The following is a 72,089-nucleotide window of genomic DNA, read 5'->3' as shown; positions in this document are numbered from 1 at the left end:
TTTTGGAAGTCAAAACATGCAAAGTGAAACACAATAATAGTCAAACCAATATGGTCTCAGAACCCTTTTGAATATAAATAGAACCAACTTTTATTTATCACCATATTGATTACACATTATTCATTGTATAATGTTTCAAACAATCAACTTAAGACTTGAATAAAAACAACAGTCGTCCCATGCTCCTAGCATGTACACTTTGTTTTCTAAACAATAGTTATGCCATACTCCAACTATGCACACTATGTTTGTCTATGATCTTTACATTGTGATGTAGATCAATTGAACATGATTCCAATGATACTCATTTCACAATCCCAAATCCTTATTTTAAATGTGAGAATCCCCAATTCCTATCATTTACCAAAAAATCTGTTAGATTTTAAACTTTTATGCAATGTTCCTTTTGTAATGATTATTCACAAGGTCACCAAAACCTTGTCACCAGTCATTACAGAGTATTCCAAAGAAGGTCAACTTCTATGGAACGGAAGTCTCATATTCAAAGTACATTGCTTTGAACATCCTTCTTGCATTAAGGTTTTCTAATCTTACATAGATTGAATAACTTCCACCTATGGAGACATTTCCATAGTCCCATTTTGACTATCACTTCTGAACAAGAGTTACTTCTTTTCAGAATATGTCAATATGGTCCTTTCCGACAACTTACATCATACTTCCAACTTTCCCTGAGCAACCAATCTTTGGCGAACCTCAGATTTGTCCTCGACAATTACTTAATCACTTTAGTCATATCCAGTTCTAGACTTTTCCCTTCTCAATGCCTTAAGCATTTGGAAAATTTAGAAAAGATGAATATTATAGCACATGCAATTGATCCTATATCCGAAGCATATGGGACACGATTCATGATGTTTGACATAAAGACATGATAATAGACCAGTCTTTTGCTACAATATTTTTTATTTGCCATGTTTTCAAAATTTAACTATGAAGAGGGATGTCGTAATCATAATCGAATTTTGAAAATGCAATATATATGTAGAATTTCTTCAAGTTGAACCATTCCAACATAAAATTCATATATATATATATATATATATATATATATATATATATATATATATATTCTTGACTAAAGATGATTAAAATCTCAATCTAAGCTTTAGAATTGAAATGAAGTATAATTTCCTCTCCCTTAATTATAGCAAGACAACTTTTCAACCCCTGCAACTTCACGAATTGAAACTTTGTTTTCTATAATTAACATTGCTAACTTGAAACACTAAACATAATAATCATGCTCCCACTAACATGATGATTATCAGCATAACACTTATGCTCCCACTAGCTCTGACATATTTCCAGAAATCTGCTGGACTTCTGAAATTTAGATTCATACACCCTTTCTTAGATAGCTCACATGTGTGTCTAAACAATTTTCAGAACTATGAAAAGGGATACCGTAATCATAGTCTCAATTGCTTAGGCATTTTCCATTTCTCACAAGTCCATGTTAGTGTGCCGGTTAACCACATGCGCTCCACTAACGACTTTTGAAAATGCAAATAACACAATTGATATCTACCTAAAATCTACTTAGTGAAAGCGTTTCCTCACCATCATTTTCATGAATCGGAGAGAAACCTTATGACACTTAGATTTTATAGTGTATGAGTTCCTATCCATGTGAATTTGTCAAAACCATAATCACAAGATAAGGTTAGTGACAAATTCAGCCTTACATGGATTAAACTTGTTCAATCTTAGTTTCTTGTCACCTTGGTAGCACAAGGCCCACCAATGCTTCCAAGTTGAACTCTGATAACTCACATGCAAATTCAACTTATTTGAAGTAGGTACAGAAATAAGAATTATGTCAACACGATAGGTTGCAAACCTTAAGTCGTGTGCTAGTGATAAATTACAGGTTTTACTCTTGATTAAATCTTGAAACTCTTTCAGGATCTTTAAGGCTACCACTGTCCCCTTGACATATAAGTTTCCCCAGTCAAGAACCATTCCTTGACAAAACAAATATTAAAGGGACAATGCGGATTCTTATCAAGACTAACACTTCACACAATTAGTCTTAGTTGGTCTTTGTCTCATCCAAGACATCACAACTTACCAATCTCAAATGTACAAGAGTAGAAAACATTTTACTCTTACATTTGACTAGTGCTAATAAATCTTCCTTTATGTCACTCAAGGTTACAATCTTGGAGTATGACTCTAAGAATTGTTTTGGAACGAAGTACGACTCATCTTCTCGATCTTAACCAATCCAACAATTCATGACCTCTCTTCTTAGCCATAACAATGCACTAAGACGTCCTTAGAGTATGAATTTGTGATATGGTTTCATAATCATTAAGATGATCATGAAATACGATACTAAAGTACTCTCCCATCCTTTCAGATTTGAGAAACTTTTATCTTTCTGCCTAATTTGATTCTTTTCATTTGTTTTGTCATACATTGTAACCTTTCCAATGTTACATAATTATACTTAACCTCATAAGTATAATCATATTTACTAATCTTTAGTAAATCATGACAAATCAATCTTTGTGGTGGACCTTGACCAGCGCACACCCAGTGTACCTAATTCCTTAGTCCTTCAATTGACTCACATATACATGTGATCAAAGAATTAGTCTTAATTTTCAAAGATGAAAATTCTCATTCATCATACAATACAACTTGTATGATTCCAAGTTTCTGTCCAATTGAAACTTGGGTGATGAAAAACTTTCTTCATTTGGTAAATTCAGACACTACCACAAATGAAAGAATCAAATCCACTTTCCAATATTGCTATTACTGGAAACATATAAGCAACAATTTTCCACAGATGCCATTGTAAGGATATTTTTAAAATAAATAAAATTAAAACCCTTTTTTCTTTTATTTTAAAACTTTGCGGAAAAACTTATCCTTACAATCCACATGAAAACCTTGTTGTTATCTATTCATGAGCAATATATTATAACTCTTAAGCAATAGCTCAAAATTCTGATTACCGAACCATGCGATCGAAACCCACCTTCGCAATCAGAATCAACATATACTTACTTTAAGCTTCCCATCTTTTCTCTGATTCTTAAAAACATCAACATGTGACCCATTCACATTATGTAATAAGAATCTCCAAATAGGAACTTAATAGAGTTAGACAGTGGACTTTACCCGAAGTCGAGTCAAACTTTTTGACTTGATCAATCTTATGATCTTTCAGGTGAATAGGGTAGCTTCGCAACCAATGCCCCTTCCTTTGGCAACAAAACACATGGACCCTTTGGTAATGGCACATGAGACTATCTCAGACTTAGCCTTTCTCTTTACCATTTGGTCAACCGAGTTGACTATAGCCGATCCCTTTCCATTGGGAAGAGAAATCCTTTTCTAGATATCCAATGCTACCATTGTCAATGTCCATGTAGACTTGGGAAGTTGTTCTATTAATCAAATTTGCTTTACTAGTGTTCCAAATCATTGATGATTCCACAACACCAAGCAAATAGATAACACCATTAAGGGTCATGTCATAGTCTGTCTCATAGTAGTCCCAAAGAGACTCACTATGTTACTAAGAAAGTGATTGAACATCCAACTTTCACGAGACTTTGACACCCAACTCTCCCGGCTTGTCAATATGTGACTTTATCTCCAAGATGTGAGCACACATAGACTATGCTTGCCAATAGGGATTGAGTGACTTTAAACTTTTCAAGGACTTGTGGGTGAGGGAGAATAATTGGAGGAGGTGGAGGAAGTGAAGCATGATGTTGAGGGACACCATCTTCAAGAGATTTGGGAAGATCATAGTTGTCTGAACCAGACATCTATAATGGGAGAAAATCAAGTTAGTTGATTCAAAGTCCTTAATATAACACCCAATATGAAATATTAAGGCTAGGACCCAACACAATATTTTATAATTTGGAAGAGGGATGCCGTAATCCAAGCTATAAAATATTTGAAGGTATGCGAATGACGATTCGCCAATTTCCACCATGAAAAACGAAATAATTTATTAGGTTTTAATTGGATTTGAAATTCCTAGATCTTTTGAGATTCATTGAACTTTTCAATGGCATGTTTCAATCTCGAGTGTGCCCTCTCAAATTTTGTGACTGGGATGCCGAGGATCACAAAACAAGGTGTGAATAAACATACCAATTCACTTGGTACCCTTAATATTATCACCCAATCAATGTGCCAGTTAACCACACACGCTCCATTGATCTATGACAAACATTAAGTCACCCTTCGTGATCCTTACTAGTCCAAGTTAGTGTGCCGGTTAACCACACACGCTCCACCAACGACTTGGTAAGGTACAAAGTGTGAATTCCATGGGCTAGCACCAAATTCACATTTTTCCTAAAGTAACTAAGATTGAGAATTAAATAAAACATTTAGTTACTTTATAATAATCATTATACTTTTAATGAGAATTTAAAGTCATTGTCCTACCCGTTCGGCTAACGACCCTCCACCGATCAAGCAAGCGGTGGGTGAGAGTGGACACCCATTAAGCTTCCATTTTATAGGCAACAACCTTATACCCACCTTATAGACCGGCTTTGTGAATGAGGCCTACTAACGGTAAAACGACTTGTTCTTATACATATATATAATAATTAACCATTAATCTTATAATAGTATAAGGGTAGAATTTTAACTTTTAAAACTTCTAGGGTATGGAATTAAAGTTTGTGTGAGACTTTACAAATTCCAAAACTTGAGGGCAAGTTTTGACGAATTCATAAACTTTTGGATATTCATAACTTATGATTTTTAATTAAGTGTTTAATACTTTTAATGAAGAGTCTCTTGGAAATCCATAACTTGAGGACAAGTTATGGAGTCCATAAAACATTTATGGGAAAAACTCTTCAAGAAAATGTAACCTACAACTTCTTAAAAAAACATTTAAAAGAAAACCTCTTGGAATTCCATAACTTGAGGACAAATTAAGAATTCCATTAAAACACATTAAGATCAAGAATTAACTAACAAACAATTTGCAAATAATTTCTATGATCTAACAAAACTCATATGAACATGAACATCCACATCAACAATTTCAAGAATCATATGAACACATATAAACTTGAAATTTGATTATAACTTTGAAATTGGTCCACCCTCATCATTACCACATCAAAAACAGGTTTTATGAGTCCAAAACAGTTTAAGGTAATGATTCTAGACCAATTCTAGCACCAAAACTCGAAGATATGTTGTCTGGGGGTCCAACTCGTCGAGTGCATGAACCAACTCGCCGAGTTGGATGAGTTTTGCCTTGGACTCGTCGAGTCCCTTCATGGACTCGGCGAGTCAGCTGTGCAGACAACATAAAATCTTCGATTTTCAGCAATTTGCATCAAGTATTCAAGAAAACAAGCCTAGGCTCTGATACCACTGTTGGGTTTTGAGCAATCTAACACTTCCTAAGTGTGCATGCAACCCTAATAAACCTTGGATCTATGTTTGTCTAAATACATGCAAAATAATAATTTTCCAAGGTTCATAACCTATCTAACATGGCATGTGGTACTTTTAAACATAAAAGAATTAGATGAGATTACATACCTTTTGATGATGAGTTCAATTCCTAAGGAGTTTGAGGGCCAAGCACCAATAGTGTGAATGCCTCAAATGGAATCACAAATCACCACAAACTCTTGGAAAACTTTGAGAGAGTGTATACACACATAGAAAATCGGCCACACACAAAACACACACACTAGTGCCACTAGTGGCTATTTCATGCAACATAAGCATGCTTATATAGTGTACATGATTAGGGTGAAACCCTAATAACCCATGACCTTTCCTTTTCCAAGGATCCATGGGTTAAAAGCTCCATGGATCATCCATGGACTTCCATATAAGCCTAGCCCATTAACAAATGAGTGTTAGCCCACAATATATAAAACCAATAGCCCACAATCTAATTAGTCTTCCTTTTAATCTCTAAATTAATTCATAATTAATTTAAGACTAAGACTAATTAAATAACATGACTTCATAATAATATATTATAACTTATAATATATTAATAAACATATGTGTATAACTCTCATAAAATTATCCATAAATAGTTTGGATGAAATGCAACCCAAATGGATCATGCCGGGTCGGGTCAAGTATATACCAAATAAGTTATGGACTTAGACACCTTATCCAACATTTGGGGTGTGACAAGTGGTAAGTCATGGCATGGTGGCTAGATTCAGTCATGACTGTCTTGTTATTTGGTTGCCACGGCATGGTGGCGGTGTCAATTAACCATTGATTTTTAACCAGATGACTTTTGGTCAAACTTAGGGTTTTGAATCTAGACTGAGGTTTGAATTTAATAAATGTCTAAGTGGTTCGTGATACTGACTCTTACTCTTTTGCGTGCAGTGGTGGTTATCCGGTTATCTGAGAGTTAAGTTTTCTCACTATACTTTATGTGGCAGTATTTGTCCATGTATCTTAGGATATAAGTACTGTCAGGATATTTTGTTAGTGTAGACAAGTTGGTCTATTGTGTGATAAGTGTTTGTTTGTATTCTTGCATGTTTTTCCAGGAGTTGATGACAATATCAATTTAAGTGTTGTAAATCTAGACACTCATATCTAGGAGTTGATGGCAAGACCAACTGAAGTGTTGTGAGTCTAGATACTCGTACCTTGGAGTTGACGGTAAGAGCAACCAAAGTGTTGTGAGCCTAGAAACTCATTGCACATTTGGTAGGATCGGCCTGCCTTGGTAGTATGCATGTATATGTATTATTGTATATGGCATTTTAAGGAACTCACTAAGCATTGACTTACAGTTGTGGATTAAACATGTTTTAGGTGCATCCGAGGACATAGAGAAGACGAACGCGTGACTGTACATACACATCAACAACTTTCATGTTTTTGAGATTCTACATTGTTCATTGATACTCTGATTTTGAGATGTTGACTTATGAAACAATGTTTTATGGATGTTTTTTTAAACGTTTTTATATTAATAAAATTTTGAATAATTTGTTGTAAAAGATGAGACATTTTTTTATAGAAAAATGGGGAACAACCCTAGGAAAAATTTAATAAAAAATAGTACAAAGAACGAAGAAAACTGAGAGGAACCCGAAAGATAAGCCAAAGCAACGGGACATGCCCCAATGCGAAGGCAAACAACAAAACAAAATAACTAACTAGACAAAAGTCCTAAGGTCGTCATACTATTTATGTTTGCTTTTTTTATAAGCATCATAACCCGTTAACCCCAACATCATCTCTTTTTTGGATATGATAGTTGATGTTGCCCTTGATATTTGGACTACTATGTTTTGTAGTGATTGTTATAGTAGTTGATATGAAAAATGTTTATGTCGAAGTGAAGAGTGTAGAGATAGGATATAGTTTAGTTGACATTGTATTAGAAAAATGGATCTTAGGGTTATTTTATGTCAAAGTACATTTATGCTATTGCTCCTTGGATCATTGCATAATTTCCTTATAAATAATCAACTTATCTCAATGTAGTTCTTGTGTCTCTAAGTGTTTTCATGTATTACAATAGTATACTTGTTTGTTCTTGTTGTTCTTATCTATGTTAATATTCACCATATGTATATGTTAATTAATTTTTTTATTTAAGATTCCAAACAATAGCATACTTATTTGTTCTTGTTGTTCTTATCCTTGTTTATCCTAACAAGATTTATGTGTTTTTTTAATTATCTTTTATTATTGATTTATGTTTTTATTTTAAAATATGTTATTGTGGATGGTTTGTTTTAGATGTAAGCATTGCAATGGTAATAGTAAGCATGTTTAGTTAACTTCTGCTCTTTGTTTTTTTGTGTTGATTTTGCTTATTGTTTGTGCCCCTTGGTTATAAGTTTGTTATACATAAATGATTATCAATTTGTTTATGCACATTAGTCTAGTTTGGGTGTAAAACAATGCAACGTTAATAGATTTGTGTTTCTTTTGAGTATCACATTTGAACAAACATTAATGTTTTGTTTCCATCTTCGTATAATAATTTGAGTTCCACTTGAGCATATGACCATGATTGAAATCACAGCTAAGAAGTTGAGGTTGGGCTAGAATTTTAGAATAAGAGGATTTAAATCATAATAAAATATCTAAATATATTCATATCTAAATAACATAGGTCTATAAGATGGCTCTTCCAATAGTATACTCGTTTGTTCTTGTTATTCTTATCTTTGTTAATATTCACCATATATATATATATATATATATATATATATATATATATATATATATATATATATATATATATGTTAATTAATTCTTTTATTTAATATTCCAAACAATAGCATACTTATTTGTTCTTGTTGTTCTTATCCTTGTTTATCCTAACAAGATTTATGTGTTTTTTTAATTATCTTTTATTATTGATTTATGTTTTTATTTTAAAATTTGTTATTGTGGATGGTTTGTTTTAGATGTAAGCATTGCAATGGTAATAGTAAGCATGTTTAGTTAACTTCTGCTCTTTGTTTTTTTGTGTTGATTTTGCTTATTGTTTGTGCCCCTTGGTTATAAGTTTGTTATACATCAATGATTATCAATTTGTTTATGCACATTAGTCTAGTTTGGGTGTAAAACAATGCAACGTTAATAGATTTGTGTTTCTTTTGAGTATCACATTTGAACAAACATTAATGCTTTGTTTCCATCTTCGTATAATAATTGGAGTTCCACTTGAGCATATGACCATGATTGAAATCACAGCTAAGAAGTTGAGGTTGAGCTAGAATTTTAGAATAAGAGGATTTAAATCATAATAAAATATTTAAATATATTCATATCTAAATAACGTAGGTCTATAAGATGGCTCTTCCATATTACTAATTTTTTTTTCAAGTTGTGGACGTGTATTATGCATAATTTCCCTAATACTATCACTAACAAGGTGATAATACAGAGGGATAATGACTTAAAATGGTAATGTATTTTTCGATTTGTACACATTTGGTCACTGAGTTTTTTCTTCGTCCGCATTTACCCCTTCAACTTGTAAACTGTACACATTCAGTCCTTATGACCGGCTACTCCAGGTTAGCCGGTAAAAATGACTTAATATGGTAATATATTTCTCACTTTGTACACATTTAGTCCTTCATATATTTTTTTTGCAAAATAAGTCATTTTTATTTTTATACTCATTCAGTACTTATGAATGATTTCTTTAGGTTTTTCTCACGAAATCTCACGTGGGACATTCATTAATGAAGTGTTTGGGCCTTTTGATATAAGTTCATCGCGATCTCGACTACTTGGTTGCTTAGGTCATGTGTTCTGAACGCCATAACTTCTTCATACGATCTTGGATTTTAACGATCTTTATTTACATGCGAACGATCTTTATATCCATGCGTTCGTATTTTAGTCTACTACAACTTTAATTTATATTACTCCCATTAAAAAGTAATATATTTTTACTTACGATTTTTATATCCATACACAGGGGCGGATTTAGTTTGGTCCTGGTTTTGCACCGGCAACACCTGTTTTTTCTGTCCGCAGTGGAAATTTTTTTTTCCATTTATACTTATTTTTCATGTATCAATAACGTCTATTTCATCTCGACATCACCTACTATGTATTTCTGCGCCTGCCCCTGTCCATACGTTTTTTTATGAATGCATGTATGGATGTTTTTTATAAAATCGTAAATAAAAATATTACATTTTAATAGGAGTAATCTTACTGAAAAAATGAACACTTGGATATAAAGATCGTTAAAATATGATATCGTATAACGAAGTTACGACGTTCAAAATACAAGACTTAAGCCAAACCACAAGACATACGCAATCAAGTTGTAACGCCCGTGGATCCGAGCTAGTCAATTTAGAAACAATAAGCGTCAAAAATGACTTTTTGATAGAAGATTATTTATAATGAATAATCTTAAATAAGTTTTAGTATATGTTACAAGGATTCCGTACATATAAAGAACGCCGAAATCCGAGTTATAACGAAAAAGTTATGACATGTCGAAGTTTCGCGACAAAACCGGCACGCCGCTGAATGACGTAAAAAGTGAACTTACGATAGAGTGATGTTTAGCCTTAGCGATTTAAACGAAAGTCGTAGAATACGTTAAACCGAGAGCGTGCCTAAAAAGAACGTCCAAATCTTACTTCGTATGAGGAAGTTATGATTTTTCGAAGTTTCGGCTTAGCAGTGTACAGCCCGAAATTCGAATATTAGATCGAGCGGTTTTTAGCCGACACAGCCTAAACGAGAATCGAAGATCTCGTTAATAGTAGCGTAACGATAAAAAGACAGACGAAAACGAAGTTTAGATGAAGGAGTTATGAATTTCGAATGGAGTTTTCCTGTCTCGACCTACTAAAAATAATATATTAAAAATAAATTCAAAATTAGCCAACGAAGTCTAAACGAGAGTTGTAGAGCATAATCTCACCTACATGTGCATATAAAGAACGATGAAAATGGAGTTCGTATGCGAAAGTTATGAATTTCTGAACTTCGGGGCACGAAATCCGATCCTGTGTCAGAACTCACGACGTGAACACTGTGTTCACGACGTGAACTCAAAAAAACGTCACCTAGACTCTGTCAGACCCCACTTGTGATGATGCATGCAATGACGATCAAGCCCCACTACGTGAGCACTTAAAACTCACGACATGAGACCTGAAAATGGCCCTATAAATAGAAATCGAGGGTCAGTCGAGTTTGGGTTGCTCCAGCTCCTCTCTCTCACTCCCGATACCCTCTATAGCCATCCTGAAGTACCGCTGAAGCCCCGGTTTCATCCCGAGACCCGAATCAAGTCCCGAAGTCCGAAGATCCCGAGAAGAAAAGAGTTTCCAGGCCGAAGCTCTGCCCGCGAGAAGCCCGGTGTGTGAAGTGATCCCGGTTTCACCGAAGAGCTGCTACTCTTAGAGCCGTAGTGTTGTCCGATCATCTTCTGATCAGGTGAGTGTATAGTCCCTTTCATAAACACGATTTTAATACAAGTATTGTTTGAATGTATTAAGTATATGTTTGGTGTGAGTGTGTAGTTACTTTCTTCTAACACATAGATATGAAGTATTTGCTATGAAATACGTGCTATGTGTTTATACATTGTTTTTTTACTTGAGATGGATGTTGAATGAATGTTTTATACGAGTTTTTAAATAGTTTTAAACTGTATATGTAATTTATATCTACAAATATGTTGGGTAGAACATGGGTAGATGAAATAGTTGGTGTGTGATAAAATAATGTGATAAGAGGTAGGTGAGGATATAATGGTGATGATAATTAGGTGATGATAGATAGGTGATGAATTACGAGTCCAAGCGATGTTGTGGCTGCGTATTCATGCGATGATAGTCTAACCCTTATTATGAATTACGAGTCCAGGCGATGTTGTGGCTGCGTATTCATGCGATGATAGTCTAACCCTTATTATGATTTACGAGTCCAGGCGATGTTGTGGCTGCGTAATCATGCGATGATACCCTAACCCTTACTATACACATATTGAAGGAGTGATCCCCGATTTAGTATTGTCTATGCGATGTAGGTGATGATCCTTATAAGGAAATAAGATGTAAGGAGATGAAAGGTAAATATGATATAGGAGATGACCCTTAGGATAATATCTTTAGGGAAGATTAAACGAAGATAATGGGGATGGGTAATTGGGTTGATTGTTTGATGATTGAATATAATAATTATATTATTGTGGGTTGAAAACTCTATATGCTCACCAGGCTCCCAAGCCTGACCCACTCAGTTTTCTTTACATTATAGGTAATGACACAAGAGTATAAGTTGGTGGACTTGACGAGAGATTTTGGATTATAGATCGGTAGTTATAAATAACTGTTGTACGGTCTATTTTATATTGTTTATGCTTTTGGTCTGTATCGGAACATGACATCCCGAGATTTTGTTATTTAATGAAAAATGCATTTCTTTAAGAAATGCTTTGATAAATTTTATTTTATCATATTTTATTTTGGGAACAAATTTTGCAACTCTTTTAATCAAATGATTACTCTGATTTTATAAAACAAAGCATAAACAAATCGGTCTTTTCTGGCCGTGAAATTGGGGATGTCACACAAGCTGTAACACCGTAAATTTTCAAACAATTTTTTTTCATTAAAATTCTCGTAGTTCTCATAACACGTTTCACAAAATACCTCATTTATTTACTTTACAAAATCATAACCTCATAACTGTTTAATTAAAATCCTGGATCCTCAAGCATAACTCTTTCACTGGTGTGTACAATCAAGTCGGTGCTTTCCCGCGATCCTGAGAAAACCTGAAACACATAACACATAACACGGTAAGCACGAAGCTTAGTGAGTTCCCCAAAATACAACACACATCTCATTAGCCACTCGAGGCTAACTCGAAATGACCCTCCGGTCAATGTGTTTTAGTGGAGACCCTCCGGTCCCACTACTCGGGTGGACCCTCCGGTCCTGACTCAGCAAAACACATCATAATCACAAAGCATGTTGTATAATAAATATCACCTAACTCAGCGTAAACATATATAACAACATTTACACTAAATAATATAATAACATAAGTCACAAAGACAATATGCACAATATTCATTATCACATAATAACAATGAGGCCCTTTGGTCAATAATGAGGACCCTCTGGTCCAATATCTCTATGAAGACCTTCCGGTCACATAGTAACTACTACTCAGATGTATAGTGAGAAGACTCACCTCATAAGTTGGCCAGTATAATCTCGTACATGGGATCTCAGACTAGCCTCCGCCTAACACATAGAATAATTATCTTTAATTAATACTCTAATCATACTCAAATATACCAAAGGCTATTCTTTCTCTCTCTCTCTCTCTCTCTCTCTCTCTAACTCTTGAAGTGGATAAAAGACCATTTTACCCCTCTATGGTCTCCATTACTCATGGTTGACCCAACCCTAAAGTCAACCAAACTCAAACTCGAGTTAACGGTCCATGTTTGACCCGACTCGCCGAGTGCACTCTTGTGACTCGTCGAGTCCACTCGTTTCCTCAGAAGTCTTGTCGAAGTCCAGCTCAGCTCGTCGAGTTGACCCCCAACTCGCCGAGTTGTCGCATGATTCAGCTTAATCGGGAAAACCCTAACCGACTCGTCGAGTCAGCCCCTTGACTCGGTGAGCCCATTCAGACTCTCATCTTATTCAGACGATTCCAAAGCAGGGAACCCACCCAAACTTTAGATTTATACTCCCTAAGCTCCCTTATCACGCAAAGTCACAGGCTTTACGTTCATACATGGCATTAAGAGCTCAAAATGTCAAATCTCACCTCAACAATGGTTTCTCACTCAAATCACTCATTATGGTTGAATAAAGCAGGGACATCTGGACTCTAAGGTCCTCATATGGTCCAGATCTGAAGTCCATCTCTCTCTCTCTCTATGATCATGAATCAATCAAGGTCCTCATGTTTTAGGGAAGAAGAAGCCCTAGGATTCAACAAACAAAAGATCTACTTAAAGAATTGAGAATGGTGAAGTTGGATACCTCATTTAGATGTTCTGGATTGCTATAGCCTCAGATCTAACCACACCTTCTTGATCCTTTGCTTAAGATCCTTCCTTCCTCTTCACCAAATGCACCAACGCTCACAATAAGTTAATCACACACTCTCGTTGCTTAAGGGGACGCTTAGGGTTTGCTCTCAGGGAAAGGATAGTCGCAATGAGGCTATAAGTGCCTTTAAATAGGCCAGAGGCCCAAGAATTTAGGGTTTCCATCGGCAGCGCTGACTCGTCGAGTTGGCTCACTAATCCACGTCACCGAATCGCAACTCTACTCGTCAAGTTGAGGCACCAACTCGTCGAGTCACCCAGGCAACCTCATTATCACATACAGAAATGTTATACCTCGAAACCAGGATGTTACACAAACAGTCGAGATCGCGTTTGACATAAGCATCAACAACCCAAAACACCTCATCATTGATTGTCCCACATAAGATGTCTTGATAAAACCTAAGGAAATCATTCATAAGTATTGAATGAGTACAAAAAATGACTTATTTTGAAACAAAAAAAATATTAAAGACTAAATATATACAAAAATATTAAGGACTAAATGTGTACAAAATGAAAAATATATTACCCTATTAAGTCATTTTTCCCGGCTAACCTGGAATAACTGGTCACAGTGACTGAATGTGTATAGTTTAACAAGTTGAAGAGGTAAATATGGGCGAAAAAAAAAATCATTGACCAAATGTGTACAAATCGAAAAATACATTACCCTTTTAAGTCATTATCCCTAATACAGAACAGTTAAAAATTTAGAATGTATAAAAAAAAATTACCTTTTCGAGGCTTTGAGTGTAGAAGCCAAGGTAATTAATATGTATTGTGTATCAGCTTCATTACTTATCGATATTGGGATTTTTAGTTGCAATTTCATATAAAATTAGAATTAAAATGGTAGGTCTGCCATTACTAAGAACGGATGAAGATGCATAGGGAAAGAAGATGCATTGACGAAGACGATGCACGAGGTCTTCTATATGAGCTAATGACCAATAACTGAAACAGTACATATTGTATACGTATTTTTAAATTTTCATGATTCTTTTCTTTTTATTTAGTTTGTTAAATTATGAAATGCATTTTTCTTTTTTGACATTTTTTGTATATTATAAACTTTTATAGATTAATACTATAATTTTTTGTTTTTATCGATTTTTCAGTAATACTTGATATGTAGTGTTTGTAAGTCTATTATTTTTATAGATTTGATTATGTTATTATTTATGTTCACCAAATGAGGTTTTTTTTATCACCTGTTTTTGAAACCCTTACTTACCATAAAGCATTGAACAAGGAAAAACAAAGAGAAGCCAAGCCAAGCCAAGCCAAGCCGGTCCAAGAAGGCCAAGCAAATACAAACTCCACCAATTTGAATGAAGAAAAATAACAGTCCAAAACCCTTGCGTAAAATAGCATCCAACTATCTACGATCAATAAAACCACAAAGAAAGAAAAAATGTACACCACGCTTAATACAGCATGCCAGCCAGGTAGGTAGGTAGGTAGGTAGGTAGGTGTGTGTGAGGTGGTGTCTGGGTGTTGAGATGGAAAATAAAATACACAAATGATTTATGTATGTATGTATGTATGGCCATCTTCAGTTCACCACCCAAAAACAGTGTACGCCTCTAGTATGTATATCTACAACTCCCTCCACTCCGTAATAAGTAGACACAAACAAACAAAGGCGCTTATATGATTATCATCCACATCACTCACTCTGCCTCTGCCTCTGCCTCTTGTCCAATCAGCATATATCTTCTACTCTCTTCTGACCTGTGGCGAAACAACTTTGCTATCTTTCGCCTTTCACAGTCCTGTTTGTTTGTTGTAAGGTTAACTAATATTAATATTCATCAGCTTAAAAATATTTCCTAAAATAGCAGCAACCAACATTTTTATCTGTTTCTCTTTGTTGAAAAATAAACATATATAAAGTCCGTTGTTAAAGTCAAAAAGAAACACCACCCAACAACACATGGAAAACAACCAAAATGTCAATACTTTTCTTTCCTTTATTTGTGTGTTATAGCACCCCTTCCCTACTGTCATTTCATTCTATTTCAACATTGCACTTCCACTATCTATTTATTTTTTATCAAGGAAAAATTTTAAGCAATTATAGCATTGTACTTTGATTTTTTTTTCCGATTAAGACATTATTATACTATGTAAAAGTCTATCCAATTATAGAAAAGAAAAATGCTGTGGATTTGAATGAGTAAAGTGGGTAGATTTGATAGAAAGAAAGGAATGAAATTAGGTTGGTGCATATTTAATAGTAATAATATTATATGATAAGCATTAAGCACTAAGGCTAAGATCTAACCTTGAACATGGTAAAGTAAAAGGGGGTGGTGGGGTTGATCCGTCTTAGCTTGTGGTATGTATATGCAAAGCTCAACTGATCACGAGGTGTGAACCTTTCAACCTCGTTAAACCAGAGGCACGAGAACAAGTTTGACATTGGCGTGTGTTCCCTTACAATAAAAGAACCTTCTGGTACATCTGAAAAAAAGTATATATATTATTTTATTTGACTAATGCCAAAACCACAACCTACTTTCGTCATTTACCCACTTCGCTGTCTATTTAACTATTACACTTTTTGACCGTTTGAAAAATACTGTGAGAAAATGTAGAAAAGCACCACACTTTCACCCTTTTTATCGGTTTAGCAACTCAACTATTACTTTTTATCGATTTAAAAAAGTTATCATAATAATTTTGTAGTAAAAGTAATAGTCGAGCGGCTAAATCAATAAAATAGGAAAGTGAGTGAGATTCAGAAAACCATTATGCCTGTTTTGATTGCTTCAGACAACAATTTTTCTGGTTATCTGGGACAAAATAAATAATATAAACATTTTATCACTATTTTTGTTATCAAAGAAACTTGATATACAAAAACAACAGGCTAAATGAATAAAATAGTAAAAGTAGATTGTGATTGTGATGGGTAAATGAGGAAAATATTTAGAAAGAGAAGACGTACTGCTTGGGAGAAGCTTTTGAGAATCGAATGGATTGAATCTTGTTAAGCCATCTGCTTGGTAGAAGGCAAATTGTTGATCGATGATGGTGTGATTGTACTTGTTGAGCTTCTTATTTTGAGCAACTTCCTCCCAGACACAATGGCGATCATAATGATTTGAAATAGCATACTCATGCCCTTTTCGCCACAAGAAATATTCCAATACCAGTAAAGGGTCCAGTTGGAGCCGCAGCTTGCTATCCAACCAAATTGAGTACCTGAAATTTCACAACACAACAACCTCCTTTCATAATCATTTCTCTATATTACACCATACTAGTGTACTAACAATGTTATATATATATATATATATATATATATATATATATATATATATATATATATATATATATATATAACCAATCGCCTCACTTTTATTAATTTAAACTAAAGCTTTTGGTTCAGTAGCACTGAAGCAGTTGCTAAGAGTGTCTTTGCTTGCAGAAAATTTTCTAGTTTTCCATGAATATTTTGAAAACGCGTTTGGTTGATTCAGTTTTCAAAAATTTTCCAAGAAAATGAAAATTTTCTGTCTTCTAAATTTCCAAGATGGAAAATGAAAACTCCACCAAACGCGTTTTCTAAAATTTTCATTGAAAACTCAACTTTATTTTCTGAAAACATTTTCTTGGAAAATGAAAACAGTTTTCTACAACCAAACGCACCCTAAGCTTTTGGTGGCGAATTTCCCAAACCAAACAACAAAACCTATGTATAGTCTATGTATGGATTTGGGACCTCTACTGAAATTGCTTACAATAATACCACACCACAGTCAATCAGTCAATGAATGTAAACCTTACAAGAAGCTTCTATCACCAAATTACAAAAGAGGATAAGGTTAAGCACGAGCATCAATGACAACATGATGTAATATTTGTGTATGTAAATGAAATTTAGGTATTAAAAGGTGTTTGATATTTTGATAAGCCCCTGACTTTACTGATTCATAGCAAGAGGGTAGAAAGGGCAATTGGGTAACTTTTTGCCTGGTTGTGCTGGAATGAAATGATCCAAGGGGTATTTCAGTCTTTTATTTATTTATTTTCCTATATGTTGGTCTGCAGCCAATTTTTGAATGGAAACAATGTTAGTGGGGACAGCACCTGATTATGTTGGTTGTTATTTCCTTTTGTCTTGTCTCTAGTGGTAAGTATATAGTCCTTTTGTTATAGAATTTGTATGAACTAGAACTTTGTTCTTTTGGAGAGCCCCTTTCCTCTCGAATGATTGGGAATTATCTTAATATTATCGAGTATTTTTGTTAGTATGTCTAGAGTATACGATAGATTCAACAAGGGTCTATCATATTTTTGTTTCTATGTTTAGCTGATTGAACAATCAATGATTTATTTTTATTACTTACTTACTGGTTGGATCTCTCCCAAAGAACTAGTTACTGATTACAACAACAAATTAATGGAGCGACTCCGGAAATGACTAATCTACCCTTACCATGGCATTTATTAAGGAAATGTTGTCCCTCATCTTATTCATTTCTAGAACAGGTCTTGGAAGCAACCTTCATCATGCTTGCCCACAGCAATGAGGATGAGAAAGAAAATTATGGGGAATTAGAGACCCTCCACAATTACACCAATACTCAGCTGCAGAGCCCAGATTTCCACCTTGAAGACAAGGTGCTTGTTTGTTTGGGAGGGGAGTAATGACATGGCTCCCCAACTCATCAAGGTTATCGACTATGTAGTAATTATATTCAATTTATTTTAGGTACTGTTGTATTTAAAATCAGGATATCTATTAGTATTTTTTTTAAGACAAAACTGCACAAACGGTCCCTGTGGTTTGCTCAAAATTGCCACTTTGGTCCAAAAAAGTTTGGACTAGCACCAGAGGTCCAAATTTTTCATTTTATTGCGAGTTTGGTCCGATTTGCTTTAAACTTTTTTATAAAGACGATTTTGCCCTTGCTTTTTTTAGTTTTTTATTAATTTAAATCTCTCTCTCTCTCTCTCTCTCTCTCTCTCTCTCTCTCTCTCTCTCTGTATATATATATATATATATATATACTTAAATATTCTTTTTCTTTTATTTAATTATAAATGTTAAACAAATCAAGACTGTGTAATTGGATTTATGCTTCGATGGTTGTTTACAGGAATAAAAAAGATGAAAGAAAGTTTGATGACTAGATATGAAGAGGAGGAGGGGTTTCAGATCGACAGATCTGAAGAAAGATTTCAGACTTCACTGGCTCAGATCTGATCTGTTCTTGTCTGAGGAGGAGATCAGAGACATGAGCTCAAGACTGAAGACTATCGTCAGAGAGATGAAGTAGAGAAGCAGATTTCGATTCAGGGTTTTTTCCTCTGTCGTTTCGTCTTCAGATCACCGTCTGTGTGTTCAGATGAAGAGCCCAAGAACCCACGAACTCGATCTGATTTCGTTTTCACGATTTCGTTTTCTTCTTTCTCCCTTATTCGATCTGCCCTCTATTTAGTCTTCTGATACCGTGGTACTGGAGGAGTGGAGGGTGTGGTTGGGGTGGGTTTTTCGGTGACACTGAAAATCGAGCCACAGATGGTGAAGATGAACTGAGAAGGGTGTGGTGTTGATCCTGACAGTGATGAAGAACACAAATAGATATGAAAACAGATGGAGAAGACGAACATATCTAAAAACAGATGGAGAAGACTAACCTTAGATATGATTTCTCATTCTCTTTTCTCCATCTCCATTGAGAATTGATGTGTTCAACAATTTGTTCTAGGTGTTTTTTTTTGTTCTTTTTTTTTTGTTCATCTGGACAATTTTCAGGAAGAAGATGGGTAATTGGAGAGAGAGAGAGAGAGTGAGTGATTTATTTTTATTTTTTTTTTTTAAATCTGAAAATCAGAATCACAAAAAACAATTAAGAAAACAAAAAAGAAAATCATATTAACAGGGGCAAATCCGTCCTTTTGAAAAAAATCAGAATAGAATGGACTAAACAAGCAACAAAATGTAAAGTTTGGACCTCTGGTGCTAGTCCAAACTTTTTTAGACCAAAGTGGCAATTTTGAGCAAACCACGGGGACCATTTGTGCTGTTTTGTCTTTTTTAAATTTTAATATATATATATATATATATATATATATATATATATATATATATATATATATATATATTTTGTTTGATTATGAATAAAAGTATCGAGTCTTGAACTCGGCTTTGGAGACCTACCTGTTTCTTTCTCGAATTACTAACTTAACTGTGCTACAACACCCTTATGGCATGCTTTACAACAAGTGTTTGCTTGAGATATGATGATTAGACACTCATCAAAATAAGAAGATGTTATACATAACATAACATAACATGGTTCCTTGCGATAGAACCTCTAAACGCATGAGCATAAGCATGATGAATAATGGCAGGCAAGATAAACATTTAGATAGTCAGACAACTAAAGCTGACAGGTTTAGAAAGAAGAAAACTAGTCGACTAATTTTATAATTTGATACCGCTCAACTTTAAGCTGCCAATTATCCAACAAAATAATTGAGTGATTACAACGAAAGCAATGGGTTCAAGCTTTGCAGCTAATGCCATATCAAATCAGTTGGTTACATTAGACTTGTCATATCCTTACACCATTTCTATAGTCCTCATGACACTAATCTATGTTCTTAATTTGACTCCATCTCGTGATGCCACACATAAAAGAAATTCAGATTGGAATGGGTCATTTTATCCTATCCAGGTAAAATAGTAAATCTATGTTTTTTATCATTTGGCTAAATGCCAGAAATAGCAACATACTTTCATTGATTTCTTTAATATGACATCATACATTTATACTTGTATCATCTATCAGCATTCTACTTTGAGAAATCCATGCAATTATTTTTAGCAATATCATCCGAAGACAAAGCAATTTTCACGGGTAAATTTTATGTCCTAAGAAAAAAAAAGTTAAAACCATAAGGTTTTTTGCAGAAAAGTCTCAATATTTCGGGAAATTTTTGATAAAGTCCTAAAAGTTTTTTTTGAACAGAAAAGTCTCATTATTTAGGGAAAATCACATAATCTATCATTTCCTGTTAAAATATAAAAAAGAACTTTTTCGTTAGCAAAATGTTAAATAATTGGGACTTTTCTGTTCAAAAAAAAAAAAAAAAAAAAAAAAAAAAAAAAAAAAAAAAACTTTTAGGACTTTATCCCGAAATAATGGGACTTTTCTGCATAAAACCCAAAGCATAATGCTATATATATATATATATATATATATATATATATATATATATATATAATTGTGTAGGTTTATCAAAGTAGAATTAAAGTCAAAGTAGAATGTTGTTGTAATAGAAAGAACAGAAATAAGTAATTTTACGGACCTTGCATTATGGAAAAGACGGTGTGCCAAAAGTTTAGGTATTTTTCCTACTCTGCGCATGTCAGTGTATGGAAGATTCTTAACAACCACAATTCTCCATATACCAATGTAACTCATTCTGTCCGGCATATGTCCTTCTGAGGAAAGAGTTTGTAAAGTAATATCATCTACAAACATCACGAAACATACATTTTTCCTTGAAATCCGAGAAACCTGGAATCAGGAAACAACAAAACTCAATCCCTGCCTGCAATAACCACCTTCATATGCTGTTTATTTAATTCAAACATGCTACTCTCAAGTCTAAGTGTAAGTGTATGTTATTATTGATTAAAGAAAGAATTACATGAATAAAACCATAAGATGCCATATTATTGTAAAAGGGGGCATTTGATTTGTAGAATATTTTTTGGATGAAATTAGAATTCGGATCTCAAGGAAACATTTTATATCGTGTTTGGCTGTCAGGAAATGGATTGGAAATCGATAATAAAAACATTTTCTTAAAAAAGTTATTTATATTTAAATATTTTTGTTTATCATAAATTATATTTAGTTATAATTGTGTTTGTATATATATATGAGGGTATTTTGGTCGTTTAATAAAAAAAATGAAATTATATTCTATCCACCGTCCCTTAGGAATGGTGATGTTGAATGAAATTCACAGCACATCAAAGATTGACGATATTGGAAACTAAGGCTCATGTGGTCTGTAACTGTTTTGGGGAAAGGGTTTGAAATTGGATTCTAACCTGATAATTGGTAAATCTTAGCTAAAAGGGAAACAAATATCATTATATTCATGAGTTTATATAAACATTTTTGTTAGACCACGAGGGTAGGTTGATTTGTTGCTGAGTGTGGGGAATTTGATTCAATAGGTTGTTGTGACATTTGATATGGATAATTGTTTGTTTAAGGAGGGAGGGAAGGACCAACTCTGAAAGGGCTTTACAACAACCTCTTCAAGACATAAAGGTGGGATAGTGTTTAAACATTACATAACTATCCTGAGATAAGGGTAATGTTTTTGATTCAATAAGGGTAATGTTTTTGTAACTTATAAGTCTAAGTGTCCCCTCCTCCTACAACTACAAGTTGGCTTTCGGTAATAAGTTCTACATTTAGGTTTATGGCTTGATACGTGCCTAGTATCGTATCTGATGGGTTCATATTAGATAGTTTACTTGGGAATGAAGTGTAGGATCCTATGATGATGATGATGTGGCAATTGTACATGTTTCTTATTCTGTTTCATATGGTGCATCTTACTTATATATGGACTTAAATGTGGAACTATGCTTATTGTGTTGCAATGTTGGCATGGGTGGATATATTATATATATTATGTTGTAGGGAACTTGAAAAAGTTACTCACTAAGATTGTATGTGATTCACATTTCTATTGTTCGTCCGAACAAACGGGTAAGGGAAAGGAGAAAGTTTAGCTCTTAGAAGACATGCTTAGTAGATGGCAACATTTTGTAGGCTTTTATTATTAGTGTGGGATTGGGATGTAGTAACACCCGACTATGCCATGTATAGTGTTGCCTGTTACTTTGGCATGTAATCATAGAACTTGTATATCCTCATGGGGATAAAAAAAGAAATTACATATTATGTTGTTTTAAAAATCAAAAAAATAGGTATGCTTTTATATAAAAATTTGGGTGTTTGTTACAGAAAGAGGATAATGTTATGTTTTGTGGTATTTTCCTCAAACCAAATAACACGGAAACTATACGTGTAGTTACTTATTCATATGAAACTTTGTCGTGCAATTTGGGATGTCCCATAAGCATTCCATTTTTCAAAACATATTCAACTATTGGTCCACTCCACTGACATCGTTGTAAAATATTATTGATGGCATTACTTTTTAGTTCACAAACTTCCCCACTTTAGTGTTTACGAAAACACATAGTTTATACTAGGTACCTATCTATATAATATTTCACTACTTGCATATAATAGCAACAATATCCATATGGTGCAATAAACAACTTATATACAAACTTTTTTGGAAAGGCAAAGTGTTGCAAACAAAAGAAAACTAAATGTAAAAATTATCTCTGCCTCATTTTGTGCATCATATTTGTTTCCGACAGAAGGCTATAAGGCTAACAAAGTAGAAACCCCAAATAAAGGGGCACCATTTACATTGATTGAAGAGAGTAATCAAAGAGTGACGACAAGAGCCAACTCACTCCGCAAGAAGAAGTTCTAGCACATAAAATATGGACAAAAATAAAAATTATTTTTAAAATACAACAGTTGGAGCAGATATGTTACTCCCCAATGTACTTATGTCAACAACCCTAGTTGTAAAGACAACGACTTCTTTATTGTTCAAAAAGTATCCACCATGGACTTTAGTCAAGTAAATGATGACAGAGGGTAAAAGGGACTATATATATTTGTGTGTGTGTGCATATCTATATATAAGAATGTGATAAAATTTTGGCAACTAATTAATATTAAAGATTAAAAGAGAATACATCAAAGCATGTACCTTTTGTTATCTTTAATATACACTTCTTGGATCCCAAAGTACTTATGGCTTATAAGGAAGAAGCATAAATTTTTCAAAAGTAAGTATTTCATAAATTTCCTAGCTAACTGTATGGTAGTCATTATCATATGAGATGATATGTCCATGCTTCCTAAGTTATCTAACATTAATCGACATGTATAAAGCCCATAAATGCATGCATGAAACTTTTGTAATTAAGTGTTATCTCACTTTTGACAATGGAGCAAGTATTAGAATAAAACACATTAACCACTAGAGATAAATTTCAAATTTCTAGGGGTAAGAAAACTTCATGTTAGAAGTGACTGTTCTGCATTTGTCAAGTAAATCTAACCACCGTTTGTGTCAATGTTACATGAGTAAGGTGGTGTTTTTTATTTTTACTTGATGAACTTAAAAGGGACACAACTAAATAAGGTGAGCAATATATCGGTGTTTGTTTTTGACTTGATGCAAAAAGAAATAACTAATAAAAAAAAGTCAGGGCTTTTCCATCATGATGTCCTAAGTTATCACAATCATTTATCTTTTCCTTTTATCTCCCCCACGTATGCCGTCATTATCTGATAGAGAACGGCTCATATATCAACATATGGCTAAAGTGCAGGGTCTTAATTGTAATATCTTTTATTATCTATTTTGCACCCTATCAAGAATTGTCTGAATGAAGGATAGCATAAATAAGATAGTGATAGGAGTAGTGGATTGCATTTTGAGTCTTGGGTAGGGGTTGTCTCTTTGGAGAAACTCTCTGATTAGGGCAGGAGGATAATCATTTTGATTTCCTTTCAGATTGTTGTACGTTTATTTCATTCAGTAATCAAAAGCTTCTTAGATCTATATATATGATATATCTGATATTTTAGTTTCATTATCTGTTATTGAATTTTGGTTATCATTTATCCAAACAAACAATGGTTGATGGGGAACAAAAGCTATATAGTTATGATTCATGTAAAGACTAAGAGGATACCGTTTTCCCCATGGGTGATCTCAAACGATCGGAGTTTCCAAATATGCATGAAATGACAGCAATATGGCAAGTAGCAATATATGTTGCATCATCTTCAGCCAAGTCAAATCCTGTGCTAGGATACCCTTTAGGACCCTTCACAAACCCACAATTAAGTTTCTGATCATTTGCAACGAAAGATTGTTCCCTTTCTTCCAAACTCTGATGCCCACCAAATTTGGGCTCCCATGATTCCAACCTATTAATCTTACTTTCTATTTCCGTGTACTGCAAGGAAAATCTTGCAAACTTGAGACTTTGTGGAGGCTCCACAGCCTTCATGGTAGAGTTAAGAATTTTCATTTCACAAGCACCTGCAAGAAAAAGTCATTCATGTATCATCCATCACAAAACAAAGATTAAATGCAAGATCAGATAAGTAATTACTTACACCTACCTGAATACTTCCGCCTCTTTGACCTCTTCTTGGAAGCAATCCTCCTCTCAGAAATAGCCCTTCTTGAGGATTGCATGGAAGTAGTATCTCTCAGTTTGTCTGGATCTAAAGCATCCACAGGCAAACCATGAATTGGTACATGTACATCCTTGCCTGAAGATCCTCCAACAGAGTGGTGGTCATTATAGTCTTCAAGTCGAATGTCATGCATATCAATCTCATCAATATACTCATCATCCACAATCACATCATCTTCCTCAGAATCTGCCAGCTGATTCATGGTCTTAGCTTCCTTTTTAGACACTGAAACACCTTTTAAAGAAGCCTCATACTCTGCTTCATACATCTTCAGCTCGTTTCGCCCAGCTTCATTATACAAACCAGCTACCTTGTGATCCGATGACCTCCTTTTGTTGTTATCTTCAGAGACATATCTTTTTGATGCTATACTAGTACTAGTACTACCATTACCCACTAAATCCTCACCATAATCATCATCTCTTCTCCTATCATCCCTGTCCCAATACCGAGAGTCCCCACCATGACCAACAAAACCATTGCCATGCCCAAACTTCACTATTTTTGATCTTTCTGTACGTGTCACGTTTGCAAGGAAGTCCAAATCACTCCCAAACTCATCACCTTCTACTATGTACTCATCCTTATCTGATCCAAGAAAAAAAAAATTAGCCATTTTCCAAAGATAAAATTTTACACCACCCTTCCCAAGCTTCATCTTCAGATGAGACCTCACTTAACAAACATGCATATAATATACACTGTGTTACAAGGAGAAAGCATCTAAAGCCCTATAAGTTAACATCTTCTATAATCTGCCATCAAGCATCTAGCTTGGTGGTACCTTGTTCAGCTCATCATTCCCCTTGTATTCTCATAAAGAACAATACATCTTCTATCTGTTTTAAGTTTAAGCTTTCTACTATTTTAACCTTTTTCAGCATTTTCCCAGTAATTGTAAAAATCTAAGTTGGATTTGGTCGGATAGAAAAAAAAAAAAAAAAAAAAAAAAAAAAAACCAGTGAAGTTAACATCTTCTTTAGACAAGGAGTAGATACAATATTTTTGACTTTCTAGTATTTCAAGTTTTCCATCAACATTCCCAACTAATGCCACAGGTCTAAGTCCAATTAGGTAATAAATTTTGATGATTAAGATTTAAATCGAATATAAACCTCCAAGCAAAGTCGAGAGAGATACCTTTATCATCTTTAGAAAGAAAGAAGAAAGCAGAAGCAGATATGAGAAAAATGAGAGTTAGAGTAACAAGCACGAAAGCGCTGACAGAAATCCTTCGGCTCCTGAAGCGCCGATGATGACTAGTTCGCGATTGTTTGTAGTTGGGAGCGGCGGCGGCACGAATCCCGACTGAAACCTGATCGTTTCGGAGTTTGTCGAAGAAGATGCCTCCTGATTGCCTGTGCTGAGCCATTCCTGCATTGTTCGTTGGTTCCCTCTCTCACCACACCCGTATAAGTGACAACAACCGAATACCCAGGTTGAAAGTTGTGTGATTTTGGGTGGAGAAATCGTAGATCAAGAGAGATTTGGGGGTTGTTTAGTAGTTGTAGGGATTAAACATACTGATGTTTGAATCCGTTTGGCATGATTTGATTATTGTTGCTCGGGGGAAGGCAGACCTTGAGTTTTATAGGGACCATTCGTGTAATTTACTCAAATAAATTACATTTATATGAATCGCTTATCATTTTGGTAATTTACTGATTGGTTCCTATTTATTTTTTTAATTTGAAAGGTTTTATTATTTGTTTTTATTACGCGTTTGGTCCTTGTCTTATTTAAAAAGACCATTTTGCCATTAATATTTTAATTTATTTAAATAAACACACCCCAACCCCACCCCTTCACCTTATCTTCCATACTCCATCATTTTTTCATATTTAAATAATAGTTCTTTTAGGTAAAACAAAGACCAATTGCGTAAGTTAAAAAAAATAAGTTAGGGATCAAGCGTGCAAATTACCCCAAATCATAGGGACCATTCATATAATTTACTCAAATAAATATAAATATAACACAAAACCGTAAAAATGGTGATGTATAATGTATTTTTTTGTCCAAACCTGGATAATAATTAAAAAAAATTAAAGAGGGTATATATATATATATATATATATATATATATATATATATATATATATATTCAAATATTCATCCCATCCCCACCAGCTTCGTTCGCAAAAAATCCATACAAAGTCATGGAGATGAAGATAGACATAATTATCTGTAAAAAAAATATTATTATCTATAAAATAAACTCATATTTAAGCCATATATGTAAATCAGATTCAATCCAAAAGGAATAAGAAACTAGAATATTAATCCTTAAAATCAAACATGACAAACCTCAAATTAGAAGTCGAAGGAATGAATACACATAGAAAATAAAAACCCAAAAAATTCCTTTACCTGCAACTCGGTCCCGATCTCCTCAGCACCATCTCCGGTGAGAAAGAATCAATCAAAGTTTGGAACACCATTAGTGGCAGGATATATTCATCCAGAAAATCATTCTAAAATCTTTTCTTCACGAACAAACTCCAAAAAAATTCTACAATATACAGACCAATACTCCTGTGATCGTTAGAGCTCTATCAATGGCGATTGAAATTGTTTCCTCCAGCCATTGCCCGCCAAGTCATTATCATTACCACTTCCTCCACCACCTTCTCCAACAACAACCCTTTGGAGCTTGGTTTGGGTTTCTTTAGAAAGAAACACATCTAGTCTAAAACTTGATCTTTAGTAATCCCTGTGGCCCTATTAAACACATAAACCTTGGGAACTCTGTAAAAAAAACCAAATCATGAATGCAAAACATACCTCCCAAAGTAATCAAACCGACAAGAGAATTATCTAGAATCTCCCTAATAACCCTTGAAAGTTAAAAACTTGATTTTCTCTTCAATCACACAAGTATTTATCGTGAAGAAAAATATTTGAGGAATAGTTTGGGAAGGGAGTCTATAACACCCATGGAAATTAGACCAAATTTTAAATTTTTCAAAACATTCAAATAGTTATAGTTAATACAAATTCTTTCCAAAATAGTCTTTATCAGAGTTTTCCCCAGGAATGCATCACAAAATATGAGGAGCGGTACGATCATGCCTTCGCCTTGTCTCGATCCCCGAATGTACCTGAAACAATAAACTGAAACTGTAAGCCCGAAAGCTTAGTGAGCTCCCCCAAAATACTCATACACGCAGATATACTAATTATCACAACACAGTATACAATGGGTTCAGTCAACCATCAGGTTGGAATACCCCAGGCCCTCAACCAATAGGATGGAATGCCACATACTATGAGTCCAATCATCCTCGGGATGGAATACTCACGACCCACAACCAACAGGTTGGAATGCCCAGGTCTGTCGGCTTTCGCACAAAGCAGATAAGCCTCAACCGCTAAACAAACAAGTGCACATATAACAGATAATCACATAACAACATATAGACAATACCTGACCTAACGGGTCATACCACATAACACATAATACCATCCTATCTATCAGGATGCCTATCTAACAGTTCATATCACATATCGTATAGTATTATCCTACCCACTAGGATACCAATCCAACAGACAACGTTAGCCTAACATAACCAGATAGCAATCCAAAAGGGTCGGCCTTGGTGCCTTAGACCCTTGAGTATAGTGAGGAAACTCACCTTGCAATGTCGACTCACAAAAATAAGCTCCAACCCTCGGGTCACTGTCACGAACTCCACCACCTATATTTATCACGAACTGCATACGTAAGTTTCTAATCCTTCCAGAACTATCCTCAAAAGTCAACGGGTCAACCCATGGTCAATGGTCAAAGTCAACAGTCAAGGTCAACAGTCCATGTTGACATGACTCGCCAAGTTCCCTCGGCTACTCGCTGAGCTTCCTTGGCTTCCTGTCCACTCGTCGAGTTTCCCTCGTTTTTCGATTGAACTCTAAAGCAACTTGTCGGGTTTCCTAAACAAAACTCGACGGGTACACACGTATGCATCACTTGGGGGAAATTCATCTGACTCGCCGAGTTGTTTATCAACTCGCCGAGTTTCATGACGATCTTCATCGAACTCGCCAAGTTGTTCATCCAACTTGTCGAGTTCACGACTTTCTTCATCAGACTCGCCGAGTCATCTCTGTGACTTGCCGAGTCCATTTGGTCCTTTTTCAATACAGACTTTTTCTGAGCCATGCAGTGGCTCCAAATCATAGATCTAGGCTTCTAGGGCATACTTATCACGTAAAGTTGCAAACTTTACGTACATGCATTGCTTTAAAGGCTCTAAATGCCAAATCTAAGCTCTTAATGGGGCTTCATGCCTAAGAGGGACCTCACACATGACCAATTCTGCGACTTTATGATGCTAGAGCTTAGAGAGGATTCAGATCTGAAGTTACAACTTCAGATCCAACCTATTGTTCATCTTATCAACCCTTAAGGTCCATAAAAACCCTAGAACTCAACAAAAGGAAAGACCCACAGGAGAGATGGTGATTTAAGGTACCTTTGGAAGATGATAACTGAGAATAGTGTTGATCCCACACCTTACCCGCTCCAACTTCCTCTTCCTTCAAGCCTTCTCCTTCCAACAATCTTCAAATCAAGCTTCACACACTCACAAGGGCACACACACTCGAATCAGACTCTTAGGGACTCTCTAAGACTGTAAAGAGGCCCAAGGTAAGCCAAGGCCCCTTTAAATAGGGACACAAACCCCGAGAATTAGGGTTTCACTTGCCAGCTCCTACTCACCGAGTCCCACTAGTGGACTCGCCAAGTCGGTCACTTAATTCGCAATCCAAACCTGCTGCTACTCGACAAGTAGGGCAACCAACTCGTCGAGTAGGGCCAAAACCAAGAAACTTTATTTGAACAATACCTGAGAATCGGGGAGTTACAGAGTCTCTCATTTTTTGGGTTCGTATTCGATGATGGTGTAGTGAGGAAAGTGATTGCTATGGAGGCAAAAGGAACAAATCCATATTTTGGTGGAGAATTCTACGACGGAAGAAGGGTTAAGTACGGATCGATAATTATTGCAACAGAGAGGGGTGGTGTTAGGTAGGGAGTGAAGATGGCGAAAATTTAAATGATGATCTTGGTGTTCCAAATCCAAGAACTCTTTAATCTTGCTCCTATGGCGGATGCTTTAGGTTTGGGAGGGAGAAAGATAGATAGATATATATATATATATATATATATATATATATATATATAGATATAGGGGGAGATGTTGTAACGACGTAAATTTTCAAAACAATTTTTCATTTTTCAACAACCAAAATTATATTTAAAACATTCTCAAAACATATGTTCCACAGTAGTTATCAAATAAAACATATCCCAAGATCACAAATAAAATCTCCTGACTGTGTGTACGGATCACGTCGGTGCCTTTCCATGGTCATCGCTAGTACCTGAAACACATAACACAACAACTGTAAGCATAAATGCTTAGTGAGTTCCCCAAAATACCGCATACAACACATACGCCACTCGAGGCTATAGTACGACCCTCTGGTCGATGTGTCTCAGCAGGACCCTCCAGTCCCGTAGCTCATTGGACCCTCTGGTCCGGTCATAGCTCGTTGGGCCCTCTGGCCCGGTCTGAATCGTTGGACCCTCCGGTCCGATCTGTATCGTTGGACCCTTCGGTCCGATCTATACAATCATATAGCATACATATATCACATAGCACATAATCTCATTCATAGCATATAATCTCATACATAGCACATAAGACCCTCCAGTCAACACATGCATACCACTCTAGGTAACGTATAGTGAAAAGACACACCTCGTGTAACTCGGTAACTCGGAAATCTTGGACTCTGTGAAATAGGATCTAGCCTCCGCCTAATCATATGAAATAAACACTCGGCATCAACACATTTCCCAAGGCTAGACCATTCCCTCTCTTAGCACTCTCAGGAGGGTAAAACACGATTTTACCCCTCTCATGGCTTAAATACCCTAAAGCTGACCAAACCCCAAAAGTCAACAAAAGTCAACCCTCCGGGTTACGCTGCGCGTACCAAACATGTATGTTGGGCGTACCCGGTGCCTTCACAGAACTGGGGTGCGCGACCCCTTACACTGCGCGTACTGGGATTACGCCCAGCGTAAGTCCCAGTTCAGCCACTTTGTAGATTTTGGTCTTAAACGGTTAAGACATGAACTCATATTCCAGGTCTGACGTCTCTAAGGTTACTTACTCCACAAAGTTGAAACCTTTAAGCCTTTGCATGGATGTAAAGGTCACCTATCACTCAAAACACCTTTCCTTTTTCCATATTAAGTCCATATCTCATGCATGACTCAATATCCATGACCAAGATTGGATTTTTATGAACTCTCATCACATAATACACTAGGAAAGGCCAGATCTAAGCTTATGGAGACCCTTTGCACAAAAAATCTTCACCTTTGAACCAAAAACCCTAAAAATGGGTCCATAAAGTAAAACCCATGAAAGGCAAGGAAAGCTTTGAGCTTCTTACCTCAAAAAGAAGCTCTAACCTCTATAGAACTCGGATCTACTCTTGCTCTCCAACTTCTAGCTCCAAAAATGGCTTCCTGTTTTCCTTCTTCACCTTAAAAAGGCACCTTCAAGCTTAAGAACACACACACAAACTTAATACGGGTTTTGTGCTCTCTTAGGGTTCACTCAATGAGGTATGGTGGCTGGAGTAAAGGACTTAATGTTCCTTATATAGTGAAGAAGCCATAATTAGGGTTTGCATCTGGGCACACTACGCCCAGCGTAACCCTGGGTACGCCCAGTGTACCCAGGCGAGTCCGCGTCCAAAATAAGCGCGTGAGTACGCGCGGCTTACGCCTCATTACGCCCAGCGTACTCACAAGTCCAATATTCAACTTAAGGGACTTATCTTGACAACTTACAAAAATAGAAGAGTTAAATAGCTTACCTGAGTTTCGAGATGTTACAATTCTCCCCCACTAGAACCAGTCTTTGCCCTCGAAGTCTCATGTCGAAAACAACGCCGGATGTTAATCCTGCATCTCCGACTCCGGCTCCCAAGTCAGCTCGGACCCTCTCCAATGCTGCCACTGAACCTGAACTAAGTGCACCTCCTTGTTTCTCAAAACCTTGATCTTCCGATCCAGGATTGCGATTGGCCTCTCGACATAGTTCAGACTCACGTCCACCTGGATATCTTCCAATGGTACCATTGCCGACTCGTCGGCTATACACTTCCTCAACTGCGACACGTGGAAGGTATCATGAATCTGGTCCAACTCCGCAGGTAGCTCCAAGCGATATGCTACCCTGCCCACCCTCGCGATCACCCTAAACGGCCCAATATATCGGCGCCCTAGCTTGCCCCTCTTCCTGAATCGGATCACTCCTTTCCAAGGAAATATCTTCAGGAGCACAAAATCTCCGACCTATAACTCGAGCTCGGATCGTCGCCTATCTGCATAACTCTTCTGGCGACTCTAAGTGCCCAACAACCTCTGTCTGACCTACTGTATCTGCTCTGTCATCTAAAGCACTATCTCTGTACTACCTATCACACATTGCCCTACCTCACCCCAACAAATGGGAGTCCGACATCTCCTCCCATACAACAGCTCAAATGGTGGCATACCAATGCTCGAATGATGGTTGTTGTTATAGGAAAACTCAGCCAAGGGTAAATACGTGTCCCAACTCCCTCCGAAGTCCAATACACATGCCCGAAGCATGTCCTAGAGCGTCTGAATCGTCCACTCGCTCTGCCCGTCAGTCCTTGGGTGGTATGCGGTACTAAAATGCAGCCTCGTACCCAATTCCTCATGAAATTTCTTCCAGAATCTGGAAGTGAAATGCACATCTCGATCTGAGATGATCGAGATCGGTACTCCATGCCGCGATACCACCTCCCTCACGTACAACTCTGCCAACCTCTCAGTAGAAGAGCTCTCACTAATAGCAAGAAAGTGAGTGCTCTTCGTCAACCTGTCCATAATCACCCAAATTGCATCGAAACCCCTAGCAGTCCTCGGCAATTTGGTGATAAAATCCATGGTAATCTGTTCCCACTTCCACTCTGGAATCTCCAATGGCTACAACTTACCATGCGGACACTGGTGCTCGGCCTTAACCTTGCGACAGGTCAATCACCTCTCTACGAACCATGCGACATCCCTCTTCATACAGGGTCACCCATACTCTCTTTTCAGGTCCAAATACATCTTAGTGGCCCTGGGATGGATCGAGAATCTCGATCTATGTGCCTCCTCCATCAAGATGGTATGCGTTCCGCCCACAAACGGTACCCAAACCCGACCCTGAAAGGTCATAAGTCTTCGACTATCGGTAACGAACTACGATACCTGCCCGATCACTCGCTCCCTTTTGCGGTTCTCCGGTCTCACGGCCTCCGCCTAGGCCCCTCGAATGGTGTCCAACACTGGAGTCATCACTGTCAATCTCATGCAAACATCTCGTAGCGGGGCGCTCTCCGCCCTACGGCTCAGGGCATCGGCTACAACATTAGCCTTGCCCGGGTGGTACAGGATCTCGCAGTCGTAATCCTTTACCACATCTAACCATCTCCTATGGCGCATATTCAGGTTGGGCTGATCCATCAAGTACTTCAAGCTCTTGTGGTCCGTGTATATGGTACACCGAACCCCATACAGATAGTGACACCAGATCTCGAGGGCGAACACCACTGCCCCTAACTCCATATTATGGGTGGGTTACCTCGTCTCATGAGGCTTCAGCTGCCTCGATGCATATGCTATCACATGCCCCCTCTGCATAAGCACCACTCCCAACCTTGATATCGATGCATCACAGTACACCATGAAATCCTCCATCCCTTCCGGGAGAGCGAGCATCGGGGCTTCGCACAATCTCTGACGAAGTGTCTCAAACGAGGTATGCTGCTCCGGACCCCATGAAAAAGCAACACCCTTTCGGGTCAACTTGGTGAGTGGCACGGAGATCTTGGAGAAATCCCTGATAAATCTCCGATAATAACCAGCCAACCCTAGGAAACTCCTAATCTCGGTGGGTGACCTCGGCACCTCCCAACTCATCACTGCCTCGATCTTGGCCGGATCGACCAATATCCCATTCTGGTTAACAAGGTGCCCTAGGAACTGGACCTCTCATAACCAAAAATCACACTTGGAGAATTTGGCATAAAGCCTCTCCGATCTCAGAACTCTGAGGATATCCCTCAAATGCTCCTTATGCTGCTCTCTGGATCTCGAATACACCAATATATCATCGATGAATACGATCACCGAACGATCCAACATTAGCCTGCACACTCTGTTCATGAGAACCATGAACGCTGCTGGTGCATTGGTGAGCCCGAATGGCATCACCACGAACTCGTAATGCCCGTAACGAGTCCTGAACGCTGTCTTTTGGATATCTTCATCCTGAACCCTCATCTGTTGATATCCCGACCTCAAGTCTATCTTGGAGAACCAAGACACTCCCTGCAACTAATCGAACAGATCGTCGATCCTCGGTAACGGATAACGGTTCTTAACCGTCAACTTGTTCAACTCCCGGTAATCAGTGCACATTCGGAGTGAACCATCCTTTTTCTTAACAAAAAGGATCGGCGCTCCCCAAGGTGAGCTAATCGGTCTAATAAACCCCTTCCCCAGCAGCTCCTGAAGCTGCAAGGATAAATTTTGTATCTCGGGTGGCGCAAGGCGATAGGGTGCCTTGGCAATAGGTTCCGTCCCCGGTACCAAATCGATACGAAACTCCACCTGCCTCTCGGGAGGCACACCAGGCAACTCCTCGGGGAAAACATCGGGAAACTCCCGCACAATTGGGACCTCATCAGTCGAACTTGGCCTCCCAGCGGCCACTCGCGTGTCCATCACATAGGCCACAAACCCACTACAGCCCTGCTGTAGACTCTGCCTCGCCCTAGCAGCCGAACAAAATGCTGACTCAGGACGGGTACCCTCGCCGTACACAGTAAGTACTCCCCCACTAGGGTCTCGTATCGTCACCAACTTTCGCTCGCAGTCTATAATAGCTCCAAATTGGCTCAACCAATCCATGCCCACTATGACACATACGTCCCCCATTGCAATCGGGAACCCCACACCAAAGATCTTAAGTCTACATCCTCAAATCACCTCCATGGCATACACCGCTCGCTCGTTAGCTATAGAAACTCACAGAGGTCGACTCAATGCCTCTCGATAAATACTGATATGACGACTAAAAGCTAACGACACAAAAGATTGACTCGCTCCCGAGTCAAATAGCACCAAGGTAGACACAAAATTCACAAGAAAAGTACCTACGCATATCATAATATAAGCATAATATCTCAGACTCAAAATAAATAGAGGGGAGAATACATACCAGCCACAACGTCGGGTGCTGCGCGGACCTCCTCCGCTGTCAACTGGAAGGCTCTCCCGCGAGCCTTCGGCGCCTCGGCCTTCCTGGCCGAACCTCGGTAGCCCTAGCAACAGGTGCAGATCCCTGCGCTAATCCCTGATGCACCTGAGGGCACTTGGCCTTCCGATGGACGGTCTGGTTGCAATGGAAGCAAACCGAAAATCCCTTGGGGCAACCCCTAGCGATATGCCCCTCCTTCCCACACTTGTAACATACTCCCACTCTGCATGTCCCCTCATGTCTCTTGCCGCACTTCCCACAAGTGTGGCCCTTCGCACCCCCAGATCTCGAATCAGCGGGCTTTGCCCGCTTGGTTGTCGGTTGAGACTGTGCTGGCCGCCGATCCTTTCCGTGAGACTCCACCTCCTCCCTGGCTTGAGTCTCCAACTCGATCTCCTTTTTCCGGGCATTTTCCTGGAGTTTGGAAAATGTCCGGTAAGTCGAGTTCGCCATGAACTCCCGAATATCTCTCCTCAGAACACTCAGATAACGGCTCATGCATGCCTGCTCGGTAGACACCTGCTCAGGGCAAAACATCGCCCTCTCATTAAACTTTCGTGTAATCATAGTAACTGAATTAGTACCCTGCTTGAGGGTCAAAAACTCCTGAGCCAGTCGTTTCCTTTCCACAGGGGGAACGTACTCATCACGAAACATGGTGGTGAACCTTTCCCAGGTCACCGCAGTAAGCTCAGCTGGGGTGAAATCTGCTAATACAAACTTCCACCAGTCCTTCGCCCCCAAGCGAAGCTGGTTCAGCGCGAACCGCACCCTCAAATACTCCGGACACGAGCAAGTGTAGAAACATCCCTCAACATCTACAATCCATCTCATCGCAGCGATTGGATCCTGTGTCCAATCAAACTTTGGTGGGTTCGTGTTGCTGAACTCCCGGTACAGCAACGAATCACCTCCCTGCGGCCTGGCAGCAGCGACGGCTGCGGTGGCTGCAGCAACAACATCATCAGTAAGAGCGACATACCGCTCATCAAAAGTCTCAATCAACATGGTCTTGATAGACCCGAACATCTCTGGTATCTCAGCTCGTATGGCCGTAGCCACCTCCTAATGAATCAACCGACGGATCTCCTCGTCGCTGACACCGCTGCTCTTAGGTGTGTGTCATGTCCCAACCATGATGTCTCTGAAATACAACATAAAAACATTAGATACTTGTTCGAGCATACTCGCACTCGATAACGCAACCATACTCGTCCTCCAATATCCTAAGGATTCTTACTTGGACTGCTCACTGATTCGGTGTCTTCAGTAGTACGGGCCCTATACTACCGAACACACCGCATCAGCATTCACCCCAAGTCCTCCTCCTTGGATCCCGGATCACAAGTACTCTACTCTCGCTATACATTAGCTACCCTCTGGTAGACCTCTCATAAGCTCCTCACTGCTACCTACTCACTCTCAAGGCATCTCATAGCAGCAGTAATCTCCTAGGCTATGGCATCACAAATCAGGCCACTCTAATCCTAATATGAATACTTGGCCTACTCTAGCATGCATAACATACCATATCATATCTCATAACACATAATGTAAGGGTATTTTGGGGATTCACCGTTTGGGCGCTGGCTGACCGTACACACTGCTCCGCTCTGGTTGTCTCAAAACCTCTTGCTCTTTTAGAAAAATTAGTTTTTATTGTTGAAAATTTCTCAAATCCTCAGTTTGAGTTCAAATACGCCCGAAGGTGCATCCGAGTCCCTCAAACCAAGGCTCTGATACCAACTCGTAACAACGTAAATTTTCAAAACAATTTTTCATTTTTCAACAACCAAATTTATATTTAAAACATTCTCAAAACATATGTTCCACAGTAGTTATCAAATAAAACATATCCCAAGATCACAAATAAAATCTCCTGACTGTGTGTACGGATCACGCCGGCGCCTTTCCACGGTCATCGCTAGTACCTGAAACACATAACACAACAACTGTAAGCATAAATGCTTAGTGAGTTCCCCAAAATACCACATACAACACATACGTCACTCGAGACTACAGTACGACCCTTTGGTCGATGTGTCTCAGTGGGACCCTCTAGTCTCGTAGCTCATTGGACCCTCTAGTCCAGTCATAGCTCGTTGGGACCTCTGGCCCGGTCTGAATCGTTGGACCCTCCGGTCCGGTCTGTATCGTTGGACCATCCGGTCCAGTCTATACAATCATATAACATACATATATCACATAGCACATAATCTCATCCATAGCACATAATCTCATACATAGCACGTAAGACCCTCCGGGCAACACATGGATACCACTCTAGGTAACGTATAGTGAGAAGACTCACCTCGTGTAACTCGGTAACTCGGAAATCTCGGACTCTGTGAAATAGGATCTTGTCACACCCCAAAATCGAGAACGGCGGAAAAGTTTTGGGGCGGAGGACGTCATGTAATGTATCACAACAAATGTAAAGTAGTAAACAAGCAACAACATCGTCCATTGCATTAATAGTAATAGTTTAATACTTGTGTGTTCTTTTATAGTAATAAGACATTACAACAAGTAATCAAAATAAAAGACGAGTCTTGACTGCTCCATCTTCGCTAAACTTGGCCATCGTACTTGTCTACTGGTGACCTGAAAATACAAGTTATTTTGAAAGTGTAGGTCATCATTTAAGTTGGTGAGTTCATAAGTATTTAATGTCATCGTTTGTATAAGTATGAAGAAAACATTTGGAATTATTCAATGAAATTGTTTGTATAAGTATGAAGAAAACTTTTGGAATTATTCAATGAAATTGTTTGTATAAGTATGAAGAAATTTTTTGGAATTATTCAATGTAATTGTTTGTATAAGTTTGAAGAAAACGTTTGGAATTAATCAATGTAATTGTTCGTATAAGTTTGAAGAAAACGTTTGGAATTAATCAATGTAATTGTTCGTATAAGTATGAAGACAACGTTTGAAATTGTTCTACATTTGTATAAAACTGTTTAAAATGGTTTGTACATGTTTGAAAGTTTCTAGAAAATCCCATATTTTCTACTAGTATAAAAGTAGTATTCTACCAAGACTCGACTGTTTTGTATGTTTACCTTTAGAAATCCAATATCTGTTCATAAGTGTGTGTGTAGTTTAAAAACTCCAAAAATATAACAAAATGATGTTTTTCATGCCTAAATAATAGATTTGTGTAAATATAAAATCACTAAGGCATTTGATAACCCCGTAAACCAATGAGTTTCTGTGACAACCCGAAATTTCCATTCTGTACAAACTATATCACTTCAATAGAAGTTATAGCAGTCACAGTTAATTTTCAGACTTTTCGCGTAAGTTTGAGTAATTCGGGGTTTACACTTCAGGAAATATCAGGAGAGTGGGTGCACTAGGGTTTTGTGCAACACTGTTATTCCAACACTCTATTATATTAGAGATCAGTTCAGGAATAAAAATATTTTCTGCCAAAAATATTCCAGGACTATAAATAGATTTCTGAACCAAATTCATTCATTATTCACATTTCCAACTAGAGAAAAGTCATTTTCTCTCTCACGGATCTTCGGGTTTTTATACCAAAATGTGAGTGACTCTTTCTAGTAGTGTTAGAATGCTTATTATGTGCTTATAACATGATTTAGATGGCTAAATCATTAGATCTAGGAGTTTACTCCCCAAGGTGTTCTTGGGCGGTAAACTCCCGAAACAAAGCCAAAACTGACCCTTGTGTTATCCAACTGCCTTAGACTCAATTGTAGGTGTATTAAGGACAAGAAAACAGACAAAATCCACCCAAGTTTGGGAGTTTACGGCCCAAGAATATCATAGGCCGTAAACTCCAATTTCAATGCTCAAATGGTGCTTTTAAGGCTCCTAAAGCCTTAGACAATTACCTAGACTTGTTCCCATTTAATCAAGGGCTTGAACCACATCAAAATCACCTACCAAAGTGAGTTTACAGCCAAGACATGGTTCTTGGGCCGTAAAATCCTAAAAGGGGCACCTAAGTGTGCCTAATGCCTTCATATGCTAGGAATAAAAGTCTAGAACCTATACCACAAGTGCAAGAGACTTGAAAGCATCAAAAACACACCATACTTAGAGTTTACGACCGTAAACTCTAAGGGGAATGGCCTTAGGGCCGTAAACTCCTAAATGGAGTGTTTCTAGACCTTAAACCCTTCCAAGAATTTAACCACCAAGTTAGAATAATTCTAGGAATCATTTGGGACTTCAAAACACACCAAACCCCCATGGTTGGGAGTTTACGGCCGTAAACTCAAGAGTTTACGACCGTAAACTCCATGTGTGATGGTATATGGGGAGTAAACTCACATATAGGGTCCTTTGGAACCCTAAACACAAATACCTTGTCCCACAATAGCTTAGATACAATCCTTAGGGCTTAAAAACACTTATATAAAGTGTTTATTATGTCTAGGATGTCTTAACCTTATCAAATAGTAATTTAAGACTAATTGAATGCATATATGTGTGATTATATGTCCATTAGGATCGTAGTGTGTGTACAAGGCCTCGCTTGACACCTAGCAATCCTATACCGCTCAGTTCATCCCAATCACCAACTACAGGTGAGTTCATACCGCTTAATCAATGTTTTAAATGATTTTAAATGCTTTAATGGGGGGGGGGGGAGAATGCAAGTAGAAATAGTATGTTATTAAATCAATCTTATATATTTTATAACTGTGTTTTCACTCAGTAGATTTCACATATTTCAAAAGGTGACACATGAAATGGTTTTCTATCTTAAAATACCTTGATAACAAAAGTATTAGTTTTGAAATGTTTATTAAAATGACATCAAGTCATTCTTAATTATTATTCAAAACTCCTAGATATCTTGCAAAACCATTATTTTACCTTCTTGAATAAAACTACACTTATACGCATATGTTCTTATATATATGTATTGATGTTATAGTTTCCATCCTTCGTTCAGTTTCCCACACCCTTGAGTAGTAAGAGTGTAGAAACCTACTTGAACAACCAATTACTTTCCAGTTAATTATCATAGGGATAGTTAGAAGAAACAAAACATTATTCCTATTACAAGGAATCACACAAGAGTCAGTTCATTCATGAGTCTTTACGAGTACATTACCTGATACATGAGTACCTTTACATATGCTTACATGAACACATTACATGAATACCTTTACGTAGATACAATTACCTATGTATACTTACATGAATACTTGAACCTCGGTTCTTTAGGATGAATTATTAGTACCTTCAGTAAATCGTCCTGCCTATCCCTGGTCAACGAGAGTCAATTACGGGACTAACCATTCCTGGAACCTACTGTTCGCTACAGAGGCTAATTGGACAATCTTCGGATGTTCATTAGGTTGTTATTACTATTATTAGGGGCCAATTACGGGACTAACCATTCCTGGAACCTACTGTTCGCTACAGAGGTTAATCGGAAAATCTTCAGATGTTCAGTAGGTTATTTATTTCGCTTACCGCGATGTATTGTTAGCACTAGTACCTCCGGCTAAGTACTTGTTAGCACCAGTACCTCCGGCTAACACTTACATTATTACATATTTCCTATTACTTTATTTTGTGATATCTTCACATAAACGAGTAGTTAGACTAAGTACTTGTTAGCACCAGTACCTCCGGCTAACACTTACATTATTACATATTTCCTATTACTTTATTTTGTGATATCTTCACATAAACGAGTAGTTAGACTAAGTACTTGTTAGCACCAGTACCTCCGGCTAACACTTACATTATTACATATTTCCTATTACTTTATTTTGTGATATCTTCACATAAACGAGTAGTTAGACTAAGTACTCTTAGTACTAGTCAATAGAAAGGAAAACCTATCATTTTACTTTGTCATAACAAAACATTCGGGTCTTGGTAGAAGACCACATTCCATACTTATATCAACTGTTCTATTTAAGGACTTATACGACATTCTTAACAACATTCCAAAACAGGACAATATCACAAAAATACTTATGAATTCACCAGCTTTAAAGCTGATACTCGCTTTCAAAATAACTTGTATTCTCAGGTCATCAGTTAGACAGGTGCGATGGCCATGTTACGGAGAAGATGGAGCACAGACAAGACTCTCCTTATTTTGATTATTCATTTTATTGTCATACATTATGAAAGAACACACATGTATTAAAACTCTACTTATAATGCAATGGATGATGTTGTTGCTTGTTTATTATATTACACTGTTGTGATACTGTACATGACGTCCTCCACCCCTGAACGTTTCCGCCGTTCGTGGTTTTGGGGTGTGACAGTTTCTAATACTCCATGTGAGTTTTATAACCATACTAATGACCCAGACTGCCTGTAACAATGTTCTTTAGGCGTTGAAATGTTATGACGTTTGTCACCCCAGGCTTGCCGGCCTAGCTGTAGCTAACAACTCAGGTGCGGGATTGTCAATCCCGTATAGATCTATACACAAGTATCACGCTCCCCCTACAAGGGATTATGGTATATAATATAGACTTAAAATGCATACTCGAAAGTACGTGAACTGTCTCACAAAACTTAGTATAAAACAAATTTACGTATAAAAATGTCCATTTGTTCATGTATGTGAAAGTATCTCTTTGATATAGTGTTTCTAGTATGTAAATGTTCATGATTTTCTCGTAAACTATACCTATTATAGTTATTCAAAGAGTGTGTTTCGTTCGTATAGTAAATCCTAGTGTAATGCTCACTTGTTATGTAAAGTATAACATTTAAAGCGACATAAATGATCACATATATTTAAAGTATAAATAAAGCGTTTGATTCGTATATACATATATAAACATGTTTTATTTCCAAAAGACAAGATGTTATCGAGAATATATATTGCATACGAAAGTTCCTATGTAGTAGTTATGAATCACATATGATTCACTTGATAAAAGAGTATATAGTGAAACTTTATGTTACACACGATAATAACTGTGTGTTTATTTGTATTCCCCCCTTTAAAAGTGTATACAACGATTTAAAAGTAGTTTGTATGATAAGACAGTGTAAAGTAAAAGAAATCCCTTGTTTGAAAACACAATTATAAATCACATGTGATTGATTATATAACAAAGAGTATAACAACAGATTTATGTTTTTCACACGATGATAATCGTGTGTTTACTTGTATTCCCCCCTTTAAAGTGTATAAAATGCATTTATAAAACATTTGAAAGTGTTGTTTGTAGGGGTATGAACTCACTTGATTGAAGTGGTTGATTTGAAGTAGTCGAGAAAAGAATCGAGCAGAACTTCGACAGGAAGAGTTGAAAACGCGGGAAGATCTTGGGATTCTCGGGAATCTCGTGAATCTCGGGAACACAAAACCTTCCTTCGGGACTTGAAGGTGAAAACCGGGGCTTTGGGAGGGTCTCGGGGGCTTAAACGCAAAGTTTCGACGCGAGAAAGAAGGGAACTGAGCAATGGAACTCGGAGCCCTTGAAATCTATTTATAGGGGCATTTCTGGTGTGCCACGGCGTGGCTAAGGCTGGCCACGTCGTGGGGAGCAAGTCTTATTCTCTTCCATTGATTGGACAGTGACATCCCCCAAAATCACGGTCAGAAAAGACCGGTTTGTTTATGCTTTGTTTAAAAATCAGAGTAACATTTTAAATAAAAGTGTTGCGGAATTTGTCCCAAAACAAAATATGATAAAGATTTATCAAAAGAATTTCCATAGAAATGTATTACATTAAAAGACTTGGGATGTCATGTTCGTACATATCAAAAGCATAAACAGTACAATATAAGCCTTACTACATTATTTCATATCTACAGGCCTATATCCGTAATCCCTCGTCCAAACATCATATCTATGCTCAAGCGCCACTACCTGTAATACATAAAACTGAGTGGGTCAGGCTTGGGAGCCTGGTGAGCACATAGGGGTTTCAACCCACAATAAATAAGTTTATTAATTTCATCAATCAACAAAAACCCGATTACCCGTTCCCGTTGTCCTCACTTTACGTCCCTAAACACCTATCATAAGGGACCTAACCTAAGGATCATCATCGGGACGGACACTACTGCTAACGGGATTCCTCAGCAATAATTGTCCTAAAGGCAACCATGTGGGGGATGGAGTACACCGGTGAACACATCGTTCACAAACACCTACAGGTTGCGAACCTGCTAGTGTTCCACTGGACTGTCTAGAAGAGTCTGTGGTCGTCATCCATACTCCGCTAGATGACAGAATCAACAACATCAACATCGAGGCCTCTCATCATTTTATCACACATCACCTATTACATCTACCCATGTTTCACCCCAACATTTTCGTAGATATAAAATACATATATAGTTTAAATCATTGAAAACATGTATAAAAACGTTCATCTAGCATAGATAGCAAGTATTCAGATAATATGCACACATAGCATGTAATTTATATAAAATACTTCATATCTATGTGTAAGCTGAAAGTAACTATGCACTCACCTGAAAGGTGGTGACTCAGCACTCGGACAGCACTTCGATACTCTCAAAACGATATTCCTTCGATAAAACCTAGTATCGATACCACTAGGGTTTAGTCTAACGATAACCGCGACAAATTAATTGTCTGACTATTATTATTATTATAATATAAGCGTTAATAACACTCAATATAACTCATAATAATAGCCTAAATAATTATTTTAAGGACCTAAGAACATTCCTATAATTATTTGAAAGCTATATAAAAAATTGCGTAAGCGTAGCACACTTACAGCGAATTTTCTCGAAAACTGGAACTTAGTTGGAGCAGCGTTTCGAAACCGAAAGACTCCTTTTTCTCGGGACTCCGGGAGCCTCGGGGCTTCCCTCGGGAGCTAGGGATTTTATCTAGGGCTTAGGGGTGTTTAGAGCACTTAGAGAGAGAAAGTTTTTAGAGAGAGGGTGAGTTTTGGTGTGAAAATGAAGGCTGCCTTCGGACCCCTTTTATAGGCGAGAAGCCTCGGTGGTACGCTAGGCGTTCAGCAGCTACGCGGGGCGTAGCTTCGGATCAGACCTCCAGGTGGCAAGCTTCGCATGGTGCAACGCGGCCTATTCTCGGACCACATGAAGACCCTTCGTACGCTGCTCGTTCTGAGCTCGGACGCTGGGCGTAGCGAGGGGCGACGCGTCACTTATCCGAGGTGGGTACTGAGTCAGCAATGGAGGGTCCAGATTGCGCCACGTCATCGGATTTGCAACAGACTTCGCAATTTCGAGTTACAACTTCAAAAATTCGTAACTTTCGCGTACGACCTCCGTTTTCGACGTTCTTTATATCCATGCGAAGGTGGGAACGTACTCTACAACTTTCGTTTAGACTCCGTCGGCTAATTTTGGCTCGATTTTTAATTTTATATTATTAGCAGGCCGGGACAGGATTGGTCCGTTAAATCCTCATAACTTCTTCATCTGACATCCGTTTTTGCCCATCTTTTTCTCGTTACGCTACTCTCAACAAGATCTTTGAATCTCGTTTAGGTCGTGTCGGCTAAAAATCACTCGATCTAATATTCGAATTTCGGGCTGTACACTACTATTCCGAAACTTCGAAAAATCATAACTTCTTCATACGAAGTCAGATTTGGGCGTTCTTTTTATCAATGTTCTTAGTTTAACATATTCTACGACTTTCGTTTAGATCGCTAAGGCTAAATCTCGCTCTATCGTAAATTCACTATTTATGCTTTCCGGTATCGTGCCGGTTCTGTTGCGAAACTTCGACGGGTCATAACTTCTTCGTTATATCTTGGATTTCAGCGTTCCTTATATCCCCGGAATCCTTGTTTCGACCACTACAACTTTATGTAGAGATATCGGGTTTATCTCAAACTTTAATTTTAATGCTTATTTTTATTCTTTATTAATTATACATTTATAATTAAATAATAAGCACAATAACACACATAATTCACATAATACTCAAATATTTCCTCTTTATTACTTCAAAAAGAGTTACAAGAGTTGACCTAGACTATTACATTGACAAAATGCTTAGCCATGAAACCCGGGCGTTACAATTCTCTCCCCCTTAGGATGATTCCGTCCCGGAATCATGCATCAGCTAACAGATGTGGATAGCGACTCATAATGTCATCCTCTGTTTCCCAAGGGAGATTCGGCCCATTCGAATGTTTCCATCAGACTAGCACTAAGTCGACCATCTTGCGTCGTAACTTCTTAGTCTTACGGTCAACAATTGCCTTAAGCTCTTTGATCAGCCTCTTATTCTCATCCATCCTTAACTCTGAGATTGGAATTATGTCGGGAACATCTCCCGTGAATTTCCTAAAATAACACACATGGAAGGTGTTATGAATACCATTGAGTTCTTCGGGCAACTTCAGCTTGTAAGCTTGGTTCCCAATCTTCTGAAGAACTTTGAACGGTCCAATAAACCTTGGACTCAACTTTCCTCATTTCCCAAATCGTATAAGTCCCTTCCACGGTGAGACTTTAAGCAAAACAGAATCCTCAACTTTGAAGGTTATCGGTCGTCTTTTTTTGTCAGCATAGCTCTTCTGACGATCCTGGGCCGCTAACATTCTTTCCCTAATCACCTTCAACTTCTCAGCAGTCTCATGGACTATCTCGGGGCCCATAAACTGCTTCTCTCCGGCTTCAAAACAACAAGACGACGTGCGACACTTCTGTCCATACAAGGCTTGGTAAGGTTCCATCTTGATGCTCGAGTGAAAACTATTGTTGTAGGAGAATTCTACCAGAGGTAAGTGCTCGTCCCAATTCCCTTGGAATTCGAGGGTACATGCTCTCAGCATATCTTCCAGTGTTTGAATCGTTCTTTCGCTCTGACCATCAGTTTGCGGATGGTAAGCCGTACTCAAACATAATTTCGTACCCAATTCCTCTTGTAAACTCCTCCAAAACCTCGACGTGAAACGACTATCACGATCTGATACAATCGTAAGAGGGACACCGTGAAGTCTTACAATTTCCTTCACGTAAGCATTTGCAAGCTTATCCATAGACCACTTCTCGTTGGCTGCTATGAAGTGTGCACTCTTGGTGAAACGATCAACGACTACCCAAATCATGTCGTGTCCGTTCTTCGTCCTGGGCAGTTTGGTCACAAAATCCGTGGTGATGTCCTCCCATTTACCCATGGGTACGGGTAAAGGTTCCAGACTCCCATACAGTTTCTGATGTTGTGCCTTAACTCTCGCACATGTAACACACTCGGCCACGTACTTCGCAACATCGAGCTTCATCGTCGGCCACCAGTAGTAGGGTTTTAGGTCCCTATACATTTTAGTGCTACCGGGATGAATCGAGTACATGGTCTTGTGTTCTTCTTCCATCAGAATATCTCTTATTCCTCCCGTCTTAGGTACCCAAATTCGATATTGGAATACCTTCAGTCCTCGACTGTTTGTACCGAACACTCATGTTCCTCCCAAACGTTCTTCCTTTCGGTCATTCTTCTCTAAAGCTTCTTCTTGAGCTTTCCTGATACTTTCCACAATCATCGAGACGACTTCAATTCTTAACGCTCTTTGCCTTTTCCTTTCAAGATTGACTTTCCGACTGAGAGCATCAACAACAATATTTGCTTTACATGGGTGGTAAAGTATCTCACAGTCGTAGTCCTTGAGTAGTTCTAGCCAGCGTCGTTGCCTCATGTTCAACTCCTTCTGATTAAAGAGATACTAGAGACTCTTATGATCAGTGAAGAGCTTGCACTTCGTGCCGTAGAGGTAATGCCTCCATATCTTTAAGGCAAATACTACCGCTGCCAACTCCAGATCATGAGTGGGGTAGTTCTTTTCGTGCTCTTTCAATTGTCGAGATGCGTATGCTATCACCTTTTCTCTTTGGGTCAGAACACAACCCAACCCGACTCCAGATGCATCACTATAAACCACAAAGTCTTCAACTCCATCGGGTAGAGAAAGTATCGGTGCTTCACATAACTTCTTCTTTAGCTTCTCGAATGCCTCATCGTGTTTTTCACTCCACGTATATGTAGCTCCTTTATGATTCAAAGCTGTTAATGGAGCAGCTATCGAAGAAAAGCCTTGGATAAATCGTCGATAATATCCGGCTAATCCTAGAAAGCTTCGAATCTCCGTGGGATTCTTTGGACGTTCCCACTTCATTACAGCCTCGATCTTTGCGGGGTTAACCATTATTCCCTCATGGTTAACAACATGACCCAAGAATTGGACTTCCCGTATCCAAAAGTCGCATTTGGAGAACTTTGCAAAGAGCTTCTCCTTCTTCAACACTTCTAATACTTCCCGTAGATGCTTGCCATGCTCCTCTTGGCTTTTCGAGTAAATGAGAATGTCGTCGATGAACACTATCACAGATTTATCGAGGAATGGTTTACAAGCCCTGTTCATCAAATCCATGAATGTTGCAGGAGCATTGGTTAGCCCAAATGACATAACCAAGAACTCATAGTGTTCATATCTTGTTCTGAATGCAGTTTTCTTAATATCCTGCTCTCTCACCTTCAGCTAATGATATCCTGACCTAAGATCGATCTTTGAGAAGTAGCTCGAACCTTGCAGCTGATCGAATAGGTCACAAATCCTCAGCAATGGATACTTGTTCTTCACTGTTGCCTTATTCAGCTCTTGGTAGTCTATACACATTCTCATATTTCTGTCCTTCTTCTTTACGAATAACACCGAAGCTCCCCAGGGTGATGAATTAGGTCGAATGAAACCGTTGTCCAACAGCTCCTGAAGTTGCGTCATAAGCTCCTTCATCTCCGTCGGTGCTAATCGGTAAGGTGCTTTTGCTATTGGTGTTGTTCCTGGTAACAGGTCGATACGAAACTCCACTTGCCTATCAGGTGGTAATCCGGGAAGATCTTCAGGAAAGACTTCCGGATAATCACACACAACCGGTATATTCTGCACCTCTTTCTTCTCCTTCTTAGCATCGATTACGAATGCCAAGTACGATGCACATCCTTTGGACAAACATTTCATGGCTTTCATCAGGGAGATGATTCCAGAATTCACTCTGCGTTTGTCCCCGTACACCATAAATGATTCCCTTCCAGGTGGGTTCACCCTTACTATCTTCTTTCGGCATTGAATCTCAGCATCGTTGGTGCTAAGCCAATCCATACCCAAAACGATGTCGAAACCGTGTAACTCTATGGGTAATAGCTCTTCGTGGAATTCGTTTCCGTTTAGGTCAATGACGATGTTCCAAATACGATTACTAACAGGTACGAATTTGCCACTAATAGCTTCTACAATCAGGGCATCATCAAGTTTTTCTACAAGCAATGCTAATTTCCCACCAAATTTATGCGACACAAAGGAGTAGTTGGCTCCGGAATCAAATAGTATATTTGCAGGCAAACCATTTACAAGAAAGGTACCTGAAGCGACATCTGCTGCCTCCTTCGCAGCCTCGAGCGTCATCTGGAAGGGTCTCGCCTTCGACTTCGGTGGTATGTTGGGTCTTCCTGCCTCTTTCTTCTTCGGGCAGTCCTTCAAAATGTGCCCTTCTTCATTACACCCATAACAGGCCTTCGGTTGAGGGTGCATTCATTGGCATAGTGCCCAGGCTTTCCGCATTTGAAACAAGTGACCCCTCCGTCACACTCCCCAGAGTGCTTCTTCTTGCACTTGTCACACCACTTTTCTTCTGATCCTCCTCCTCTCGAACCAGACTTCGAGAATCTACTCTTCTTGTTGGACTTCGAGGATCCATCGAACTTCCGTTTCTCACCAACCTTAGCCCTTTCCAGACCTCTTTCCTTTTGTTGGGTCTCCACGTTCTTAGCTGCTCGAACAGCGGATTTCAGAGTGGTTGCCATCTTGACTGTTGGGCCAAAGTCATCCGGCAGTCTGTTTGCGAATTTCTTAATTTTGGAAAGTTCGGTTGGCACTAGGTATGGAAACAACTTCATCTTTTCCGTAAATACAGCAGCATAGTCACCGATGCTCATTCTGTAACGTCCAAAATTTCAAAACAATTACAAATTTTCAAAATCACCCATTTTATTAACATTGTTGCAAAAAGGTTTTCAATACATTATTAAACAGAGTAATTTCCCAGGTTCATATCATAAAACACCAACGCGTGGAACGGTACGATCACGCCTTTGCCTTGCCACAGACTCTTGAGAACCTGAAACATAAAACCACAACTGTAAGCCCGAAAGCTTAGTGAGATACCCCCAGAATACCAACCACATATACGCCTTTCCAGGCCCTGACCTTCCGGTCCATGTGTCTCAGGGGACTTCCGTCCCTGCTGGGTAAACCTTTCGATCCTACCCACGCCGACCTTCCGGTCCATCACACAACATAATCGCCTTCCGGCCCATAACATATTGCCTTCCGGCCCATAACATATTGCCTTCCGGCCCATAACATATATTGCCTTCCGGCCCATAAGCATAGAATGCATATACAACATAACGAATAATCATATAGCAGTTCATAGACAACAATCGATCAACAAATTACATATCATAGCATTACTCTAACAAGATACCGGTCTAGCCGGTCACTATCATAACATTACCCTATGAATCAGTCAACATACTAAATGCATACATACGCCTTTCCAGGCCATGACCTTCCGGTCCACATAGTAATGCCTTCCGGCCCATAACATGTATTGCCTTCCGGCCCATAACATATAACAACTGACAACTACCCGGATTTCCATCCGATAAAAGGGTTGGCATTGGTGCCATAAACCCTAGCGATATAGTGAGGATAACTCACCTCGAAACTGTCGACTGAACAGATAGCTCAAGCTGCTCCGATCACTGATACGATCTCCACCTCTAGACAGTCACCAATGCACTGAACTCAAACAATAACAACAATTACCAAAATACCCCTGGAACCACTGGTAAATCCTTGGTCAAAGACAAGGTCAAAGTCAACCCCTGACTGACCCTACTCGCCGAGTCAACCCTATGACTCGCCGAGTCCCCATACTCAGAACTTCACTCAACCCGCGATCTAACTCGCCGAGTCACCCCAAGACTCGCCGAGTTCAACGACTCTGAGTCCACTCGCCCTTAACTCACCGATTCCTTAAGACACCCTTTCTACACGTCGAGTATCCCCTTTTTACTCGACGAGTTCCTCCTGGAAGAATCGCGGGGCCACCCCGACTCAACTCGCCGAGTCTGAAGAACAACTCGACGAGTCCCAGTTAATCCTCAAGCTACTCGCCGAGTTTGTTCATCGGACTCGGCGAGTCCATGCCATGCAACCGCTCAAACTGCCTTCTAAGGTCAGAACTGCTCCGACCATTCATAGGTCTGGCCTTCCTAAACTGATTCATCACATAAGGTCCTCATTTCGGTGCTCATAATACACTCCATGACTCATAATTTACATTTTGACCTAAGGCATAAGGATTCCAATCCAAAACCTTCATCAATTCCCGAAATGCACAGGCATGGGACATTCTGGACCTCCAAAGGTCCCAATACAGGGTTACAATCGTTTAGGGGACTAGGGTAACATTCAATCTATTCACAAAAAGGGTTCCATAAACCCTAATTCCATAATCACATCAAAATAGCAGAGTATACTCGAATTCTTACTTGGATGATGTATTCTCTGTGTCCCCAATCCTCAGAACGTGACTCCCTTGTTGTTCCTTTAGCCAAGCCCTTCTCTTCCTTGCACAAAAACTCCTTCAAAATCACCAATGGCCTTTAACCTTGCTCCAGATGCACACAATCGATTTAGGGTTCCTCTCAGAAAGCTAAAATGAACAATGACGGCCAATAAGTCCCTTTTATACGTCCCAAACCTGAACGGTTAGGGTTTTCGCTAAACAACACAGACTTGCCGAGTCCATATCTGGACTCGTCGAGTCCAGTCGCGAACCCGCGACCAGGTCTGCGATCCTACTCGGCGAGTCTAGGCTCCAACTCGCCGAGTCCCCTCTTAAAACACCCCAAAGACATAGTTATTACAATACTTGGAATTCCGGGCTGTTACACATTCTCCCCTTCTTCAAATTTTGGAACTCATTGTTCAGATCTATCAGGTCTATCTCTGAACAATATTGCGCCTTCAGTTGTTCCAAGAACTCATCCCATGACATTTTTAGAGCTTCTCCTCGTGGCATTGTATATGCCAATAGCTTCCACCAGCTCAAGACTCCAGTTTTCAATTGTCTCACAACGAAGACAGTCTTCTGCTTCTCGCTACAGTCGCAGCTCTCAAACACCATCTCCATCTCGGAGATCCAGTCCATAATCTCAACAGGCTTTGGGCTTCTTGAGAGACTTGGTGGTTTCGCACCCAAGAAATTTTTGTACATCCGCCCATCCTTGTTGTTTCTCCCTTCTGGGTCATCCGTTTGCTCATCTTGAGTCCCTACTTGACTCGCTTGGCGGCTGTAGTTCCCTTCTTCAGATTGCTCGGGAACTGGCTCCGTCGGTTCAACATGTATGGTAGGTTCGTCCCTATCCGTCTCATTTCTTCGCTTTGTTCAGCTAGCATAGCCTGAATCATGGCTTGAACTCCAGCCATGGTAACTGGCTCAGGTGCAACTTCTTACAGGTATTTGCTGAACCACTGGGGGTTCGTTCCTATCTCCATTTGCGTTCACGTTTCCGCTACGGGTCCTTGCCATCTTGATCTATACATCGAATAAGGTGAATTTAGATCTTTAGTTAGGATAGACGTTTAAATCGTCCTTATCACTCCGAAATGTTTACATACTAGTTCTAATATCGTAGTCGTACGTTTAGAATCCTAAACACATAAGGTTTCCAGATCCGGTCGGCAACAGACCATAGATCTGAACAAATAACAACATATCATGCACAAAGCGTTCAACACATAAAAGCATTTTAAGCAGAGTTCCTAAAATAAGCTAGTGCTTACACCTCACAATCATCGCTTAGCATTCTAAGTTTAAGTCTAGAAATCCTACGAATTCCTAGTTCGCTTAAACTAATGCTCTGATACCAACTGTGACATCCCCCAAAATCACGACCAGAAAAGACCGGTTTGTTTATGCTTTGTTTAAAAATCAGAGTAACATTTTAAATAAAAGTGTTGCGGAATTTGTCCCAAAACAAAATATGATAAAGATTTATCAAAAGCATTTCCATAGAAATGCATTTCATTAAAAGACTTGGGATGTCATGTTCATACAGATCAAAAGCATAAACAGTACAATATAAGCCTTACTACATTATTTCATATCTACAAGCCTATATCCGTAATCCCTCGTCCAAACATCGTATCTATGCTCAAGCGCCACTACCTGTAATACATAAAACTGAGTGGGTCAGGCTTGGGAGCCTGGTGAGCACATAGGGTTTTCAACCCACAATAAATAAGTTTATTAATTTCATCAATCAACAAAAACCCGATTACCCGTTCCCGTTATCCTCACTTTACGTCCCTAAACACCTATCATAAGGGACCTAGCCTAAGGATCATCATCGGGACGGACACTACTGCTAACGGGATTCCTCAGCAATAATTGTCCTAAAGGCAACCATGTGGGGGATGGAGTACACCGGTGAACACATCGTGTCCCCAATCCTCAGAACGTGACTCCCTTGCTGTTCCTTTAGCCAAGCCCTTCTCTTCCTTGCACAACAACTCCTTCAAAATCACCAATGGCCTTTAACCTTGCTCCAGATGCACACAATCGATTTAGGGTTCCTCTCAGAAAGCTAAAATGAACAATGACGGCCAATAAGTCCCTTTTATACGTCCCAAACCTGAACGGTTAGGGTTTTCGCTAAACAGCGCAGACTTGCCGAGTCCATATCTGGACTCATCGAGTCCAATCGCGAACCCGCGACCAGGTCTGCGATCCTACTCGGCGAGTCTAGGCTCCAACTCGCCGAGTCCCCTCTTAAAACACCCCAAAGACATAGTTATTACAATACTTGGAATTCCGGGCTGTTACAATTCTCCCCCACTAGGATTAGACTTCGCCCTCGAAGTCTCACTCTGAAAATAGTTCCGGATGCTGCTCCCGCATCTCACGTTCCGACTCCCAAGTCATTTTCGATCCCCTCCGGCGCTGCCACTAAACTAACACCAGAGGTATCTCCTTATTCCTCAGAACCTTGATCTTCCGGTCTCTGATGACCACTGGTCTCTCAGCATAATTCAGGCCCGCATCCACCTGAATGTCTTCTAATGGGACCACTGCCGACTCATCGGCTTTACACTTTCTCAATTGCGACACATGAAAAATGTCGTGGATTTGTCTCAAATCCGTGGGCAACTCCAAACGTTAGGCCACCCGGCCTACCCCCGCAATCACATGAAAAGGCCCAATATACCGGGGCCCCAACTTGCCCCTCTTCCTGAATCGGATCACTCCTCTCCAAGGAGAGGCCTTCAGGAGTACGAGGTCGCCGACCTGAAACTCAAGCTCGGACCGGCGTCTGTCTGCATAACTTTTCCTGTCGGCTCTGGGCGGTCAATAACCTCTGTCTAACCTGCTGAATCGGCTCTGCCGACTGAAGCACGATCTCTGTACTGCACATCACTCTCTGTAACCGAAAATTACCCAAGATGCAACTCTGCTCTAAATCTCAACGATCACTCGACCCATAAGGGTTAGGAAACCATGAACCACCAGATCCCCGATCCAAAGCCCACTTTGTCCATTCCGGACTGACTGAGAGATCCATTCTAACTCTCAGAGCAACTCTCACAAGTTCTCCTCTTGCCATCACATACACATACTGAACTAGTCCCAACACCCGCAGGTTGGAAGACCCGATACACTGATGATATCCTCGAACATCTCCCAAGATGAACCACTACATCCACCCTACACTCTGATCAGAATCACACTAAGAATTTAAGATTCTCTCTCTCCCTGCATCCCTTCTGAGCCTCAACAGACATCCCAAACCGGATGGGTTCCTACTTCGCTGCCGCGAACACGATGCTCGAAGCCATACTCGAAATACTCTAACCATAACTCTGCTCTGCAGCTTTCATTCTCGTGAACTTGCACTCCCCTTCGGAGTTACACACCTTTCTCTTTTCCTTCCAAGGGACCCTCTTGGCCATAATGCCACTCCAACCGGTGCCACGGTGCTTGCCCCAAGCGACACCACCCTTTTTGCGTAACCGCTATTCACATACTCTGGTTCTCATTGCAGGGGCTCTCAATCCCATGCACTTTCTCCACTCATCAAAATCACTGCCTCAGCTAAACAAGATCACTAACCCGGGGCCAGACCTTCCAATGCAATCACACTGCAACATACACGATCCGCAATCTCAAACTGATCCAGCAATACCAACAGAGTCTCCAGCATGACTGGACCGACTCTCATAACACCTACTAGCCACTCGAGGCTATATCTCTGTGGGTCCGAACACCCAAACTCTGCGAACCCTCAGGTTCTAACTTTGGGAACCTTCCGGTTCCAGCTCTAGAAACATGCACAACATAATCCCGTGGGATTAATGCAGTACAACCCATCACGTACCTCAAACATACAAATACTCTGATCGCATAACCCCGGTTACTTACTCAAGCTTGATCCCGGCCTTCTCTTAGGCCTCCACAATCAAATGCCCTAGGTCTGTATCTCGCCCCGCATACCCGACACTCGCTCTCGTCGGCCTATACTCTGAGCTGACAAACACTGCTGAATCCCAACAGCTAAGCACCCTCACATACTCATCAATCTCCCGGAGAATTCTCCAATTCTCCCCCACTAAAGCACTGACTAACTGCCACCGATCATCATTAACGACCTTTCAGAACAATCCTGCACAAAGAGAACATTTACACACTGACTGCTTCCCACAAGCATAAGCAACCCTCAGCAAAACACATCTCCTCCCTGATCAATCCACTCAAAAGAATCCGGTCTTTCAATTGTCCACTCTACGACTGCAGATGCTACCCGACATTCAACCTAGTGCCGCATCTCCACTAACAACCCTCACGAACGATAACCAACGGAATTCCCAACAATAACCCGTAACCAAACCCACAACCTGCCAAAGGATGAATATCGCATCGAAAACCGCACAAGGCTACCGGCACCAAAACACCAAACTATAACCATACCAAACCATCAGGGAACAACGAATGCCAAAGCGAAAACCTGAAGCACCAATCCATAACCATGCCAAACCCGCGAAACAACGAATACCGCATCGAAATCCACACAAGATACCAGCACAAACAATACGCCACAATCAACGCAAGGCAATCAAGACATCAAGAAAGCATCATACCCGCAGCTGCCTCCGGCACTGCTCCGTCTCCCTCTGCCGCAAACCGATAAGCATGACCCTGAGCCCTTGGGGCTCCGCTCCATCCTGTCCTCCTCCTGAACTCCTCAAGGTGGCCGGTGCTAGAGCCTGCACCGGTCCTGCAGAAAGCTGTGGACAGTTGACCCTCAAATGTCCAACCTGCCGACAGTGATAACTAATCCTCAAATCCCGAATCGGCACTGACTGCCGACAATCCCGCGCATAGTGCCCCTCCTTTCCGCATTTGCGGCATGCACCACCGGACCAGCAACTCCGGTGTGACCCCTCCCACACTTCCCACAAGTGTGGCCGCTCCGATCCCCCACTCTAACATCAACGGTACTGGACCGTTTCGGCGCTGGCTGCGACTGCATCGGAGCCTGCCTCAGCTCACACAACTGCAACTCCACCTCTAACTCACGCCGCATGGCGGCCTCCTGCAACACCAACAAGGTCTCGCACCTCTGCGCAGACACGAACTGTCTGATATCCCCCTTGAGCATACTCAGATATCGGGACATCTGAGCCTGCTCCGAAGCGAACTCAGGGCAAAACATCGCCTTCTCAATAAACATCCTGGTGATCTCAGTCACCGACTCCAAATCCTGCTTCAGCTCAAGGAACTCCCGAGCCAATCTCTCCTTTTCATCCCGCGGAACATAGCGAGTACTGAACATCTCTCTGCATTGATCTCATGAAACCGCAGCCCTTTGCACATCGGAAAAATGACCTCATAGTCAATCTCCACCAATCCTTCGCTCCGAGCCTCAATAGGTTCAGAGCACACCTCACCCTCTGATCAGCAGGGCATAAATTCATTGAGAAATACCCCTCCACGTCTGATAACCATCTCATAGCAACAATTGGGTCCTGAACTCCATCGAATGTGGGAGGCTTCGTATAATAGAGGTCCCGATACTGAAAACCCCGACTAGCTCCTCCCCTTGCCACTGCTACAGCCGCTGTAGCCGCCGCGGCAACCGTCTCTGCAAGAGCCGCATATCGCTCCTCGAAATACTCAATCATGGCGGTCTAGATCGACCCAAACAACTCCGGCAACTCAGCCCGGAACAATGCAGCGACCCCATCACGCAGGATCTCGCGAATCCTCGCATCCCGCTCGCTCGTGCTCATCCGATCGATAACCTCCGACGGTACCGATCCACCCGGAACTCGCTCTCCAGCTCCCGATCCTGATCCGGATCCACTATCATCATGCCTCAAAATCTCCATACTGAAGGCACCCTACCAATCTCAGACACTTCCCAAAATCCTGGGATCCAACTCTCGCAACCCTACCCTAGAGACCATGGTTTCCCTGATACGCGTATGGGTCCTGTGCTTTCAGTAGTACGGGCCCATACTACCTTCCACACCTACCCATATTTGTTTGAAGTACTACCACAATACTCTACGGAACATGCATAACAACTATCAACCCTCACCACTAGAGGAACACTGAGAACATCCCATAAGGGACCCTAGGCTACAGGCATCACATATCAGGCAACATTATCATGAATTCCTGAAGATCCCTAGCCTAACTCTAGCATGCTGTTCTATCAAGCTCAAATAAACAAATATCATGTATGGTATCTTGGGGTTACTTACTGGCTCCGGCTGATCGTACCTCCGCGTCCTCCTTTTACCAAATTTGAAAACCATTTTAATTTCTCATTTTAATTTCTCTTTTTAAAATCCTCCTCGATTTGAGACTGGAGTCACACGAATGTTTCCCCAATTCACTCAAACCAAGGCTCTGATACCAACTTGTAACGTCCAAAATTTCAAAACAATTAAAACTTTTCAAAATCACCCATTTTATTAACATTGTTGCAAAAAGGTTTTCAATACATTATTAAACAGATTAATTTCCCAGGTTCATATCATAAAACACCAACGCGTGGAACGGTACGATCACGCCTTTGCCTTGCCACAGACTCTTGAGAACCTGAAACATAAAACCACAACTGTAAGCCCGAAAGCTTAGTGAGATACCCCCAGAATACCAACCACATATACGCCTTTCCAGGCCCTGACCTTCCGGTCCATGTGTCTCAGGGGACTTCCATCCCTGCTGGGTAAACCTTCCGGTCCTACCCACGCCGACCTTCCGGTCCATCACACAACATAATCGCTTTCCGGCCCATAACATATTGCCTTCCGGCCCATAACATATATTGCCTTCCGGCCCATAAGCATAGAATGCATATACAACATAACGAATAATCATATAGCAGTTCATAGACAACAATCGATCAACAGATTACATATCATAGCATTACTCTAACAAGATACCGGTCTAGCCGGTCACTATCATAACATTACCCTATGAATCAGTCAACATACTAAATGCATACATACGCCTTTCCAGGCCATGACCTTCCGGTCCACATAGTAATGCCTTCCTGCCCATAACATGTATTGCCTTCCGGCCCATAACATATAACAACTGACAACTACCCGGATTTCCATCCGATAAAAGGGTTGGCATTGGTGCCATAAACCCTAGCGATATAGTGAGGATAACTCACCTCGAAACTGCCGACTGAACAGATAGCTCAAGCTGCTCCGATCACTGATACGATCTCCACCTCTGGACAGTCACCAATGCACTGAACTCAAACAATAACAACAATTACCAAAATACCCCTGGAACCACTGGTAAATCCTTGGTCAAAGACAAGGTCAAAGTCAACCCCTGACTGACCCTACTCGCCGAGTCAACCCTATGACTCGCCGAGTCCCCATACTCAGAACTTCACTCAACCCGCGATCTAACTCGCCGAGTCACCCCAAGACTCGCCGAGTTCAACGACTCTGAGTCCACTCGCCCTTAACTCACCGATTCCTTAAGACACCCTTTCTACACGTCGAGTATCCCCTTTTTACTCGACGAGTTCCTCCTGGAAGAATCGCGGGGCCACCCCAACTCAACTCGCCGAGTCCCAGTTAATCCTCAAGCTACTCGCCGAGTTTGTTCATCGGACTCGGCGAGTCCATGCCATGCAACCGCTCAAACTGCCTTCTAAGGTCAGAACTGCTCCGACCATTCATAGGTCTGGCCTTCCTAAACTGATTCATCACATAAGGTCCTCATTTCGGTGCTCATAATACACTCCATGACTCATAATTTACATTTTGACCTAAGGCATAAGGATTCCAATCCAAAACCTTCATCAATTCCCGAAATGCACAGGCATGGGACATTCTGGACCTCCAAAGGTCCCAATACAGGGTTACAATCGTTTAGGGGACTAGGGTAACATTCAATCTATTCACAAAAAGGGTTCCATAAACCCTAATTCCATAATCACATCAAAATAGCAGAGTATACTCGAATTCTTACCTGGATGATGTATTCTCTGTGTCCCCAATCCTCAGAACGTGACTCCCTTGTTGTTCCTTTAGCCAAGCCCTTCTCTTCCTTGCACAAAAACTCCTTCAAAATCACCAATGGCCTTTAACCTTTCTCCAGATGCACACAATCGATTTAGGGTTCCTCTCAGAAAGCTAAAATGAACAATGACGGCCAATAAGTCCCTTTTATACGTCCCAAACCTGAACGGTTAGGGTTTTCGCTAAACAACACAGACTTGCCGAGTCCATATCTGGACTCGTCGAGTCCAGTCGCGAACCCGCGACCAGGTCTGCGATCCTACTCGGCGAGTCTAGGCTCCAACTCGCCGAGTCCCCTCTTAAAACACCCCAAAGACATAGTTATTACAATACTTGGAATTCCGGGCTGTTACACATTCTCCCCTTCTTCAAATTTTGGAACTCATTGTTCAGATCTATCAGGTCTATCTCTGAACAATATTGCGCCTTCAGTTGTTCCAAGAACTCATCCCATGACATTTTTAGAGCTTCTCCTCGTGGCATTGTATATGCCAATAGCTTCCACCAGCTCAAGACTCCAGTTTTCAATTGTCTCACAGCGAAGACAGTCTTCTGCTTCTCGCTACAGTCGCAGCTCTCAAACACCATCTCCATCTCGGAGATCCAGTCCATAATCTCAACAGGATTTGGGCTTCTTGAGAGACTTGGTGGTTTCGCACCCAAGAAATTTTTGTACATCCGCCCATCCTTGTTGTTTCTCCCTTCTGGGCCATCCGTTTGCTCATCTTGAGTCCCTACTTGACTCGCTTGGCGGCTGTAGTTCCCTTCTTCAGATTGCTCGGGAACTGGCTCCGTCGGTTCAACATGTATGGTAGGTTCGTCCCTATCCGTCTCATTTCTTCGCTTTGTTCAGCTAGCATAGCCTGAATCATGGCTTGAACTCCAGCCATGGTAACTGGCTCAGGTGCAACTTCTTACAGGTATTTGCTGAACCACTGGGGGTTCGTTCCTATCTCCATTTGCGTTCACGTTTCCGCTACGGGTCCTTGCCATCTTGATCTATACATCGAATAAGGTGAATTTAGATCTTTAGTTAGGATAGACGTTTAAATCGTCCTTATCACTCCGAAATGTTTACATACTAGTTCTAATATCGTAGTCGTACGTTTAGAATCCTAAACACATAAGGTTTCCAGATCCGGTCGGCAACAGACCATAGATCTGAACAAATAACAACATATCATGCACAAAGCGTTCAACACATAAAAGCATTTTAAGCAGAGTTCCTAAAATAAGCTAGTGCTTACACCTCACAATCATCGCTTAGCATTCTAAGTTTAAGTCTAGAAATCCTACGAATTCCTAGTTCGCTTAAACTAATGCTCTGATACCAACTGTGACATCCCCCAAAATCACGAACAGAAAAGACCGGTTTGTTTATGCTTTGTTTAAAAATCAGAGTAACATTTTAAATAAAAGTGTTGCGGAATTTGTCCCAAAACAAAATATGATAAAGATTTATCAAAAGCATTTCCATAGAAATGCATTTCATTAAAAGACTTGGGATGTCATGTTCATACAGATCAAAAGCATAAACAGTACAATATAAGCCTTACTACATTATTTCATATCTACAAGCCTATATCCGTAATCCCTCGTCCAAACATCGTATCTATGCTCAAGCGCCACTACCTGTAATACATAAAACTGAGTGGGTCAGGCTTGGGAGCCTGGTGAGCACATAGGGTTTTCAACCCACAATAAATAAGTTTATTAATTTCATCAATCAACAAAAACCCGATTACCCGTTCCCGTTATCCTCACTTTACGTCCCTAAACACCTATCATAAGGGACCTAGCCTAAGGATCATCATCGGGACGGACACTACTGCTAACGGGATTCCTCAACAATAATTGTCCTAAAGGCAACCATGTGGGGGATGGAGTACACCGGTGAACACATCGTTCACAAACACCTACAGGTTGCGAGCCTGCTAGTGTTCCACAGGATTGTCTAGAAGAGTCTGTGGTCGTCATCCATACTCCGCTAGATGATAGAATCAACAACATCAACATCGAGGCCTCTCATCATTTTATCACACATCACCTATTACATCTACCCATGTTTCACCCCAACATTTTCGTAGATATAAAATACATATATAGTTTAAATAATTGAAAACATGTATAAAAACATTCATCTAGCATAGATAGCAAGTATTCAGATAATATGCACACATAGCATGTAATTTATAGAAAATACTTCATATCTATGTGTAAGCTGAAAGTAACTATGCACTCACCTGAAAGGTGGTGACTCAGCACTCGGACAGCGCTTCGATACTCTCAAAACGATATTCCTTCGATAAAACCTAGTATCGATACCACTAGGGTTTAGTCTAACGATAACCGCGACAAATTAATTGTCTGACTATTATTATTATTATATAAGCGTTAATAACACTCAATATAATTCATAATAGTAGCCCAAATAATTATTTTAAGGACCTAAGAACATTCCTATAATTATTTGAAAGCTATATAAAAAATTGCGTAAGCGTAGCACACTTACAACGAATTTTCTCGAAAACCGGAACTTAGTTGGAGCAGCGTTTCGAAAACGAAAGACTCCTTTTTCTCGGGACTCCGGGAGCCTCGGGGCTTCCCTCGGGAGCTAGGGATTTTATCTAGGGCTTAGGGGTGTTTAGAGCACTTAGAGAGAGAAATTTTTTAGAGAGAGAGTGAGTTTTGGTGTGAAAATGAAGGCTGCCTTCGGACCCCTTTTATAGGCGCGAAGCCTCGGTGGTACGCTAGGCATTCAGCAGCTACGCGGGGCGTAGCTTCGGATCAGACCTCCAAGTGGCAAGCTTCGCATGGTGCAACGCGGCCTATTCTCGGACCACATGAAGACCCTTCGTACGCGGCGCGTTCTGAGCTCGGACGCCGGGCGTAGCGAGGGGCGACGCGTCACTTATCCGAGGCGGGTACTAAGTCGACCATCTTGCGTTGTAACTTCTTAGTCTTACGGTCAACAATTGCCTTAGGCTCTTCGATCAGCCTCTTATTCTCATCCATCCTTAACTTTGAGATTGGAATTATGTCAGGAACATCTCCCGTGAATTTCCTAAAATAACACACATGGAAGGTGTTATGAATACCATTGAGTTCTTCGGGCAACTTCAGCTTTTAAGCTTGGTTCCCAATCTTCTGAAGAACTTTGAATGGTCCAATAAACCTTGGACTCAACTTTCCTCGTTTCCCAAATCGTATAAGTCCCTTCCACGGTGAGACTTTAAGCAAAACGGAATCCCCAACTTCGAAGGTTATCGGTCGTCTTTTCTTGTCAGCATAGCTCTTCTGACGATCCTGGGCCGCTAACATTCTTTCCCTAATCCCCTTCAACTTCTCAGTAGTCTCATGGACTATCTCGGGGCCCATAAACTGCTTCTCTCCGGCTTCAAGACAACAAGACGGCGTACAACACTTCTGTCCATACAAGGCTTGGTAAGCTGCCATCTTGATGCTCGAGTGAAAACTATTGTTGTAGGAGAATTCTACCAGAGGTAAGTGCTCGTCCCAATTCCCTTGGAATTCAAGGGTACATGCTCTCAGCATATCTTCCAGTGTTTGAATCGTTCTTTCGCTCTGACCATCAGTTTGCGGATGGTAAGCCGTACTCAAACATAATTTCGTACCCAATTCCTCTTGTAAACTCCTCCAAAACCTCGACGTGAAACGACTATCACGATATGATACAATCGTAAGAGGGACACCGTGAAGTCTTACAATTTCCTTCACGTAAGCATTTGCGAGCTTATCCATAGACCACTTCTCGTTGGCTGCTATGAAGCGTGCACTCTTGGTGAAACGATCCACGACTACCCAAATCATGTCGTATCCGTTCTTCGTCCTGGGTAGTTTGGTCACAAAATCCGTGGTGATGTCCTCCCATTTACCCATGGGTACGGGTAAAGGTTCCAGACTCCCATACAGTTTCTGATGTTGTGCCTTAACTCTCACACATGTAACACACTCGGCCACGTACTTCGCAACATCGAGCTTCATCTTCGGCCACCAGTAGTAGGGTTTTAGGTCCCTATACATTTTAGTGCTACCGGGATGAATCAAGTACATGGTCTTGTGTTCTTCTAACGGGCCGGGACAGGAGAATTCCGTTAAAAATCCATAACTTCTTCATCCGATGTCTGTTTTCGACAGACTTTTCATCGTTGCACTACTATTGTTGAGACCTTCGATTCTCATTTAGGTTGTTTTGGCCAAACGTCTCTCGATCTCTATATCGAGTTTTTAACTGTCTACTGCTATATCCGGATCTTGGAAAAATCATAACTTCTTCATACAAAGTCAGATTTGGATGTTCTTTTTATGTACACTCGCAGTTTAATGTTATCTACAACTTTCATTTAGATATTTAAGGCTAAAAACTATTGTATTGAAACTTCGCGTTTTTCGTTTAATCGGTGTTGCCGGTTTTGTCGAGAATTTTCGATTGGTCATAACTTCTTCGTTATAACTCGGATTTTAGTGTTCCTTATATGTATGAAAACCTTGATACGATTCCTACCACTTTATTTAACCCAAATAAGATTTTAGGAAAGTTATATTTTGACCTAAATTTGACTGGTTTTACATTACATTGTCTCTAAATATTGGGTTGTCACATCATCCCCCCGTTAGAGAGAATTTTGTCCCGAAATTAGAGTTTAAGCAGAATTGATAATCATGCTACAAATAGAAGTTTTAGTTGCTCCTCGTGTTCTTAAGTGAACTCAGGTCCTCGCTTGGCATTCCAGCGAACCTTTCACTATCGGGATACGACTTTGCTTCTTTCGTTTGACTTCACTAGTGTGCTAACTCTTCTTGGTCGAATGTATTTTGAATGTTTTGTGGTTTGTGAGAGTATACCCTACAAGTAGTGTCTCCAGATCTTCAGAGCAATTACCGCTACTCATGACTCAAGATCACGTGTTGAATAGTTAACTTCCTGTGTCCTTGGTTGGATGCATCACATTACACCACGACATATTCTATCCCTTTTGGGAGGGATAGTATTGGTGCGATGCATCAGGCTTAGTTTAGCGTTTGGAACGCTCTTTCTTGTTTACAGACAAGTCCGGTGCTCCTCCAAGTGAGAAACTTGGCCTAAAGAATCCCCTTCTGAGGAGTTTGTTAAGCTCACTAGGAAGTTCTTGCATCTCAGTTGGAGCTTGACAATAAGGTGATTTGGCTACTGAGGTAGCCCCTGGAACTAAGTTGATTCCGAATTCGACTTGACGTTGTGGTGGTAGTCTCGGTAGTCCTTCTGGAAAGGTGTCGGGAAAGTCACGTACTTCTTGGATGTTCTGAATGTCCTTCACTTCTCGGCACGTCTCGACGATGTGTGCAAGGAATGCATGATATTCCTTTCGTAAGCATTTATGAGTTTGTATACACGAAAAGATGAGAGGGTTCGTACTTGGTTCGTCTCTGTAAATAACTATAACTTCGTTGTTTAGGGAGGTTAGGACGAACTGCTTTATCAAAGCACCTGATGTCGGCTCGATGTAGACTTAACCAGCTCCTACTGATTATGATGTCAAAACCTTGGGGTGGATTAGCTGTCGTGAAGATTTAAAAGAAAGTATTGGGCAGTCTCCATTCTGAAGTTCATAGTAGAACTCATACCTGGTTCATCAATCACAGTCTCGGGTATACGAGTCGTATATAATTAAGGTTGAAAAGGTGGGTCTTTGGATTGAACTTGACGTACTGCACGAGTGGTACTTTGGGGAGGTTTGCTGAGGTTTCTTTGGAAATGGTAAGAAACATGAGGTACTCTACGCATGAGTACTTCGGAGTTCTGAAGTGATAGTTTCGTTAGAAAGATGATTTCGGAGAAAGAGATTTATGCACAAAACTAGTATTGTGAGGATCAAATAGACTCTAATCGTTTGATGAAATCGGAATCACTTGGAAATAAGGCACTAGATTTGATCATAAAGGCGTTACAGACAAAACACAACAATGCAACTTTTAACAGAGTTACAGTACTTTAGAGTAACTATAGGAATACTGCTGCGAACAAAGTATACTACAAAAGGGCAAGTATACGCAGCATGAGGGTTCCTTAACTGACGGGATCTCGCAAAAGATAAGGCTCGAGTTGCACTAGTTTTAAACATGCTTTCAAAACATACATAATACTGACGATTGGAAGTGAACCTATACTATAGTAGGGTCCTTCGTTGCCTCTTTCCATTATGAGGTCAAACTCCTTCGGATTCGCCGTCGTTCTCCTCTATTGGACATTCTCTCTTGAAGTGTCCCATTATGCCACATAGATGGCATATTCGAGAGATTTCGACATTGGTGGTTGAAGTAATGTGTTGGATCCGAGTCTTGAAGTAACGGACGGTGTGCCCCTTTTTATTGCAGTTTAAGCACTGCATTGACAAGGTCCATGATGGTGATAGTTGCATTTGTTGCACTTTGGGAGATTGCCAGCATACTGTTTGGCCGGGTTAGGGATAACTGGGATACTAGAAGGGATGGTAGTAGGAGGTACAGAAGTCGTGGCTGCGAAGGTTGCCACAGGTTGTTGTCTTTTGCTCACCCCTTGGGGTGATTTTCCTTTAGCCTTAGCCTAGAACTTTCGTTTGTTATTCTTGGGCTTGGGATTCGGGGTGTCATGGTAGTTTGTTGCTCGTTGAGGTACTTGATTGTTACTTGGATTGGAATTATTGTTAACAATCCAGCTAACATTCACGTTGTTAGCGTTAAGGTGGGTCAGAACAGCTGACACGGCAGCCGTGACTGCAGCTTGAAAGGTAGCCGCATCAATCTGAAGAGTTGGTGTTTGGTAGATGGGTTGATCGTTTTTCTTCGGCGACATGATTCTGTTACACGGAAAGAAAAATGAATTTGTGAGCGAGTATGGTTGAACCTAGACGTAGTTCGATCGTTCATGTAAAGAATAGAAGTATGTTCTCGAAGGTTTGACCTACATCCCTATGATACAGTCCCAGTACGGAATAAGAGTATGTTCACGAAGGTGTGACCTACATCCCTATGATGCAGTCCTAGTATGGAGTAGAAGTAAATTAATAGAATGGTCTCAAAATGATTATCGTCCAAACCAGGGTATTATTGGTTGGTGGATAACATGATCCAACCTTTGAAAGAGACTTGGAAATGATTTCGGAGTTAAATTACCATATTCCAATAGCTTGACTAGATGGGGTTTCAGATAGACTCCAATGAAAGCATGATGAAAGCATTTGAACAAAGATTGACATGGAAGTTAGCCGAATGTCGATATCATTGATGTTTAAGATTTAATAGGTTTGGGGAAATTGACCTTGTTGTAGGTCTTACATCATATTCGGAGTAGAAAAGTCTTCGACAACATAAGGACTTAAATAAAGGTACTTATAGTACAAGGTAATTACATAGAAAGTACTACACGGAACATAGGCAGGAACACGGTTCTTTAAAACAAAGAAGGAAGTAAGGTAACTTCTACTGGCGACGGTCACCCCTATGGTGAACCCTTAGTTCGGCCAGTTGACATTCCATATCAAGCAGGTATCTTTCGTATACCCTCTGGCGTACTTGGAGTTCTATGACTTCGGCTCGTGATTCAGCTAGTGCTTAAAGTAGGGCTTCATGGTCTCTCTTAGAGCTCTCACGAGCATCTTCCAGACGAATGGTGCGGAGGGTATGCATTCTCGCATTGGTATTAACCTCTTCGATACGTTGGAGAGCCGTCTTGCCCTGAATTTCGTTTCGAGCAACTCTACGAATTAGGATTAGTAGAACTCTGTCTGCTGAGCTCCGTTCGTGTACGTTGTAGAAGCTTCGGTCTCCAATAAACAACATAGGTTGATCTTGCTCTTCGCTCCATGTTCCCAAGCATTCTACCTAAGGAGGCGTCGGGCCATGAAAAGTGGGACGAGGGTTAGGATTTAGAAATGGAGCTACCGGGGGTAGGTTCTCAACCTCGGGTTCGGAGTTATCAACATCCGAAAGGTTCTCAGCATAGTGATCATTCAAAGGGATTGGATGATCATTCTCGGGTTCTTCTTCAAACCATCCAACATTGCCTTCGTTCGGAAGGTACGGGTTGCCGTGGGGATGGAGTCCAGCCATGTTATCTATGCGAGAATTGGGGTAAGGAAATAATTATTATTCGAACTATCTAGATAATTATTAGAAAATCTTCATTAGTTACATCGCTATTTGTAAAGTGCATACCAGTCATATGTAATCAACACATGATAGGCTTTCAAATAAGTGACCTTAACTCCAAATTCACAAGGAATAGGGGTAAAGAAAATTTTTCACCGATTCTAAGTCTATGACATCCTAGTTACATATAGCCTTAGTGTATCCACTTAGCAACTATCAAATTAGTAAATGAAGATCCTTTTTAGTTCTCAAGTAAGTAATTATGGTAACCCAAAACACCCCTATGGTATTTTAGACTTAGGTTCTGTTATAATGTTCTCATTGTGGTAATGTTGGTAAGTTTTTAGACTTGTTGCCATATCACAACCATTCTTGGGCATATGCTAATCACTCCTTGGACTAGCATAGTTGATCAGGCTATGCCACTCCCAAGACTGATTATACATCCCCAAGCCTACTTGTGATATTCAACAATCATAATACTTTTGTTCTTGTCGTTGTGACACCGATTTTAGTATGAATGCAGGCACGTATACTTACTTAAATATTTTATTATTTAGACGTATAAACTCTAAGTCAGAGTATTTTTAATCTCATTGTATTTATAGTTAGTATATCTTTTATGGGTTGATATACTCAATTCACTATAAACAATGCTCTGATACCAATCTGTCACACCCCAAAATCGAGAACGGCGGAAAAGTTTTGGGGCGGAGGACGTCATGTAATGTATCACAACAAATGTAAAGTAGTAAACAAGCAACAACATCGTCCATTGCATTAATAGTAATAGTTTAATACTTGTGTGTTCTTTTATAGTAATAAGACATTACAACAAGTAATCAAAATAAAAGACGAGTCTTGACTGCTCCATCTTCGCTAAACTTGGTCATCGTACCTGTCTACTGGTGACCTGAAAATACAAGTTATTTTGAAAGTGTAGGTCATCATTTAAGTTGGTGATTTCATAAGTATTTAATGTCATCGTTTGTATAAGTATGAAGAAAACATTTGGAATTATTCAATGAAATTGTTTGTATAAGTATGAAGAAAACTTTTGGAATTATTCAATGAAATTGTTTGTATAAGTATGAAGAAAATTTTTGGAATTATTCAATGTAATTGTTTGTATAAGTTTGAAGAAAACGTTTGGAATTAATCAATGTAATTGTTCGTATAAGTTTGAAGAAAACGTTTGGAATTAATCAATGTAATTGTTCGTATAAGTATGAAGACAACGTTTGAAATTGTTCTACATTTGTATAAAACTGTTTAAAATGGTTTGTACATGTTTGAAAGTTTCTAGAAAATCCCATATTTTCTACTAGTATAAAAGTAGTATTCTACCAAGACTCGACTGTTTTGTATGTTTACCTTTAGAAATCCAATATCTGTTCATAAGTGTGTGTGTAGTTTAAAAACTCCAAAACTATAACAAAATGATGTTTTTCATGCCTAAATAATAGATTTGTGTAAATATAAAATCACTAAGGCATTTGATAACCCCGTAAACCAATGTGTTTCTAATACTCCATGTGAGTTTTATAACCATACTAATGACCCAGACTGCCTGTAACAACGTTCTTTAGGCGTTGAAATGTTATGACGTTTGTCACCCCAGGCTTGCCGGCCTAGCTGTAGTTAACAGCTCAGGTGCGGGATTGTCAATCCCGTATAGATCTATACACAAGTATCACGCTCCCCTTACAAGGGATTATGGTATATAATACAGGACTTAAAATGCATACTCGAAAGTACGTGAACTGTCTCACAAAACTTAGTATAAAACAGATTTACATATAAATATGTCCATTTGTTCATGTATGTGAAAGTATCTCTTTGATATAGTGTTTCTAGTATGTAAATGTTCATGATTTTCTCGTAAACTATACCTATTATAGTTATTCAAATAGTATGTTTCGTTCGTATAGTAAATCCTAGTGAAATGCTCACTTGTTATGTAAAGTATAACATTTAAATAGGGTTGTGCATGGGTCGGTTTGGGCCGGTTTTGGACCCAAACCCAACCCAACCCATAAATGGTCGGTTTCTGGTTTTTAGAACCCAATAGGATCGGTTTTTGGTCGGTTCGGTTTCTCGGGTTCTAAGGTCGGTTTGGGCGGTTTTCCGGTTTCTGGGGTTCAACCCATACACTCACGGGTCTTACAACAAATAGTCCATTACAAGTTACAACTAAAGCACGAAATAGTCTATTACAACTAAAACACAATCAAGTATGGGTGGTTTCTTGGGTTGGATGGGTCGGTTTCTTGGGGCGGTTTGTCGGTTTTAAGTATGAATCGGTTTCTCGGGTTGGATGGGTCGATTTCTGGTTTAAAACCAAAACCGAACCCGATTTTTCGGTTTCTAAAAATATCAAACCCAAATCGTCGGTTTTGCTTCGGTTTCGGTTTTTTCGGTTACGGTTTTGACGGGTTTTAGTCGGTTTCTCGGTTTTTTGGTTTGGGTTTGCTCACCCCTAATTTAAAGTGACATAAATGATCACATATATTTAAAGTATAAATAAAGCGTTTGATTCGTATATACATATATAAACATGTTTTATTTCCAAAAGACAAGATGTTATCGAGAATATATATTGCATACGAAAGTTCCTATGTAGTAGTTATGAATCACATATGATTCACTTGATAAAAGAGTATATAGTGAAACTTTATGTTACACACGATAATAACCGTGTGTTTACTTGTATTCCCCCCCCTTTAAAAGTGTATACAACGATTTAAAAAGTAGTTTGTTTGATAAGACAGTGTAAAGTAAAATAAATCCCTTGTTTGAAAACACAGTTATAAATCACATGTGATTGATTATATAACAAAGAGTATAACAACAAATTTATGTTTTTCACACGATGATAATCGTGTGTTTACTTGTATTCCCCCACTTTAAAGTGTATAAAATGCATTTATAAAACATTTGAAAGTGTTGTTTGTAGGGGTATGAACTCACTTGATTGAAGTGGTTGATTTGAAGTAGTCGAGAAAAGAATCGAGCAGAACTTCGACAGGAAGAGTTGAAAATGCGGGAAGATCTTGGGATTCTCGGGAATCTTGTGAATCTCGGGAACACAAAACCTTCCTTTGGGACTTTAAGGTGAAAACCGTGGCTTTGGGAGGGTCTCGAGGGCTTAAACGCAGAGTTTCGGCGCGAGAAAGAAGGGAACTGAGCAATGGAACTCGGAGCCCTTGAAATCTATTTATAGGGGCATTTCTGGTGTGCCACGTCGTGGCTAAGGCTGGCCACGTCGTGGGGAGTAAGTCTTATTCTCTTCCATTGATTGGACGCCCTCAGTCACTTGCCGGGTCGTGGCGAAACTGTGTCACGTCGTGGCAAACTTGACAACCTCGGATATCAGGCCTCGAACTTGTAAAATTCGTAACTTTCGCATACAAGCTCCGTTTTCAACTTTCTTTTTATGCATGCGTAGCTGAAAATATGCTCTACAACTCTTGTTTAGACTTCATCGGCTAATTTGAATTTATTTTGAATTATTTATTTCTAACGGGCCGGGACACGAGAATTCCGTTAAAAATCCATAACTTCTTCATCCGATGTCTGTTTTCGTCAAACTTTTCATCGTTGCACTACTATTGTTGAGACCTTCGATTCTCATTTAGGTTGTTTTGGCCAATAGTCTCTCGATCTCTATTTCGAGTTTTTAGCTGTCTACTACTATATCCGGATCTTGGAAAAATCATAACTTCTTCATACGAAGTCAGATTTGGACGTTCTTTTTATGTACGCTCGCAGTTTAATGTTATCCACAACTTTCATTTAGATATTTATGGCTAACAACTATTGTATTGAAACTTCGTGTTTTTCGTTTAATCGGTGTTGCCGGTTTTGTCGAGAATCTTCGATTGGTCATAACTTCTTCGTTATAACTCGGATTTTAGTGTTCCTTATATGTATGAAAACCTTGATACGATTCCTACCACTTTATTTAACCAAAATAAGATTTTAGGAAAGTTATATTTTGACCTAAATTTGACTGGTTTTACATTACATTGTCTCTAAATATCGGGTTGTCACAGATCTAGCCTCCGCCTAATCATGTGAAATAAACACTTGACATCAACACATTTCCCAAGGCTAGACCATTCCCTCTCTTAGCACTCTTAGGAGGGTAAAAGACCATTTTACCCCTCTCATGGCTCAAATACCCTAAAGTTGACCAAACCCCAAAAGTCAACAAAAGTCAACCCTCCGGGTTACGCTGCGCGTACCAAACATGTACGGTGGGCGTACCCGATGCGTTCACAGAATCAGGGTGCGCGACCCCTTACGCTGCGCGTACTGGGATTACGCCCAACGTAAGTCCCAGTTCAGCTACTTTGTGGATTTTGGTCTTAAACGGTTAAGACATGAACTCATATTCCAGATCTAACTTCTCTAAGGTTACTTACTCCATAAAGTTGAAACCTTTAAGCCTTTGCATGGCTGTAAAGGTCACCTATCACTCAAAACACCTTTCCTCTTTCCATATTAAGTCCATATCTCATGCATGACTTAATATCCACGACCAAGATTGGATTTTTATGAACTCTCATCACATAATACACTAGGAAAGGCCATATCTAAGCTTATGGAGACCCTTTGCACAAAAAGTCTTCACCTTTGAACCAAAAACCCTAAAAATGGGTCCATAAAGCAAAACCCATGAAAGACAAGGAAAGCTTTGAGCTTCTTACCTCAAAAAGAAGCTCCAACATCTATAGAACTCGGATCTACTCTTACTCTCCAACTTATAGCTCCAACAATGGCTTCCTCTTCTCCTTCTTCACCTTAAAAAGACACCTTTAAGCTTAAGAACACACACACAAACTTAATACGGGTTTTGTGCTCTCTTAGGGTTCACTCAATGAGGTATGGTGGCTGGGGTTTAGGACTTAACGTTCCTTATATAGTGCACAAGCCATAAATAGGGTTTGCATCTGGGCAAACTACGCCCAGCGTAACCCTGGGTACGCCCAGCATACCCAGGCGAGTCCGCGTCCAAAATAAGTGCGTGAGTACGCGTGGTGTACGCCT

At 39.7% G+C, this 72,089-nt stretch overlaps 1 protein-coding gene and 1 long non-coding RNA gene across 3 annotated transcripts; both read right to left on the bottom strand.

Moving 5' to 3' along the window:
- Positions 1–14,900: 14,900 nt before the first annotated feature.
- On the bottom strand, positions 14,901–26,525 carry LOC145097028 (uncharacterized). Of its 2 annotated transcripts, none has more exons than XM_079034498.1 (7): positions 26,083–26,525; positions 24,859–25,530; positions 24,429–24,781; positions 20,921–21,132; positions 16,545–16,801; positions 15,879–16,057; positions 14,901–15,366 (listed from the first exon to the last, which is right to left on the bottom strand). In XM_079034498.1, the coding sequence occupies exons 1-7, from the start codon at positions 26,312–26,314 to the stop codon at positions 15,265–15,267; spliced, it is 2,007 nt and encodes a 668-aa protein (XP_078890624.1). In that variant the 5' UTR covers positions 26,315–26,525; the 3' UTR covers positions 14,901–15,264. The 2 variants fall into 2 exon arrangements, with proteins under 2 accessions (XP_078890624.1, XP_078890625.1); XM_079034499.1 differs by having other exon boundaries at positions 24,865–25,530; positions 26,083–26,524.
- Positions 18,612–20,695, bottom strand: LOC145097027 (uncharacterized). The gene is made up of 2 exons (XR_013704202.1): positions 19,244–20,695; positions 18,612–19,161 (listed from the first exon to the last, which is right to left on the bottom strand). It is a non-coding gene; the product is annotated as an uncharacterized LOC145097027 (long non-coding RNA).
- Positions 26,526–72,089: the final 45,564 nt, after the last annotated feature.

Source organism: Lactuca serriola, chromosome 4, assembly GCF_051521515.1.
Source record: "Lactuca serriola cultivar US96UC23 chromosome 4, Lser_US96UC23_V15, whole genome shotgun sequence".
NCBI lineage: Eukaryota > Viridiplantae > Streptophyta > Magnoliopsida > Asterales > Asteraceae > Lactuca > Lactuca serriola.
The sequence above is the reverse complement of the archived record's forward strand: the minus strand, read 5'-3'. Positions and strand labels throughout refer to the sequence as shown.

Excerpts from the sequence above, each read along its gene's own strand:
- LOC145097028 (XM_079034498.1), bottom strand. The coding sequence starts at position 26,314 with ATGGCTCAGCACAGGCAATCAGGAGGCATCTTCTTCGACAAACTCCGA. Across the intron at positions 16,058-16,544 it reads TCAAAAGCTTCTCCCAAGCA|ATGTACCAGAAGGTTCTTTT; the intron begins GTACGTCTTCTC and ends ACTTTTTTTCAG. Across the intron at positions 15,367-15,878 it reads TTTACTTTACCATGTTCAAG|GACTGTGAAAGGCGAAAGAT; the intron begins GTTAGATCTTAG and ends ACAAACAAACAG.